Here is a 72,089-nt window from a genome sequence, read left to right on the forward strand (position 1 = left end):
TTGTTTGTTGAAAGATTTTTTTTTTAGTGTATACTGTCTAGGAGGATCTGGGGAAAGGGAAAGAATATGATCAAAATGCATTGAAAAAATTTTTAAAAATATTAAAATTAGTGTCTATTAAGTCCTTCTAACTCAAGCTAACAATGCAACCTCAGAGGACAAGGAAACATTATATGTCTGTGCCTCCTCCCCCAAGTAGAGTAAATGGATTATTCTAAACTCAAACTGAATTAAGAATTTTAGGTAGAAGAATATTACGTAGGAGCCTCCTTTGCCAGATGAGTAGAAAGCATGGGATAGATCTGTCCCCCAGCATCCCATGCTTGTGTTTAAGGCAGAGAATTCGCATAAGCTCTCAAACTGGCACTAGTTCTCATCTCAGAGCCCTTTGCGTTGTGACATTGTAGAATATTTGCAATAGTGGCACACACCTTTTATCCCAACACTGTTTGGGATGCAGAGGCAGGTGGATCTCAGTGACTGTGAAGCCAATCTAGCCTACAGAGCTAGTTCTAGGACAGCCAGAGCTATACAAAGAAACTGTGTTGAAAAACCAAAACAAAACCTCTCAGAGTATTTGCACTCTACTTGCATTTGGTTCAAGATATTCCTTTGCAGGCTGGGCCTTTTTTGAATTTTATATGTAGGGGATTTGAAAAATTATCTGACAGCTTGCCCTTAGCCTAGCTCTCTGTTCCCAGAAGTCACAAATACTGAATTTCTAATTGCTTTGGTCAAGGTTCTTCAAGAAACAGATTCAAAGTATATAAAGAGAGATGTAGAAAATTACTTTGAAAGATCAGTTCACACTATTAGGCAGGCTAAGAAATCCTACCTTCTCTGTCTGCAAGTAGAAGGCCTGGGAGGGTGGTTCCAATCCAAGACCCAAGAGCCAGAGAGACAGAAAGTGTACATCCCATTTAGAGTCCCATGGACAGAGAGGCAGGAGCATCAATAACTAGAAACAGCAGAGGGTGGATCTGCCAGCTCAGGCAGAAAGCCTCAGTGTAGCCTTCTGATTTGTATTCTACTTCAGCTCCTGATGGAGTGGCTGGTCTTTACCTACACCTGTGTCAAGGGGAAGTCTTTCCAGCTAGCATTTCAAATGCTAATTTACTCCAGAAATATCTTCACTGACTCCAAAATATTTTACCAGATATGTGGTCTAGTTACATTGATACATAGAACTATTTCATTACTATAAAAGGGACAACTTCCCAGCTTACTGTGGGATGTAATTACAATTAGTACCCAATATAACTTGCTTAAGACCCTTTCCCCCAAATGTTAAGATACTGATTTTTAAATGTTTGCTATAAATTAATGATTTAAAAAAATATTTCTCTGCTTTAATTTAGGTAAAATAAAAATGTCACTATGTAAACCACTAGAAAAGTCTAAATTGTGGTGTAAGTCTGGCTCAGGTTGAGTTTATCAAACTCCAGGACAGAGCTAATTATTATACTCTGAATTGTGGTGGTCACCCATGCTGTACTTGTGCCCACATCTGTTGCACATAATCCTCATGTGTGCTCTACTCATCTTCCCACCTCCGTCATCTCAAGCTGGCTTATCATGCCAATAATTTCAGAAGTGATTTGTCCCAAATCACAGAAAAATTTGCTGGATACAATGTGCACAGAAGTTCAATGAGAGTAAATAAAAAAGAGTTAAAGAACTTTATGATTAACTGAAGGACGATAACCAGGTATCAAAATGCTATCTTGACTTAAAATTTGGCCATATGAGTTAGACTACTACTTTAAAAAAAAAAAAAAAAATCACTGTCCAAATTGCTGGAAGCAGAGTGAGTCTCTGCTTCAGGGTGTTTCTTAACAGATAAACTCAGTGATAAGCAAGCTGTTGCAATAACAATGAAGGTTGCTATGCAGATGTAGCTGCACCCCATACTCCCAGTATGTTTCTACACACCCCATACTCCCAGTATGTTTCTACACACAGGGACACTGCTCTAGAAAGCATGATTGGAGCTCTAGCTACCACCTGCAGAGCCACACTGTCGCAAACGATGTCATGCAGTGTAGTGTGGCACTGCCTTGCAAGTGAAACCCACCATTTCCCTAGTAAAAATGTCTCTTGGAAAGCTCATTTTGAGAAGCTCTATTGCACTAGTGTCCTTTAGAGATCCACAGCACACAGCAGCAATGAAAATAATGTTCTGGTTGGGGGTCACCGCAACCTGAAGAACTGTACTAAAGGGCTGCAGCAGTGGGAGAGTTGAGAACTGCTGCCTTAATGTTAAATCACTCTGGATCTCTAAGGCATTTAACTCTCGTATTTTCTCAGTACGCTTTGTGATGCACATTTGAATGGTAAACAGATGTCTTATGTGTCAGTTTTGCCAGTAAATATTTGAGGTAGCAACACATGAAGTCTGTAAAAAATGACTCAAGAATAGTGTTCTAAAAGATCATCGATAACAGTTTATGACTTTAAGCATGAGAGGAGTCGTGCTTGTTGACTAAAGAGAGCCTTATCAAAAGGCATGCTTTATCGTGAATTAGGGACGAAGACAAGGATAGCACTTTGATCCATAAAGAATCATCTGGATTTCTACAAATTGTCTTCAAGATGGCAAAGCCAGGCATGAATGTCCAAAATAGCCATAGGTGGGACGAGTAGAGACATCTACAAACTTTTCCTGGTATCTCACTGTTTACTGTTTCTTAGTTTTGTTACCAACAGGATGATAGGCAGAGTGCTTCCCCATAACCCCAGCACTGGGCAGGTAGGAGCAGAAGGATGGGGTGCTCAGGGTCTTCCTGGATTGTATAGCTAAACTGATGATCATCTGGGCCTGTCTCAAAAGAAAAAAATTAAGAAAAGAAAAGAGAGAAAATGGGACAGAAGGAAACGGGAAGGTTTGGGGTTTGCTAAAACTGATCCAGACATTTTTCCAATCAGAATGTGACTACCATACGATACCTGGAAATACCCTGTTTGTTTCCTCTATGTTTTATTTGAGGATCTGGCTTTTTCTTTCACATGCAGGCAAGCCACTTCCGGCAGCAGCACTGTGCTCTAGGCAAATCTGAACTGGATGCTTACTTGCTTCTTGCGTTATCTAGACTGTGGAAAGAGGGGTCCTGGAGAACAGCCACTGGATGCAGATAGAACTTGTGGTGGTGGTTACCAAGCTCAGTGCTCCTCAGTTTCATCAGACAGACATCTCTTGCTCAGTGGCACCAAAGTTTGCCGTGAATGCTGGCCTTGCCTCCAAGAGGAATTACTTAGTGAACTGATTTCATCTTAGTTGGTCCAGGTGTTAGAACAGTGAGTGATGGTCCTTGTGTCTTTCCTCAGTATCTCTTGAAGTCTTATTGGGCTCTCGGGGGACCCACAGAGTGAGTGTCTACAGGCCCTGCTTTAGAATCTGCCTTCTAAGTCTGCTGGTGCCCCAAGGTACCATTAAAATAAATGATAGGATAGAGTAAACTTTATCTTTTAAAACAGTAAATGGGGACATCATCTGGACAAATTTTTATGTTGTGTTAAAAGAGAAAGGCCCAAGCTAGGACTGCAGAAGAGAGAGAATGTAATGAGTCTGGTCCTGCAAGTACAGCAGGAGGAACATGTTGGGATAGAGGGTTTTACCATCATGGGAACACAGTTTTATGTTATATGCTGAATGACTGGACTTTGATCTGATATAAACTGATTTTTTTCAGGGACTTTCTGTAATAAATATTTATTTTTTGAGATATGTTTTTGAACAGTCCAAGCCAACCTCAAAATCAATATGTAGCTTGAACTTCCTTTTAAAAAGTTACTATTGTCTGTATGTGTATATGTGTATGCAGATGTGTGTGTGTATATGTAGGTATGTGTGTGTATGCCGGTATGTATGTGTGTATGCAGACCACTTTCTTGTGTGTGTGTGTACACAGATGTATGTGTGTGTGTGTGTGTGTGTGTGTGTGTGTGTGTGTGTGTGTTTTCAGGGAATGTCATGGCATCTGTATGGAAGTCAGAGGAAAAATTTCAGGAGTCAGGTCTCTCCTTCTACCTCAGGGTTCCTGGCCACACCTCTACCTCCAGCATGCTGGCATTGTAGACACAACTGGTTTTAGTCATTGCTGATGACTGAATACAGAGCTTCCTGCATGCCTGGTAAGCACTCTTATCAACTGAGCTATATCCCAAGTCCTAAAATAAAGCTATAAGAGTTATGTTGAAAAGGACAGAGGACTAGTGCAGATAATCTGGGAAAGAGAATTACTGCCTCTGAACTCACTACACTGTGTGTGGCTGTAGATAATGTAGGTTCTCAACCTTCCTGCAGCCCCAACCAATGGACTCATCACTGATGTTGGAGACATGATCAAGCTAGACTATCACCACAGGTTTTGGTGTCGTGATTTGGGTCAGAGGAGTTATTTAAGTGGCACCAAGTGCCAGCTTCTCACATTCCATGTGCAGGAAGGTCATTTGATGGACCATGAGTTGGGCCAAGAGCTATCCATGGCATGTAAAGCCTTGGGTTCTTAGACTCAACTCATGCAACCATTAAAGTAAAACAGAAGAATTAGATTTAGAGTACAAAACCTACTACTTCTCATGTAGGGATCACCCAAAAGAATTGAGGGAACTAGCTGTGGGGTTGGAACTAGAGGCAAGGCTGTAACAAAAAAAAGCCTCTCATCTAGTGATTTCCCTGAATTCTAGACCTTGTCAGTAATGGTATGTATTGTAACACATAACTAAATGGTCTGGAGAGAGAGCACCAAATGTTGTTCCCCGGACACACAGCTCATTCTCATTTTCTCTGAACTGTCCACTTAAAAAAAAATCTGAAGCAGCTCTGTTCTGAAACATGCTGTTCATTCCATTTTCTGAGTCCAGAGAGACAGCCCAGGGTTTCATTGCATTAGTGACGTTATTGAGCACACTTCCTAGTATTTTGCAGTATATAATATATAATGTGTATGATTCCTCTAGCTCCTCCGGTTTCTTTTAAAGTGTGAAATAAAGAATATTAAGGAGAGAAGAAAGTGATAAAGAATGCCCCCTTGATAGTATAGTTCCCAGATCTAATATAATGTAATGGTTTCTTTGTCCAGGAAAGAAAGCTGGCTGCCGAAAATCTATCTTTGGTGATGTCAGAGATTTTACTGAAAGTAAAAATAAATTTACCAAGTTCCTGTCCAGACAGGAAGACTGGTGAGTGGTTTGGGCGGGGGAGGGAGAAAAAACTATGAAATATTTTGAGCCTCTGCAAAACAATGTTTTTCATCTTTGTAGTGTTCATCAACAATGTAACCAGACGAGGAGAAGTAGCTTGTCTGGTGGGTAAGAGCTGTGAAACCAGACACACTCCAGATATAGGCCCTTTGTTCCTAAGTTCTATTTCTAAGCAAGCTCAGGCATTAAACCTGGCTCCCGTGAAAGGTCACACCGAATGTCATCTCTGTGGCAGCAGGAAGCAACTTTTCAAGATACGATGTAATAACGGTTTTGGATTTCTAATGGCCTGTCCTGCTGTGGGCAGCCATAATTATTGGACTCATCTGTCTTTCAGTTACTGATCTGGGACATCTGGAAAGGCCAACTTCATTAAGAAGATACCCACATGTGTGTGCGCACGCGCGCACACACACACACACACACACACACACACACACACACACACACACACACACACACAGACCTAGATTTCATCACCTCCAATAATTCCACCAATAGCAATCAGTCAATGGATTAATTGATGAAGTAGGAGCCCTTATAATCCAAGGACTGCATCTTTGTGGAAGGATTGGTCATTAAGCCTTCAACACCTGAATCTTTTAGGGAGACACTCTACTTCCGAATAAGAGTAGGCTAGCCTTCAAAAGCAAGTAATATCACTAGAATAGTTGCCCATGTAAGCCTATAGTCTCTCTTTAAGATCTACCATGGATGGCTCAGTTGAGATACACAGACATTTCCTATCCCATGTCTGAACTAGCTGTGGCATCTTTAAGAGGAGAGAGGCTCTGTAAGGAGATTGTTTCAGTCGACAATTCAATCTGTAGGGTAAACACTGCCCTATGTGGTTAGTGAGTGTGTTTGTGTTTACAGGGAGAAAGCAAGTGTATCTGTTGGAGACACAGCTGTGATTGATGTGCACTGGGACACAGGAATGTCTAAAGGTCACTAGCAACAGCTACAGCCTGAGTAAGTTGCCCACCCCCAAAGTATTATAACATTATAGCAAAGATAGGGCTTGGGGCTGACGGTGTAGCGCCTATGTTAATCTTCTCACAGCATGTGTGCTTTCCCCTTCCTATTCTTGTGAGGTTAGGAATAAAAAGAGAAATTGAGTGCTTGGCTTCTATTTACAGGGCTCTCATTGATCATCCATTTCGTTTTCCCATATGGGTTTCTGGTTAGCGCAAGACAATTCGTTTTCCAATTCCTTTTTATTTATAAGAAGTTAACTATCCACATCTCAATCAAAGATCTTCTTCTGCTGTATATTATGACCCTTTTTAAAAGTACCTATATGATTCTGTTTCTGTTGTTGTTATTTTGACTTATACAAAGTAATACGTTCATCATGGATCTTTTCTGTTGCTTGTGTTGTTGTTTTTACCATATCTTCAAGAAGGCAACAGAGGCTTTTTAAAAGGACTATTTTCGATCTGAACATTGAATTTCATATTAAAATTCTAAAGTTTCAGCTAAGACTTTTGAAATGGCCAAGTAACCAAGGGATCCAACAAAGATGTCAGGAGCATGAGTACCACTTGATAAACAGCATAAGACTGGCAACACAGGAGGGTTTTAACTAACGTGACTGGACAAGGATCTTGATATGACAGTTGAGGGTTTGTGCACATAGCAAGGCAAGGATTTTGAGTCAAATACTTAAGTCTGAGAGATGAGCAGATGCTTGGGTCCATCTACTGAAGATCTGACTCAAATGTACATTGAAGTGTTCTTGAAATAAACAATGAAGTTATCTGTCATATTTGTCTTTCTGGGCAAGAGATTCCCATATAGAGCAATATCTCAACGATGAGCATGAAGTGCTAAAGTAATAGAAAAGTCATTGTTAGCAGAGGTAATTTGCACTGTGAATGTAGCATCTAGATACAGAACTGTGCCCTCAATCACAATGGGAACACAATACATACACAAAATGTCTGCATCTACAATGGTCTTTTATTAACAAAAGTAGACGTCACACTTAGAAATATCAATATTAAAACTGATCAGTGGACACCCCACTGATAATGTTTAAGTCATACACATCTTTACTATGATTTTATCTTGCACATAAAAAATGTTTACTGGCAAACATTACATAATTTTTACATTTTGAATGTAAGTGCTCCTCATGTCAGGGTTGAGAGCAGGGCACATGATTCATCTTGCAAGAGTGTGGACCTGTACTGTTTTGTTTTAGCAATTTCAACTGAAAAACACAATGTATGAATGCATTTGATTGACTTTTGATTATTATTTTTTTCCTCACTCGACAGGGTTTCTCTGTGTAGCCTTGGCTGTTCTGGACTCACTTTTTAGACCGGGCTAGCCTCAAACTCACAGAGATCAACCTGCCTCTGCCTCACTGAGTGTGGGGATTACAAGCGTGTGCCACTACGCCTAACTGATTATCTTTATTTTATGTGTATGAATGTTTGTATACATGTGTGCATGTGTACCACATGCAAGCCTCGTGTGCTCAGAGGCCAGGAGAGACAACCATCTCCCCTAGAACTGGAGTTATACACAGCTGTTAGCTGCTAGGTGGGTACTTTGAACCTACCTGGGTCTTCTGCAAGAACAGCAAGTGCTCTGGACTGTTTAGCAAATGAAATAGAAGCAGTAGTGTAATACAAGGAACAAACATCTCAGTGACTAAGTCAATGAGATAATTGTGGTCAAATAGCATAAGACACAAGATGATTGCCAATGAAGTGGACTCTTCAGCTCATGCTCAGGATGAGGGTCTTCTTAACCCTGACATCAGTAGTGCAGGCTTATCTGCAAATATTGGTTCTTTAATTGCTGCTGTTAGACCATCACCATCATCTTTACCACCATCAGGGAACTTACTACAGTTTTCTGATCTGGGATCCAGCTTTTCCAAGACCAAGAAGGGAACACAAGGCCAAGGTGTACTGTGTTTGGAAACTTAGTGTTTTTCTTTCCATCAGTCTGCAGAGGGCACAAGATAAACATAATTTTTTAAAAGATCTTTATCAATATAGTAAAATATAGCAAAGCAATTTCTTCCTTAACACTGACACCTACATAGATGGGTGAAAGACTGTTTCCTGAACAGATTGTGTCCTTAGTCATTTGTCCACAGGACTCTGAAAAGTCATAGAGATACACAGCTTCCTCACCAACACTGTGGACAGGAATGGCTTCTGATGGGGTGTGGCCCTGTGTCCTCTCTGCCAGTAGAACAGATCTTGGAAGAATTACTTCCTGGTATATCCACATTGGAGAAAAGTATAGACAGCATTTAAGAAAGTTCACGTAAAAGAAAGACAGACAGGAAGAAAGACAGACAGAAAGAAAAAAGAAAGAAAGAAAGAGGAAGGAAGGAAGAAAGAAAGAAAGAGAAAGAAAGAAAGAAAGAAAGAGAAAGAAAGAAAGCTCCTGTTCTCCTGTTTGCTTACTTGAAATTCAGAGAGTCAAATCAAAACTTTCGTATTAGGGCTACAAATTTTCTCTGTTAGAAAGAGCTGACTGCCTCCACATGCCCCAGTCACCTGAAATCTTTATTCTATTTCTCCTTCTCAGGGAGATCCATGCATTTTCCCCCTTGAGTCCTCCTTGTTACTAAGCTTCTCCAGATCTGGGGATTGCAGCACAATTATCCCTTACTTTGAAGTTATATTCACTTATAAATGAGTATTTGTCTTTTGGGGTCTGGGTTACCTCACTCAGGATGATGTTTTCTAGTTCCATCCATTTGCCTGCAAATTTCATAAGGTCATTGTTTTTAATAGCTGTTGTGTAAATATACCACATTTTATTTATTCATTCTTAGGTTGAGGGACATCTAGGTTGTTTCTAGTTCCTGGCTATTAGGAGTAAAGCTGCCATGAATACAGTAGAGCAAGTGTCCTTGTTGTATGGTGGAGCATCTTTTGGATATATGTCCAGGAGTGGTATATCTGGGTACTGAGGTCGATCAATTTCCAATTTTCTGAGAAAGCGCCATATTGATTTTCAAAGTGGCTATACCAGTTTGCACTCCCACAGCAATGGAAGAGTGTTCCCTTTGTTCCATATGCTCACCACCATGAGCTATCACTTGTGTTTTTTATCTTAGCCCTTCTGAGAGGAGTAAGATGGAATCTAATACTTGTTTTGATTTGCATTTCCCTGATAGCTAAGAATATTGAACACTTCTTCAAGTGTTGCTATGCCATTTGAGATTCTTCTGTAGAGAAATCTGTTTAGAGCTGTACTTCATTCTTAGATTATTTGGTTTGTTGATGTCTAACTTCTTGAGTTCTTTATATATTTTAGATATTATTCCTTTGTTAGATGCAAAGTGGGTAAAAATATTTTCCTACTCTGCAGGCTGCTATTTGGTCTATTTGTGGCGTCTTTTGCCTTGCAGAGGCTTTTTAGTTTCATGAGGTCCCATTTATTAATCGTCAATCTTAGTGCCTGTGCTGTTGATATTCTGTAGGAAGTTGTCTCCTGTGCCAATGCATTCAAAGCTGTCCCCCACTTTCTCTTCTATCTGGTTCAGTGTATCTGGTTTTCTGTTGAGGTCTATGATGCACTTGGACTTGAACTTGAATTTTGTGATAGATATGGACGTATTTGCATTCTTCTATATGCTGACATCCAGTAAGACCAGTACCATTTATTGAAGATGCTTTCCGTTTTTAATTATATATATGTATATATATATACACATATAATGTTTTTAATATGTATATATATAATTTACCAAAAAACAGGTGCCTTTATATGTGTGGATTTACATCTGGGTCTTCAGTTCTATTCTATTGATCAGTCTGTCTCTTTTGTGCCAATACCATGTGTTTTTTCTTACTATGGCTCTGTAATAAAGAGGAAGGATCAGTGGGGAGAAGATGGAGAGAGTTCTGTGAAAGATAACTGGAGTTGAGGAGAATTCAGGTGCAAGGTAGGAGCCTAATGCAATGAAAACTCCCAGGAATCTATTAGGAATCTACTAGGACCCTAGCTAAGAGTCCTAGTAGTGGGAGTTACAGAGCCTGAACTGGCCATCTCCTATAAGCAAGCAAAGTTTCTACAGGAAGGTTTAGGACACCAACCCAGACACAAAACTTTTGACCTACAATTTGTCCTGTCAGCATGATGTGCTGGGGGTTATAAAGGTGGCACAGAAATTGTGGGCATGGCTAAGCAATGACTTATCCATCCATGAGAGGGAGGCCACCCCTGACACACTGTCTGGAGTAACAGAAATCAGAGGCTGGATAGGCCAGAGAGGTAGGATAGAACCAAACACAACTGACAAGCAAAAGCCAATAAAATAACCCCTAATGATATTCTGCTATACTCACAGATTGGAGTCTAACACAATTGCCATCAGAAAGGCTTTGTCTAGCAGCTGATGGAAACAGACGCAGAGACCCACAGCCAGACCTGAGGTAGAGTTCGGGAATCTGCTGAAGAACAGGAGAAGGATTGCAGGGGCCAGAGGGGGCAAGGATAACACAAGGAAACCCACCTGGACCCATGGGGGGCTCAAAGAGACTAAACTGCCAATAAGGGAGCCTGCATGGATCTAACTCAGGCCCTCTTTATATATGTTACAGTTGTGTAGCTTGGTATTTTTGTGGGACTCCTAAATGAGGGAGGGGGCCTGGTTCTGACTCTTCTGCCTGCTTTTGGGATCCTTCTCCTCCTAGTGGGTTGCCTTGTCCAGCCTATGAGGGGTGGTGCCATGTTTGGCTGATATTCCTGGGAAGCCTGCCCTTTTATGAAAAGAAACAGAGGAAGAGCTGGTAGAGAGGGAGAAGGTGGGGCAGAGGGAAGGAGGAGAAACTACAAGTCTAGATGCAATACATGAGAGAATAAATTAATAAAAAAAAATAAATAGAAAAAAAGGGCTACCTTATACCTATTCTGCTAGTGATAACTATTTCTCTCTCAATGTCTTTTACTCTGTCATTCTTTATATTCTCTCTCTCTCTCTCTCTCTCTCTCTCTCTCTCTCTCTCTCTTTCATGTGCACACACACATATACACACACACATGTGCACACACATATACAAGGTGGAGTTATATCTTCCTCTCTGGTTTTAAGAAATCCTCCCGATCAAAATCTGTGTGTTCTTCTTCTGTAGTCATATTGACATAGCTCCATTTACCACAAACAGCTTCGAAAAATGGGAGGAAATGTGATGTTTTCCTGCTGAGACTGGAACACCCTGATTCTTGAATGAGAAACTTTCCTCTTATCTCTTTAGGAACAGATGGTACAATCCCACCGAGCAGCACAAGACTGTGCTCTCCCCTGCCTACCACCATATTCTCTCAAGGAATTGTGACATAATTCTTTTAATAACATAGTATTTGAAAATGTTAAGAAAGAGCACATGTTGCAATTATTGAATTCCTACAAATAACCCAAATTATGACTGATATTACTGAACCCCTCCAGACATGATAACACTCATGCTTTTCATATTTGACTTATCTTAAACATTTGACTCATCAGTACCTCTTTGCGGCTTGTTTCTGTTTTGTTACAATGCTGGGGATTAATGTCGGAGCTTTTACAAGCTAGACAAGTGTCCTACCACTCAGTCACAGACCCAGTCTTCTGCTTACTAATTAATTCTCCTTGTTGACTTAGGGGATTTATTCAGTCACTTCTGGATCCCACTATTAAAACTTGTCTGGCACATCAGTAAAAATCATGATAACAAGTCCTGTCCTTCTTATATAAATACCTTCTATGTTGCACGAAACCATGGCACACATGGCTCCAGTGATGACAGAACTCTACAAGACATCCTTATGGTCCAAGTTCAGAGATGAGAGAAGCTACAGGGTAAAGATACCATATTGACAGGAGCATCAGGCCTGTGCTCTGAGTCCACACAACCTTGACCATGAAGCAGCTCTCTCACCCATCAACACAGCCCCTTTAAAGGGCAGCACTTGAACAGACGACTTAATATGAAGCTAGGTAAAACTTCAACGTGGCCGTGTACAAAAGTGATTTGGGATTGACAATTGTTTGTAGCAGAAACTACCAATCCACCTTCCTGTTCACTATCAGACGGTGGCTTGGAAAAACTCAATTGGATGCATCTGGTGTGCTGAACTTAACTTTCATGTCAGAGACATTCTGGGCGTCGAGCCAATTCTTGTTGGACAGATGCAGAACAGAGTAACTCATCGCCTTTAGTTCATGTCACGCACTCACCCAGGCCTTCTCTTGTTTCTCTTGGTTCTATCAGTCGTATTAATCCCTCTACTGCCACTTGCTACTCCCTTCCTTCTCTCTCTACCAAGACAAACATTTCAATGTGCCCGATGCTAACTTGTTATGTGTGTTTGAAACACTTCATCATGCTTTGCGTGCAAGTGTGTGGATGCCAGTCAAAGTGGACAGCAAATTTCAACATGAACTTTAGAGATGATATTCAAGGTACAGCAGTGGTCATCTGTAAGACAGGATAGAGAGCACACGGGAAATCAACCTTCATTTTGTACTTCCAGCTCCCTCCCCACCCCGTGATTGTAAGAAACTAGATTTCAATTCTTTAAATCACCTGGTCTTCAGTATTTTGTTATGGAAACCAATACGATTAAAATAGATATTTCCCAGCACTATGTGACTTGTCCACATAGGGAACAGCTTTGAAGGCATGACTGCTGAGCCTGGGAAATTTCAGAGACACAGGGATGATTTAACTTCATGTATTCTGGAAGTTGTGTATAGAAGAGGTATAGGCACAAGGCTATTGTGTAATTCAAATGCTGATTTCTGTACCCCTCATATCTGGTTGCAAGCCTTGTTCTGAGAATCACCTCTCTCAATGTTGGATAATCTCTGCTCCCTGATTGTCCCCTTGTATGCCAATAAAGCAGCTTACAGCCAGTTGCTGAGCAGGGGAGAGAATAGAACTGGACTTACTGCCAGGTAGGGGAGGAGGAGGAGTGAGAAGAGATAGTAGTGGACTCAGCCACAGGCAGAGGTGCAGCAGAGACGAAGATGTTTCAGCTGGAGCAAAAGAAGAATTAAAAACTAAGGAACGTTGGGATTTTGGGAAAGATGGAGTCAGGATAACATAGAGAGTTAAGAACAGACTTAAGCCACCCAAGATTGTGTTGTAAAGTCTTATAAACAAATATAAAGGAGTCTCAATTATTTGTGTAGTGGCCCAGCTAAGAGAATGAACGAAAAGCAGCAAACACAGTTTTACAAAAATAACCTCAATAAAGAGGCCTTAGCTCTTCAATGTCATAGCATAGCAGAGAAGCATCCAGGAGGCACGTTCTTTCAAAGACTCAATGACCCAATAGCTGTTTCTTAGAATGTACACCAAAACACTAACATGGAGTTCGAGCAAAGTCATTTATTATTCTAATACCTAGAATATGAAAATAAAACTAGGAAAAGCTTGGCCAGTTGATAGGTAATGAATTGACTCATTTCCCCTCATTCAATAAGTACTTCATTGCTCAATCTGTCTTTATTACTTATTGAAAAGTGGTCAGTGTTACCAGGTATTCATCTAGTATTGGAATGCACCATGAAAAGAAACCTGATTTTATGTTATAAAAATACTCTGGTAAAGCTTGAACATAGACAGTGAAATGTCATGGGCTCCAGGGCAGAGTGTAACTGTCCTTTGAGAGTCAAAGATGGAATGTGTCTATCTCTGATCCTGAAAAGGGAAGAGGCAGAGGGGGACATCAGGACATCTCATCATGGTCTGATGACAGATAAGGTCTGGATGTGGGACCCTTTCCTAGGACTCTTCCAAGTTTTGGTAGAGTTGCTCTAGCTACGCCTGATGTGCCTGAGGCCACTTGCTTTGTCACAGCAGCACATGCAGAAGGTAGTGGGAAAGCTAACCATCAGGAATTGGCAGAAGGGACTAGGTTCCGGTGGAGGGGGGGGGGAGGTTTCAAAAATGAGGTCACCAAGTCAAACTGCTTCTCACATGGCATCTTGCTCCACTTTCAGACCAGGCGGGGGCCCAGCTGGCTGTGGATGCGAGTCTAAGAGGGTACATTCCTTCATTCTCTGTAGACAGTAAGTTTCTGAAGCACAAGATTGGCTCCTTCCTCTGAATAATGCAGCATACTTTTTAAATGGATGCATCATTTTCAGCTTTAGAAAATAGCGTTAGAAAGGACTGGGTGGCTGTGGGATTAGCTGCCAGGAAGAAAGTGTGTGTGTGTGTGTGTGTGTGTGTGTGTGTGTGTGTGTGTGTGTGTGTGTGTCTCCTGCTTCATGGAACTGACCAGCCTTTAGTCTGTATTAGAACAAAGAGAATATCACTGTCTATGTTAAGACTCTGCTCTGTCTCCTGTAGTCTCTATAGCCACCTCTGCAAACAAAAGGTAAAAATACTTTACACTTTTTTATTTTCCACAGTAATTATAGCCCCTATCCATTAAAAAAAAAAAAAAAAAAAAAAAAAGGTGCAAACTTGATTGCACAAGGCATGGGACTGAATGAGAGTGTCACTTCCCCTCCTCAGGATCACATTTCTCTAAACTGTAATGAACACATCCCCTTGGAGGCAGAAACCTGAGGCTCCTAGTGACAGAAAAGAAGATCAAACAATTCAGGTCCATTGACACAGAGGGTGATGGTTTCATTTCAGTAGACTAGTGATACCCAGGGAGGCCCCTCATTTTGTTACACTCTCATCTCCACCCTGCACTAAATTTACATAGCTGGAAATTAGAATTTGCACTGTCGGGGGTGAGGAAGTTCTTTTCCCCCCTCTAGGGCATCTCCAGCCACATCTTTTTCACAGTACCAGTTTGTGTCAAGAGGGGAGAGGCCTGGGGAGGGAATGCTACCCTGGAGATGAACTAACATATTCAGGCTTTCTTGAATATGTGCACATGTGTGCTTGGAACGCATGTAGAAACTTCTAGAAGACTTCTGTGCAACGACACGGGAAATTTCTGGAAATGGCCTCATTTATTTTAATGCAGTGGGTCTTTTTGACAACCAGGATTCATAGTAAAATTGGTTACTAGGGGGTTAGGGAGATGGTTCAGTGGGTAGAGAGAACTTGCTGCTTGAGGATGCAGATATTAGTTTGGATTGCCAGAACCCACCCCACATAGAGTGAGATGCAGTAGTAAACATATCTGTAATCCTAGTGTCCATACAGAAGATGGGGAGCAGAGTTGGGAGACTCCCTATAAGCTAGCTTGGTGTTGCTGACGGCAAAGCAGACTGCCTCAAACCTGGTGGAGGGCAGGAATATACACTTGTGGTTGTTTTCTGACTTTCTTGTGCACCCTGTGGTACAAGTGTGCTCTGGCATGAACATGGACACACACATGCACACATGCACACAAATCATACACACACACACACACATGCACACACACACACACACACACACACACACAAATTAAAACATTGGTTACTGTGTTCCTAAATATCCCATGACAGCATAGAGGACACGAGGGGACTGGAGCTGTCCTGGGCTTATATACACAATGTCAAGTTTGTGGTTTGTGGATAGGACGTCAGAGGGCTACAGTATTGGGGATACAGAGTCCAGGCGAGGATAAGACTGAGAATGGAGGGAGCCCATGAGTACTTGCCTCCACTGGACCCCCCAATGCTGTTGACGTCTCTCTTATGCTGCTTGAGATGGACAGGAACAGAGATGCACAGCTACTGGAAAAACCCAGTCCTGCTGAAAAGCAAGCACACTTTACTGGAAACCCAAGGGAAATACATCATAATAAGTGTAATGTGCACATAACAACACCAAGTAGAAAATAATCCACGGAACACGCCTCCTCTCCTTCACTGCTGTCACACTCTATCAATAGCCAGTTTTCCCAGATACAGATGGCACGAGACAACACCAGGAGCCTTTGTGTGACAGACAGTGACAGCTCTCAAAAATGTTTACTGAGGTTTACCAACAAGAAACAGCCCACTGCTGTCTTAAAACTCAAGACGCTCAAGGTCAGCCTGTCGTGCTTGGAAGAATCCTTGCTAGAAATTCTGCTTGTTAGCTGACAACAAAAGACAGACACTTTCAGACGAGCTGGAGACACGCTGTTGGGCATTGTGCTTTGATAGACATCGGGGAGGCACCGCTGCCCGTGGTGCAGGAGAAACACCTGCTTGACTTTGCCCACAGGAGTCCTCAGAGCCCACCATGCACAGCCTGGCAAGTCAGAGGCTGAGCCCAAGGCTTTTAAACATGTATGGAAATCCAGAGAGACTAGATTCCAGCGGTTATTTTTTTAAAAACTATGAGTTTAAAATACCCCAAGTAGCTCAGAGCAGGCTATTGCCAAGGCAGGCTGAGGGGAAAGTGTTGCTCAGAGAGTTTCACAGAGGCCAGGCTGCCAACCTCAGAGACAATGGTGGCAAAGACATTCACTTAAAGGCTCAAATGGTGAACACCACTGTGTGCACTGGGCTTGTCCTGGGAGAGCTGTGGTCCACCTTTAAAAGAATCAGTGAGACACCACCATCTGGAAAGAAGGTCAGGAGTCTGCAGGGAACCTAGGCTCGGCAGGGCTATCTCTAGCAAACACATACAATAACCTCAACATTGTAGGGTCCAGAGGTTAGCTATGTTTGGGCAGGATAGGTTCATGAGGACACCTAACATCTCTCCTATTAGAGGCTGACCATGTTTCCTTTTAAACTCATGCACTGAAAATCCTAACTCCTAGTACCTCAGCTCATGACTATTTGAAGACAACATTAAAAACAAGAGTGATTAAATACAGTGGTGCTGTCTGGAGAGACCCGAATCCAATGTGACTAGTGTTCATATAAGAAAAGGAAATTGGGAGCCCTTTGAAAGAGTGGGAGGAAGGATGGAAGGACCTGGAGCAAACAGGAGCTCCACAACAAGACGAACAGAGTCAAGTAATCTTTTCTGAAGGGTAGGAGAGCAGAGAATATGGGGAAGATGGAAGGAGAGAGGGTGGGACTGGGAGAAGAGGAGGGAGGGGGCTGTGAGTGGGATGTAAAGTTATATATATATTTAACTAAAAAAGGATACTGAACATGTGAAAAGATGCCAAAGGTATACGTAGGCACTGAGAGCCATGTGGGGGTGACTCAGCACAGGTAAGAAGAGAGTCCTTAGGACAATGGCCTCTGTGGACTCTTCAGGTCCTTCTCAACAAGGAGACAGTATGCTTCTGTTGGAGTCACCAGTCTGGAGTCACCACAGCCACCCTAGGAAACCAGGACGGTCCTTTCTTGAGGCCTTTCTCGCATTTTCAGTATCCTTCCTGTTTATTCTACTCTACGTGAAAATTTACTGTAAACATTTCACAGTTTTTCAATTAAGTATAAATGGAAAAGAAACCTTGATATTCCTCCTTTTCCCCTAGATTGTCATATCATTTGAAGTGAGCATAACCATGAATCCCAAAGGCAAAAACTCAAGTAGGTTTTATTTTAGTTGTTTTTTCTGTTGCTGTGATAAAACACCCCAACAAAATCGTCCTTGTGTGGACTCTGAGAGTGTAAATGGAAGCCACAGTGAGAATGCTCTTGCATTCCCTATACCTGTTTTGCAGAGAGAGATCTTCAAAGAGCTTCTTGTGGTTCTCTGGCTGATTCTGGCCACTTCTATTGACCCGTGCCAATTCAGCAGAGCCTTGTTGTTTCTGCTGGATCATGCCACAGCTGATGATTCATGTTGCTATTAGGTATTTGCTAGTGGATTGGACTGCTGGTGTCCTGACAACAAAGAATTGGATCTCCCCAAAGGACTACTTTTTTTTTCTTTTTTCTTTATTCAGATTACATCTCAATTGTTAATCCCCTCACTTATATCCTCCCATTTCTCTCTCCCTCCCTCTTTCACCCTATTCCCCTCCCCTAAGTCTGTGACAGAAGGTCTCACACCGTATGGTCACAGCCTGTCAAGTTTCATCTTGGTAGCCTGCTTATCCTTTCTCTGAATGCCACCAGGACTCCCCACCAAGGGGAAATGGTCAAATATGGGGCATTAGAGTTCATGTCAGAGTCAGTCCCCACTCTCCACACACTGTGGAGAACGTTCTGTCCATTGGCTAGATCTGAGTAGGGGTTCAATGTTTACTGCATGTATTGCCCTTGGTGCAGTAGTTTGAATGGACCCCCCCTGGGCCAAAGGACTACTTTTGTACTGGTCCACAACCCCCTTTTCCTATTAACCTTCTATTTCTCTCCTACCTATGGACAGTTGGTTAGAAGGAGATAGAAGCATTTAAGAACCCTAAATAAAGTAGGTTTTGAAAAATCTAAGCCTACCACCATCAGTTGTAAATAAATGGTGTCAGGGTTCCATGTTTGAAAACTATCCTTTATCACATGAAAATTCCAGTGCTTTCTACCCCCACCATCTTCATTGAAAGACTCTGAGGAAAAAGAAACAGTAAGGGAAATACCCCACTGCCCACTCCAAATGGAGGTTTTATAGCATAACAGGGACCCCAACTCTAAGAGATTTCAACACAAATGAGGTGTGTGTGTGTGTGTGTGTGTGTGTGTGTGTGTGTGTGTGTGTGTGTTGGTCCCAGGGCTGTGGACATGCTATGCCTATGTTCTGCCATTGAGTTACACTTTTTTTGCTGACCCAGGGTTTTGTGTTTGTTCAAGGTATTGCTGATCCCATCTTGATACTTGCTTTCATTTTGACTTTCAGTCTTGAGTGGCTCAGGAGTAGAAACAACTTTAGGAGCATCTTAAGGTCTCTTTCTAGTCTTTGCTTTTTTTTGTAGTCAAATTCACTCTCTGATGTATTAGTGACCAGAAGAAATGAAGTATCTTTCCATAGCTTTTTCTTAGGAATTAAGTAAAAAACAATTTCTTGAATCCCAAAGGCTCCTGGGTGTCTCTCTCCCTCTCAGGATTCTGTGAGTAAATAAGATGGCAAATGGGACTTGATTCCAGATGATACCTTAGCAATATTCATTGCACTGTACCATATTCCTAAGTCATCATTGCTATGGAAAACACAGTGGTGAATGATAATCAAAAATGACTGTTGGGTGGTGATGACCTTATAAGTACCTGTCAACAGGACCAGTGGCATAAAGAACACCTGCACTATCTGATGACCAGAGCATGAAGGATGTACTTGGAGGACCTGAGTTGCTCCACAATACACATAAGAATTTCTCCCTGGTGAGGAGTCTTAGCTCGTTTTTATTTTAGTTTTATTCTCTTAGTGTCCACAAGGTAATTGTCACTGACTTCACCATCAGTCCCAGACTATCCATGCTGCTATAATGAAGTGGTCAAGAGTGGGTTATCTATAAACAATAAACATATTTTTCATAGTTCTAAAGGCTGAGAAACCCAAGATGGAGATGCCAATAGGTTTGATGTGTGGCAAAGGCCTGTAATTAATAAGTGGTGTCCTCATGTGGAGAAGCAGATGGAAGGGTACAAAAGGAAATAAGTACCATGGCTCCTCAGAATAGAAGAGAACGGGCCCAACCTCCCGCATATTTTTATAGAAGGAATAACTTATTCAGCTTTGTCTTACTATAACAGAATACCTGAGGAAATTAACTGATGAAATGAAAAGATTTGTTTAATTTATGATTCTAGAAGTTCTAGCCCATTAGTGGTGGCCTCTGTCTTTTCAGCAGGGTTAGAAGCAGAAATATGGACATATCACTTGGTTATTATCTATTTCTCTTATGCAAACAACATTATCCATATTTGTGATGACTAATACCAACTGTCAACATGACAGGGTCTAGAATCATGCAGAACACAGGCCTGTAAGAAATTATCTTGGTTAGATTAACTGGGGTGAGGAGACCCACCTTGACTGTAGCACCATCCTGTGGGCTGGGGGCCTCGATGGAATAAGAAAGGAGGAAATGAGTTGAATACCAACCAGCATTCCCCAGTCTCTGTGTTCCAGATTTGGATATAATGAGACCAGATGACTCCAAGCTCTTACCAAATGACTCCAACCATGATAGACTCTACCCTCAAACTACAATACTTGCCCCCAGTTGCTTTTGATGAAAAATTTTATTACAGTATCATAGTTAGGGTTTATATTGATGTAGTGAAACTCCTTGGCCCAAAAGCAAGATGGGGAGAAAAAGGTTTATTGGTGTACACTTCCACATTGTAGTCCATCATGGAAAGAAGTCAGGGCAGAAACCTGGAGGCAGGAGCTGATGCAGAAGCCATGGAGGGTGCTGCTCACTGGCTTCCTCCCATGGCGTGATCAGATTGCTTTCGTATAGAACCCAGGACCACTGGCCCAGTCACAGGGCCACTCACAATAGACTGAACCCTCCCCCATGCATCACTCGTTAAGAAAATGTCCTACAGGCTGCCTATAGCCTAGTCTTATGGAGGCATTTCCTTCATTGAGACTCCTTCCTTTCCAGTCACTTTAACTTCTGTCAAGTTGACATAAAACTAGCCAGCATACACAGGAAATAGTCAAGTAACTAAACAACATTTAAGTTTTGTTTAATGTTGTCATACCAAAACAGAAATGGAAGTTACAGTACAAATAAGAACTCAATAAAGATGTAATGTCATCATCTGAAGTAACATGGCGTGTTCTCTTTAGCGTGTAGAATAACATGCAGGTCAGAGACTATGATAATGTTTGCACTTTTATTGTGAGAATAGAATGTGGTACTGGTGCATGGAAGCATATTGGAGGGTTAAGGTTATTAATTAAGTCTCATCTATGTGGGTCCATTGCTATCCAGGATCTGTTTTTTCAGTCTCAGTCATAGAACAGGAAGGATAGGATAACAGTGTAGGATTTTTTCCTTTTATTGAACACAGATTCCTTTCTCACATAATATATCCTGATTATGGTTTTCCCTCCCTCAATTTCTCCCCACCTCCTCTCCCATCCAGACCCATTCTCTTTCTATCACTCATTAGAAAAGAACAGGTTCTAATGAACATTAATAAAACATAACAAAATAGAATATAATAACATGAAACAAAATCTATCACATCAGCGTTGGACCCACTTGTCTGAACACTCAAGAATCCCACAAAAACACTACTGGAAGCCATAATATGTGCACTGAGGACATGGCTCAGACCTGCCACAGACTCTGTGCATGCTGTCCCAGTCTCCTTGAGTTCTTCATGTTGATTTAGACACCCTTGTTTTCTTGGTGTCTTCCGTCCCCTCTGTCTCTTACAGTCTTTCTACCTCCTCTCCCATGGGGTTCCCTGAACCCCAAAGAAAGGGATTTTATGGAAACATCCCAGTTAAGACTGAGTGTTCCAAGGTCTTTCTACATGGCTGTGGCTGCTGGAGGAAGAATTTCTCTGAAGATGGCTGAATGTCATTGGGAGTAGTTTTATTACTATTTTTAAAAGGAAAAATACTATTTAGTTTTACTCTAGGTCCCTGGGCTATCTAGTCTTTGGTTCTTGGTAACCAAAGCAGTGTCTGGTATGAGTCCCACCTCGTGGACTATGCCATAGTCAGATCTGATACTGGCTGGCTATTCCCATGAGCTTTTAGCTACCATTTCCCTAGCACATGTTATAGGTGAGACAGTCTTGTGGAACAAAGGGTTTGTGTCTGTCTTGGTGTTTACTTTTCTCTTTTAACAGTTTGAAGAGTACTTTCCTGTACGAAGACCCTAGAACTTAGGGGTGAAGGCCCCAGTTAGGCATATAGCTTGAATTCTTGATCTCCAAAGATTTGTGTAGGTGTTGTCTTCAGCAATTTGGCCTTGCCATCAGTTTGTGGAGAGCAACCTATAGTCTTGGTGACAGCCTAGGTTGTTTGGAGATCGCTAGAGAACCCTTTGGGCAACAACTCAAATACATAATAACCTAATCCTGGTATTGGAATCCTCATTTTGGTGACAGGAGATAGCCAGTTGGGACTCTGCCCCCTCCCATTATTTGGCAATTGCTTTTGGATCACTTTCATATATGTATATATTTTAGCAAGTTTCTACTGTATTAGGTTTCTACACTACTGCTCAAGTGGCCCATAGTTTTAATTGTCTTTTCCTATATGCTCCCTCTCCACAGCCCCCAATGCCCCAACTGCCAACTTGGTCCTCCTGTTCCAGCTCCACCCTATCCATCTAGAACTATCTTCTCTATTTCCCTTTCCTAGGGAGATCTATCTGTCTCCTCTAAACTCTTACTCTATACCTACCCTTTGTAGTGCTATGGATTGTAGCTTGGTTATCATCGGCTTAACAGCTAATATCCACAAACAAGTGACAACATTCCATATTTGTCTTTCTGGGTCTGGCATGTCTGACCCAGATGATTTTTTTCTAGTTCAATCTATTTGCAGTGCAAGATATATTTTTTTTTAATGTACTGAAGAATATTCTGATGGGCATACATTCAACCTGGGCCAAAGCTGGGACTTATGTCTTTGTCTCTATCTTGCATCTCCAAGAAGGACACACCATCTTGTGCATCTTGTAACTTCCAAGACATTTACCAAGACTTTGTTATTGTGCTCAGTTTCTGCTTTGACAAGACCTGCACCTGTGATAGCTGGACAGAGTACACACAGCTGAGAAATCTGCGAGAGTGAGAATGGAACTGGATCAGAAAGGAAGCTGCAGGCATGGAAGAGACAGTAAGGAACTTTGAAAGGGGGAATGACAAGCCAGGGTATGGTGGCGCAGGCCTTTATTCCCAGCACCAGCACCTTGGAGACAGAGGTAAGTTGATCTCTGTGAGGTCTGTGTCAACCTTGTCTATACAGTGAGTTCCAGGACAGCTGGGCTACACAAAGAAACCCTGTCTCAAGAAGAAAAAGGAAACAAGAAAAGAAAGAAGGAAGAAGGAAGGAAGAAAAGAAGGAAGTAAAGAAGGAAGGGGAAATAGTTAACTACATACAACCTTAACCACCTTGAACATACTCAACCATGGGGAAATGCTGTTAAACAGAATATTTCGTTGCCTTGTACCTCATCTTTTGAATCTTTTTTCCTGTATGGATTGTAAGCAGACAGGACTAGTATGTGTTTGCTCTCTATGCTGGGCAGGAATGTTTTGGAAATATTCCTGATAGTAATGGGAAATCAAAGAGTCCTTGCCAAGTTAACTAAAAAAGGAATAGGTGAGAACCAATGTGATGCTCTCTGTACAGGGATGATTGCTATAATTGTAAGCTCAATAGCAGTTATTAAGATTGATTGTTACAGCAATAAGCTAAGAGTTAATGTTACACAATTAGAAAGGCAGTATAACAGAGAGGTACAGCCAAATGGGTGAAAAAGATGGAAGGATGTGCACGCGTGCGTGCTTGTGTGTGTGTGTGTTTAAACTCAATACAGCCAAGGGAGGTTTAGGATGATGAAAAGTTCAGAAGAAGAATGACAATCATATCAAGAAGATGCCGAGCTGCTGCAGAAATGAAACAAGACAGTAAAGAGTGTTAATCTGAACACTTCTGCAGGCTCATATTTTGTTTGATGCTCCATCTCCAGTTTGGGGTGATATTTTGAAGTCCATGGTGCCTTTAGTAGGTGAGGTAGTGGAAACAGTTTAGGAGCAGGGAACTTTTTAATTTTTAAAATTAAATCCTTTGATTTTTAATTTTTTTTTTTAAAAATCTCTTGCTCACTTATTAAGAGGGTGTATTTTTTAAATTTTATTTATTATATATACAGTATGCATCCGATCACATTATAGATGGTTGTGAGCCACCATGTGGTTGCTGGGAATTGAACTCAGGACCTCTGCAAGAGCAGTCAAGTGCTCTTAACCACTGAGCCATCTTCCCAGGCCCCTGATTTTTAATTTTTATCTTTCTTATTTATTTATTTATTGAGATGGGGGTCTCACTATGTAGCCCTGGCTGGCTTGAAATTTGTTATGTAGACCAGGCTGGCCTTGAACTACAGAAATCCATTTGTCTTTGCCTGCTGAGTGCTAGGATCTAAAGCCCGGCTAGGGGAGAGCTTTTGAAGTTTACGCTGACTCAGGTTCTTACCCAGGCTCATTGCTTTCTGTTTGTGGCATGGGAACAGCTGTAGCATAGCACTCCTACCACCATGCCTTCCTTGCCTCCATGGCCTGAAACCTCTGGAACCGTGAGGCAAAGTAAATCCTTTCTATCTTAAGTCACTTCTACTGGGTATTTCATTTCAGTAATGAGAAAATGGATAGAAAGAAGATCTGTGTGTCTGGTAAACACTCTGTGACCACTGTTTCCATTATGGAGAGTGAGTCTGAGCTAAAAAACAAAAAGACAAACAATAAAGACACATCAGAAAAACATGGATTGTTTGGAACTGTGCCTTGTATAGGAGGAGAGCATCATAAATTCCTTTTGTGAAGTATTGCACACGAAGGGCAGTATCTCGGTCCTGTCCATAGTTTCAGGCTGTGAAGACCTCTGTGACACAGGATGAGAACTCCAAGATCCTTCTATGCTGCAAGATACTTGACTCATGTGAGCACAAGTGTTGCACACACCCTTAGAAGTCTTCACTGATGAAACGTTTTTTAGGACCAGAGAGGTGGCACTTTCTGCACAAATGTGAGAAGCTGAGTTCAAATCCCCAGCATCCAAGATGAGCTTGACCTTGTGTTCATGTAATCCCAGGTCCTGGAGAAGCATATGGGAGCATCACTGGGGCTTTATGACTGCCAACCTTGCTCCAGGTTTACTGAGACACCTTGTCTCAAGAGGATGAGGCAGAGAGTGATAGAGCAAAGTGTCAAACATGCCCCTCCTATCTGGGTGCTCAGTAATAAATAACAATGGCTAGTGGCTAGGCTAACTAACTAGTCTAGCTGGTGACTTAAAAAAAAAATTTCATATTTACTTGTAAATGCTTTATATATCCAGAAAATTTGGTACAAAATCCCCAGATTTTTGTTTCAAAAGTCACTAAAGGAAGTCCTCACATCAAGATCACTCAAAACTACCATCATTTCTCTCAGAGGTGAGCTGGCCATGCTGAATGAACTATGGTGCCAGGGATCCACCTGAATTAATTGATTCTCTCTCCATTCCCCCTCTCTTACCTCTCGGCCCCAATTAATGAAATCTCTTTGGAAATGGGAATTCTTCATCTGGTTACAATTTCTCCCCCTGAGCTTTTATCTTTTACACCTGACATAAACAGTATCATCACAAGACACATTTAAAGAGACTTGTGAAACAAGCCAAGACGAATGCATTTGCAATTACAGGTTCAAATTTTACCCACTGAAATCATTTTCATCCTGACTCCTGCTTTGAATTGAACGCTGAACCATATCGTTTCCCTTGAAAGGCTCTATTAAAATAATATGCACGGATTTCAAAGAGCTACAGAGGCACAGAAGTAATGCCTTTCCCTGTGTGTGGCAGGATTTTCTTTTTTTTTTCTCTCTCACTTGGGGACAAGGGCAGCAGTTGCAGGAGGTCATTTATGGGGAACACTACAAGGTACTCAAGTCTCGACATTGCATGAAGCCTCACTCAGAGGTCTCCCCTGATCCATGAGGAACTCCATGAAACAGGCTGCCATGCTGAGGAGGGTGTGTGGCAGGAACTGAAGGTGACTTCCTGGAGATAAGATGACTTCTAAATAATTCTGTCAATAACCTGACTGACGTCTGAGCACATTTTTTTCACACAAGCTTTGAAGAGAGATTAATTAATTAATTAATTAATTAATTAGCCTTTTGCTGTACTGTAGGTGATAAACCACAGCCTGCCTTCAAAGACTAGAAAAGTATTCTATGACTTAGCTTTAACCCCCACTCTGAACCAAGTAAGAATGGTCCTTATTCACAAAATGTGGCTTACAAGATCACTGCTCACAAATTAACTGTGAAGATGTAACAATCAACTGGAAACAATTTTGAAGTAAATTTGAAGCAATTTAAAAGCTAACACCATTAGCTAGCATAACACACATAAAATACTGAACAAACTGACATACACTCTAAGAGATGAACGGAAAGCCATCATCAAAATAAACTAAGTAGTAATTTATTGAAATATCTACTAATGAATTTGACTGTTTCTTTTCCTTCCTTCCTTCCTGCTTGTGTTCAGAATTATGGTTCTTTGGAATTTATCTTCTAGACATCTTAGACGTTACAATTTTGGCTGTATGAGCTTTCCATATTCAGCATTGCAGTGGTATCTGCTGGCATAGTAGAACAAAGCTGACAGGCAGTAGTCAGCAGGACTGTACCTCTTTTAGGGCCTATAGGAGTGTCTTAGTCAATGTTCTACTGCTGTGAAGAGACACCATGATCACAGCAACAAAAGAAAGCATTTACATGGGCCTGGCTTACAGTTTCAGAGATTTAGTCCATTATCATCATGGCAAAGAACATGGTGGCACACAGGCAGACGTGTTGCTGGAGAAGTAGCTGAGAGTTCTCCATGTGAAGCCACAGGCAACAGAGAGACACTGGGTCTGGGTTGGGCTTTTGAAAGCTCTAAGCCCATCCCCCCAATGACGTACTTCCTCCAACAAAGCCACACCCCCTAATCTCTGACAACCAAGCATTCAAACATCTGAGTCTATGGGGCCAGTCTTACTCAGACCACCTCTTCCAGCTATTGGTCGCTCCTGGCCACCAGATCACAGCATGGCTCTCCCTGTTTTCTGTTCCTATGTCCTGTGTCTCTCTGTGCTTTGAAAACTTCCCTTTCTCATATGCTTACCCCAGTCACTGTATGTAAGACCTGCTTTTATACAGGGCACTTTCTCCTGCAGTCCTGACTTCTGTGTCCAGAATGCCTTATCGCTAGACCATATTTCATCTGTGTGGATGGGGACTTACGGCTCAGACATCTCTCCTGTGGGGAGCAGGGCACATGTTATTACACCTATGATCCCAAACTGGAAACAACCCAATTGTCAACAATGGCAGAGGGGTGTGGAAAAACAAAAGGTAGGAGTATATCCTTATAACAGAGTATACTTAGTAATAAAGGGAATAAGTCATTGACTCACCCACACCCTGGATCATTTTCACAGTAACTATGTAGAGTGAGGTACACTGTTCAGGTTAGTTAGTATTCAGAAATGGCAAAGTAACCCATAGTGACAAAAGGCTGTCTGCCCCTCCTTAGGAGACTGTGGCTGTGGTGATGATTCATTACAAATGCAGTTGTTAGCATCTGCTGTGGTGAAGCAACCTCTTTCGTAGCATCCTCTTTTCTCACTCTGCATGCTTCTGCTTGGCGTGGCAATCCAAGGAGCAACAGCATTCTCTGCCATGTGAGGTTTAATGGCGCTCTTCCTAGCCTGAATGATGGTTAAGAAGATGCCATGCCCTTGAGCTCCCCCTGTTGCCACCCTGTTAGAGCCTTCTGTGTTGCTTTGTCCACCGTACCTGACAGAAACAGCCTAGTAGAAGAAAGGTCTATTTTGGACCAATCTTAGAGTTGCAAGCAGATCAGTCTATGGTGACCGGAATCCATAGCCTACAGTTGCCAGGCCAGCAGCTCTGAAAGTAGAGTGGAGTGAAAACTGAGGGTGGGACAGAGCCTTCCAGAGCTTCCCTCTACAGAGCTACTTCTTCCAGTCAAAAACTACCTCCTACAGGCTCCATATTCTCCCCCAACAGTGCTGTCATGCTCCAACAGCAGTGTTCTCATAAGCCATCAAGTGTTCAAAACAGGATCTTGTGCTGGGGTTTATCAGATCCAAGCCATAGCAGGTATGTTTAGGGGCACTTTTGCCACATAAGAAAAAACTACTGCTTTGAATGAAATACTGTTTATTTCCAGAAAGAAGCAGGGAACAATGTAAGGAAAACGGGAGACAAACTCTGATGGCCTCTTTTTGAATCCCCCGACTCCACTCTTACTAAACCAGCCATCACATGCCACTTTCCAGATATGTAAACCCTTCAGCCTCTTTTTGGCCATAAGATGGCTTGAGCCAGTTTCTGTCACTACCACCAAAGGGAAGACGTAATGCCAAATCCAAATTTGTGTTCATCCCCAACTGAAGCCCTTAATGCTTCCTCATTGTGTTAGCATGCTACAATCAGGCTGGCAAATGTCACCTCTGAAGGTAATACATGATAATTAAATTAAATTAAGTACAAAGCAGGCACATGGGGGATGACACCAGTGTTTGTTTATAATATGGGAAAACACAAACATCAAACAATTCAAAAATAATTCAGAAGCCTGCCTGAAAAATGACATTGCGCTGTCCTTTGGAGGTGACAGACAAACAGAGCAGACTCATCAGGAATGGGGCCTGTCAGGTTGACCTAGCTTCCATTTCTAAATAGCATGCCTGCCAGAGAGATTAATGAGGAGTTCTCATTGTAACAGAACATTAAGTTCCAGACAGACAGCCTCCCTGCTTGACCTTGGAGGAGCTGTGTCTTCCCTTGGGTCCTCAGCTTCCTCATCTGTGCAGTGACTATTTCAACATCTGTGCCCTTCAATTCCATGACCTAGTTTAAAGAAAAGGCATCAAGGTGTAGATGGAGGGATGACTGGCTGGTACATTGGAGAGGTGGGGTCAAGCATCCTTCTCCTGTTTGGTACCTATGGAGCTGTAAAGGTGTTTTTCCTAGGGTGAGGAGGCCCTTGAACCTCTGACCTTAGGGGCCCTGTAATATTTTGCTTTAGGGACTGCTCTGTACATTACAGTCTGTTTATAACATCTCTTGTAACTGCCTGCTTGATACTAGTACCCTTCACCCTCCATATATCAATCCATGACAGAACTAAATATCTTTCTGTGGTGGGTGGGTTGGCATCATTATTGAAGACTTCTAGAAGCCTTGTGATAGGGTAGAATTTCATACCTCAACTTTGGAGGCAAAGGAAGTAAGTGGTATCAGACTCACAAAGGAACTTGGGAACACAAGAGAAAAGATTAGGAGCAAGTAGTGTGATGTTCACTAAGGTCAGTAGAATATTGACATTTAGGAGATCAAAAGGAGCCTGCCTGGGAGTGAGTCGGGAGAGCAAGTGCCCCAGGATCTCAGAGGACAGACTCAACAGCACAAAGATATACAGAGGCAAGAAGTGATCTGTAGTCCAGGGGACCTAATTTCTAATGACAACTGAGTAGGCCAGCATTGTCCTTGGGTCCAAATGGCTTCACAACAATCATAGGACTGTGCTGAACAGGCTCTACTGTCCCTTCCTGGGATGAGGAGAAGGCGGCAGGGAGTCGAGACTGAAATTATCTGAGAGAAGTTGGAGGAAGGGTTCCTGAACCTAAAGAAACTGGAGAAAGTTTCCTGGGCTTAGAGAAGCTGGCCCTGGGTTTAGATGATGGATGGGGGCAGAGGTGAGGGTGTGCTTGCTTCAAGGGCTTTTGGTACCTTCTATTTGCTTTGTTGGTGGTGATGCTGCTGCCTTCTCCTCCTCTTCCTCCTTTTTCTTCTCCTTCCATTAGATTATTGCTGTTGTTAGTAATAATACTATGCTGTGAACTAAAGTCAGAATATTTTTCTTAGCATATTGCTCCCAATAGGGGCTAGCTCTTTCTCAGGGGCAGTTGTGTCAAAATAGGAACCATCATGTTGGGCCTTCTGTTTCCTTTGATCATTGTCTTTGTCAGGAGTCCCAGCTTCTACTTGTTGAACGCCCTTGGCAGTTCAGTTAAAGGTTACTGGGAATGTTCAATAAGAACTATCTGTGAGCTAAAGTAACTTGCAAAGATTACAAAAGGCACAAAGAAAATAATTGTTTTCTAAACTCTGAAATATTTTTTTTAAATCAATCCTTATCTTAGTAAGGAGAGCTGGGTAATGGTGGGAAAGATAAACAAGAGACAAATGCAAGAGCTGTGGGAAGCCAAGAATCCCAGATTCATTCCTTTCTGAAAGACACATACTGGGTGGGTCAAGAGAGGGCAGAAAGGCCCCACGGTATCTGTGTGCTTTGAAATACAATAATAAATACACTTGTTTTTCACCCTAAGCTGAGCCTTGAGAAGAAAAACAAACCCCTTTATTCTTCTTGTACTACGGAGCCTATTTTTAGCCCATGATCACTAGGTAGCCGGAGGGAGAGCATGTGTCCCTGTATAGTGGGTAGAGAATCCATTTAGTCCAGTTTAATACTTCAGGATGGCTATCACCTACTTTTATGATTATGCAAACAGCCCATCCTCATAGAAAATCTAAGTAGTAGATTAAAAATAGGAAATAAGGAAAAACGAACTTGAAGTTTTTGCAGCCAAAGAACGCCTTTGTCATTTGACTAGCCACTCTGGCTCAGATGCTTGGGTGCTGCAGATCTTCTCCCTCCCTTGTTATTGTTGAGATGCTAGGCAAAGAACCTGTAATGGTTAATCTTGACTGTTTCAGATTGAAGGGATTAAATCCACTCAGAGATATGTCTCTGGGCATTTTTTGAAGAGCCCACAGGACAATATTTCCACACAGTAAATGGGACTTTCTAGCGGGGGTGACAGAAAAAGGTCTGGGGGAGGGGGGGAAACATCAATACTGCTTTCTGGCTTGCCTCCGCATCACCTTGCTGGCAAATGTGTCTATTTCTGTTGCTGAGATCATACTCTAGCTCCTTTGGGCTCCAGTGTGGAGGAGAGATCAAGGACCATGTAAGCATCTCCTAAGCCTTCAGAGCTGAACTGGGATGGCCGAGGCAGCTTTGTGGACTGAAGGGATTCAGGGTTCTCAGACATTTCAGTGCACAGACAGCAGTGGCTTCTATCATGTGAGCCCACCTAATAAATACAATTTTTTTTTTATCAGTTCTGTTCCACTAGAGAACACGGAGTATGACAAGATCCCCTGAGGCACGTCACTCCTCTCAGTGCTGTTTACTGCCCCGAGTTTCTGCAATGTTCTCGGCTGGTGGTTGGAACTTGAATGGGTAATTCTTACATCTTTTTGCCTTGGTCAGAGTCCTTGAGTTCATTGATCTTCTCTCACTCCTGCTGGGACATCAGACTCTCTGTCTAGACCATACTTCCCTTTATTCTTTTCCTCTACCAAGACAGCCCATGCAGATGCCCACCTGAACTGTTTCCCAGGCCGCTTGAGAGCAGTGAGTACCTATGGTACCCATCCACAGAGTGGAGGCAGCCTCAATGCAATTCCCCATCTCGCATCACTCTTTCAACATGTCGACTCTTCTCACTTCCCAGAGGCACTGATCTGCTTCCTACTGATGCTGCCTTCTCACTCTCACAAGGACTGCCCACCAGAGCAGAGACGCTGGGACACTCTCCCTTTCTCATCCTCCAAGCTGCCTCCCTCTGCTTTTCTCAGAAGCTAATAAAGTAGATGGATTGAAAAGGAAGATGAGCCAACTGGATCGTTCATTGCAGGAGTCCAATACCTGCAGTAAGGTATAAGTAACCAAATGTGGTCGAGCCAAAGGGCTGGCCCAAGGGAAAGAGATGAAAAAGAGTGTATTATCCTTGTAGGAGATCAAGTTATTAAAGCTACAAAATTTCTCTTCACTGGGAATTTTTCAATCAGATATTTCAGATTTCCTTAATCTTCCCTACTGGCATTTTCAACATGAGAGAAACCCTTTCTTTCTTCCCTCTGGCACTCAGCTGTGTTGGGTATGTATTGAGCACCTCCCAGGGAGAGTCTGAAATCACTCTCATCCCCCATATACAGCTTAGCGCCCAGCACAGCTGGTTCTCCAGTATTTGAGGGAAAGAAACAGATATGCACTGTTCTACACAGCGTAGGCTTGTTGTGTTTGAAAATGAAGGATAAAAGGAGGCACTCTCCAAGGTTGTACATGACTCTGAAAACTTCTACACCCATGTCCTTGCTAGACAGCCTAATATTAAAACCTGTCGGCTTTTACGTGGTGTCCACCTAGGTGGCTGTCCCCGCTTGCTCAGCAATGACAACCATAAACAGGCCATTTGTATTCTTCTGTCACCTACATTACTCTGAAGGAGCATCCCTCAGGTCCACAGAAATTAGTTATCCTGCAGGCTGGGAAGATGATGGATAGGGGTTTTTTCCACCTGCTCTGCTCCATGTGGAAAAGGCCAGCTGCTTGCATGGTGTGCCACTCTCCTGATGTGCATGATCAGAGAGCCAGGCACACTCAGCTCAGGAGCACACAAAGCAGACATCTCTTCTTGTAAGGAGGAAGCTGTCTTAAACGACCTCTCCTCCCATCTGCCACCTATAGGGCCAATTTCCAAAGTCTTTTCCATGTGCCCACCCCCACCCCCATCCTCCTCAGAGAGAAGCCTGCCCAGGCTGTGGCTCTGGTATTGAACCACTGTACCCTGTTTACATTGCAGGGTCTCTCTCTGCCCTAATTGTCCCATTACCTCTTCCTGCTCTCTTCTGAAAGTCTAGTATCCACAGTATAAATAATCCCGTGCTAGCATGTTGCCAGGGAACAAGACAAAAATCTACGTGCTTTGGCGTTCCGAAATGTGCCTGATTCTTTTTTCTAATAAAAGCAGGGCATTCGTTGTGTTCTTTGGATGCCACCCGCCTTCTTTTTCATCGACTCTTCTGAAACTCTTTGTGTAGGAACGGAAAGCTTACTCAGTCCTAGCCTGCAGCTGCTGGCACATCTCTGGGCCACAGGAGAAACCTGGCCACAGCCCTGCACTTCTGGGCTTACTCGAGTCCTAAGAGGAAGTCTCAGGAGCGCATAAGAGAGTTCTATTGTATCATGTGCATATTGTGAAAAGTCAACTGCATCCTATTCTGTTAGAGAGTGTGTGTGTGTGTGTGTGTGCGCATGCGTGCCTTAGGTGAATTTCCAGAATGTACGATTTAGTGTGTTGTGCTCAAACACTGTGAAGAATACACGTGAGATCTTGTAATATAGCAGTGGTAAGGATGTGGCAAAGGAGTTTTGATTGTCTGTCGTTACTCAGCCTACAAAACCAACAAAGAAGGTGATTTTCTGCTGCCTTGTATTTCTTGCAAACACATACTCTCCACTGCTTGCATCCTGTAGGCCAATGGTCTTCACCAGTGGAGATTAAGCATTGTATTGGTTTTGTTATGGCTTTAGTTTTGCTCTGGCTGCCATAGTGAGGGACCACAGATGTATTAAATAGTAGTAATGATTCAGCAAATGTCTAAAGCCATAGAAACATTTGACGTCGTTCTAGAAGCTGGAAGTTGGAAGCGAAAATTGGCCAGGTTGGTCTCTTCCTGCTTTGTAGATGTCTGCTTTCTTGCCATATTCTTACTTGGGTTTGCATTTCATGTGTGCATATGTCACGGGACCACTTGTACAAATTCCTTCTGACAAGGACATTAGTGTCCTTGCCTTGGGGCCCACACTAATGGCTTCATTCATTATAATCGGTTCTTAAAAGGCCCTGTCTTTCAAATTTCTTTTTCTTGAATATACTTTTTTTTCCCCTTCTTTTTTCTTTTTGATGCAAAGTCTCACTATGTAGCAGTGGCAGGATTGAAATTGGCTGTGTCACCTGCTTAGCTTTAAGCTTACAGAGAGCCGTCTGCCTCTGCCTTTCAAGTTCTAGCATTAAAAGCATAAACCACTATGCCCAGCTTATTCCCTGAATATTCTTATGTATCAACGACTGAAGTAGAGGTTTATGTTCCTGTTTAATCCCCATGACCTCTGTATCCCATAGCCCGACTGTAGTGAGAATTTTGGTTTCTTTGAAAACACAGAAATGTTATGTGAATTTATTTTGTTTTAATTCCAGGTGTGGCATATGGGGCTGCTTCAAATTGTCCACAGCAGCTGATGATGATTTGTTTCTTGCTCTGGCATGGGAATGATTTTGCCAGCTGTAGCTAGTTTATGTTTGGAATTCTGAGGACTCTTCAGAGGGTATACAAGGCTGGAGTCTCAGAAGAGCTCTGGCAGTTGATGCTCCCCTGATGCTCCTGTTGCTGTTGCTGTTTGCTGGATTGCTAGTTGCTGCTTGGAGATATCCTAATGATGAAGATCAAATTTGTCCCAAGGTATTTGATGCTCCTAATTAGCAGGAAGTAGTTTAATGATATCCGTACTCCATTTCCCCTGTAACTTTCTTTCTCTCCTAACTAGTGTTGCCGGGAGGGGTGTTGGGAAAGACGGGGTGGTTAGGACAGTAAGAAAAATAACCCAATAAAGTAGCCAAAAAGTCTGCTACACTGTATCACTTCTGTTGTGCCTCCCATGGCCTACTCGGTTCCACCTCTCAAGCCAGGGAACCAAACTCTGTGAGAAACAATGTGCATATGAGAAAAATGAAATAAATAGTATCAGGTGGTTTTTCCTCCTCAAATTCATACTCCAGCATGTGGCAGAAGTGTGATTCTGAACCCTGACTCAAATCAAGCCATCATTTTTGGTCCATGTAGACAGAGGTTAGAATCAAGCACTGAAAGGAAAAGGCCTCAACGTAGATGCTTCTGAGATCACATCAGACCTTCATAAACCATGACCTGCAGCCATCATGCTGGTCTTGGATCCAGTAAAGCAGCCACTTGGCAACTGGAGAGAGAAAATTTGGTCTTCTTTTTGTATAGCAGGCTACCAAGAAGAGACTTGATACCCTATGAGCATATTAAGGGGGAGGAAGTCCCCCTCAGTCACAGTCATAGTGGAGGGGAGTAAGAGGAAAATGGGAGGGAGGGAGAAATGGGAGGATACAAGGGATGGGATAACCATTGAGATGTAATAAGAATAAATTAATAAAATAAAATTTAAAAATTAAAACAAACAAACAAACAAACAAAACTCCCAAGCTCTGTTAGGAAGAAGCATGGATGGAGGCATTATTCTGTATTTTTTTTCTGGAGTCGGAACTGATACTGTTGATCACAGGGTATGTTTTAAAGCACTGGGGAATCAGACATTGGGATTTCTGACCTTAGTGAGGGTCACAGCTTTCTTATTTCCACAGGCAATTCAGAGGTTGCCTATCATCACAGTTGCCAGAGCTTCACCTTTGATTTGTGGTGCTTGCTACAAACACTGCCAGTGCCTCTGACTTTCAAAGCCAGTATTTGGGCTCTGTGCTCTTCTTATCACTGAAACAGGGTTTGTTTATTTTTGAGGTTTTCTTCACCGTGACTTAGAAGTTATTTTTGGATCTGAAGTTATATTTGCTCTTGGAGCCTCCTGTAAGTTGCTTCTAATTAATGGGTTAACTGGTAATCAAACGACACAGACTTTTGTGTCTGTGGCTTAGCTTGCCTGCTAAGAAAAAAATATCCCAGGGTAGGGCTGGGGGGGGGGGCGATAGGAGGTTGTTCATAAAATCTGACTGTCATGGATAAAACATATTCTCCCTATATATTTGTTAAATACATGTGTCAGCAAGCTGGTAAGCTTATTATAATTTATTTTATTATGTTTTGAACAATGAATGAATGAATGAATGAATGAGTGAATGAATGAAAACCTGGCTACTAAGGTAAAGGTTAACACCTGTACAGTCATTTATACCTGCTGGGAGACAGAAAATCAGTTTTCTCTAATAGAATGACACTGGATACATCAAACACTCTAGGATAGGCCTCATGTTCAGGTGTAGTTGACCAACACATAACTGGACTCCACAGGTGTGCGTGCGTGTGTGTGTGTGTGTGTGTATGTGTGTGTGTGTGTGTGTGTGTGTGTGTGTGTGTGTGTGTGTGTGTGTGTATGCTTTTATTTTGTTGCAGTTTGATGTTTTGTTTGCTTGTTTTTTCTTTTGGATGTAGTTTCTATTTTGTTTTCTTCGTTTTGGGGAAGTTGTCATGTTGTACTGGGTTTTTGTTATTTTTTTGAGAAAGAACTTAATGGTGGATAGGGAGGAAGGGATGAGGAGATTTGTAAAGATTTGGCAGAAGGGAAAATATGGTCAAATTGTATTTAAATTTAAAATTTGTTTTAAATAATAATGATGATATATAATAACAACGGAAAAAGAACATCTTAGCAACAATGCAGTCAATACATGGGCACCACTGATATTTCTAGTTTTTGCGTCTTCTTTAAGTTCTTTCAGCAATTTTTGCTTTGTAGGTTCAATACATTGACATTCTGTTCCATGATTGCATTTATTCATCACAATTTTATCCTCTTTGCTGTTCTTCTCAATAGAGCGTTTGCTCTGTTTCATTTTTAGATTGTCCGTTGAATATACGCAATTGATTTTTGTGTTTTAAAATGTGTAGATGTGATAATTATAGTTTGTATCTCTTCCTTCCTGCTATCAATGATCTTGTATGTTGAACCGTCTTTCTCTTCCTGGGATAAATGCCAGATACTTCTTCATGTCATTCCCAAAGTTTGCTGCTGTTGTTGTTGCTTTTTTTTTTTTTTTTTTTTTTTTTTTTTTGCTAGTCATGGGACTCTTATTGGCAGTTTTCTTTCAGAAATTGAAATTCTTTAGTGTTAAAAGCTTTATTATTTTTTTTCTTAATCTGGCACGAAGCCTGTAGTCATTCTTTTTTCCATCTCCTGTTGCTTTACAATTTTCCTCTCCTCACTGTTTTCAGTGATCTTATAGTGATGTGCTTTGGTCTGATTATTTTGTTTGTTTGGTTGCTTTAGTCAGGGCAAGATGCTCATTTCCCTGAATTTATGGAAGTGTGTAGCTTCTATCCCACTTGGAAAGTGCCTGTAATTTGTGTAGTCTTGGCTGTCCTGGATTCATGCTATAGACCAGGATGGCCTTGAACTCACAGAAAGATCCTCCTGCCTCTGCCTCCCCAAATACTGGGATCACAGGCAAGAATCATTGTGCCTGACTACTGTCAGCAAGCTTTAAGCAGATGCTGGGACTATATTTTGGTCTTCCAAGACCAAGAACTAAATGAGCCTCTTTACTATAAAAATGATCTAATCTGTGGTATTCATTTATAATAATAAAAAGTGAGATAAGACACACTTAAGTCACCCATCTTGACAACACAGTGAATTCCATGATACCATGTAAAGAGTGCGTGATGGCCCCAAATATTTTAGAAGACATCACTGTTACCAATTAGTAAGCTTTGATGGACATCAGAGTAATGCTTCTGTTTGTATTTTGTAGATCTATTTGGAGGAGCATACGTGTGTGTGTGTGTGTGTGTGTGTGTGTGTGTGTGTGTGTGTAATTTTCTGATCCTAACAGTTGTGCTAAAGAGAGAGGGAAAGGATTGGGAGGGAGAAGGGGAGACTTTTTTTTTTTACTGATTCAAGAATACTAAGAATACTGAGATTTTTGAAGTCTTAGGCTAAGAGACAGGCAGAACCAGAATTTAAATTCCTACATGATGCCCTCAGAAGTTTTGTATTTTCCAGCACCTTGCATTGACACCAGTAGTTTATGGAGAAGGAGCTGAGCTATGGGCTTCTGTTTATCTCTCATTATACACTTCAGGGCACTGAATAGCTAGCACTAGTTGATTCTCTTGCTAAAAGGTCTGAGAGAATTGCAGAAGGTATCTCAGGTCAGTGTAGTTTCTTTTATACCTTCTGACGCTTCCCCTGGTTTAGGCCCCAGCTGTCCCTCTGAGCCTTTCCTTCTTATGTACCTGTCCCCAACAATGACTTCCAGGAAAAACTCAGTGACATTCATGGCAAAGCAGTTAGGATTCCAGCTTCCATGTAGACAGGACTAGCTCTTTGGCTGTAGTCAAATTTTAAAATACTCAACTTTATAATCATACTTAGTCTAATTAAATTAGTACTACAATTGTATTTTGTTAATGATAAACAAACCCTTCTATAACCTTGTGTAACCTAAAGACAGTGATTTTAAGTGTTGAAAGTCTTAGGTTTTTCCTTTTCCTATTATTTGGCGTTTACTGTCAGAATAGTAAGGGGTGGATGATTTAAAAATGTCAGCAGTCTGGGATTGAAAGAAAATATTTCAGGTATAGTAAACAGATTGAGCCAGCTTTCAAATCACCTGCAGAATGAGATTTGGGGATCCTATTCAAAACATGTATTTTTTCCAACTGACAAACTTATTAGCTCCCGGCTTTTGACAACAGTCCATTTCCAGTTATCTTGGCAATATACCTGAACACTAAGAGATATCTATTTTCCTCTCTGCTGAGGTACAGCTAGTCACCTGAATATAGCTAGGCTCAGCTTACTTTAACAGCTCACCAGCAAGTTATACCTTAGCCAAAGATAATGAGCCAAATCAAAAGAAATGCTAGCACAAATATTTCTAACAAAAATTTAAAGGGCTCAGTGAGCATTTGGGGGTTAAAGGTTCCCATGGTGGCCTTTGCTCACTTAGTTTTGCCTATACTAGGCATTTAAAATTACAACAGGCAAAGACTAAATAGCTAGGTGGTTCTATTTAAATATTTAAATTATTTCATTTCTTAAAATATTAAACATTGTCTGCTTAGCTGTGAAGGTTTCATGAGAGTTTATTGAGTTTAATGTGGGTATGCACATATTTACTGAGTTTAGTGTGTGTGTGTGTGTGTGTGTGTGTGTGTGTGTGTGGGTGTGTGTGTGCGTGCGCACGCGCACATGCTTACTGAGTTATTGTGTATGTGTACACATTTGGCAGGTCTTTAAAAGATAATACACTTTAGAACACACAGTGAACAGCACATGCCTATATTCCTGCTGGCGGCTAATGTTTCACCATATTTGTTTCCTTTAAGCAGGAGAAATCATAGTGTGAGATTAACTTCTAGTGGCCCTCAGCCTCAGTTCGTTCTTTTTCTCCTTGAAGTATCCATATGTGAGCCCTGATAACGTGCATTTGTGCTTGTGTCTGTGTAAAGTTTTTATTTTAGCTTCTTTCTTTGTTCCTTACTGTAGACTCCTCAGATGTGACCTAATCCTCTGATTTCAATATCAATGTTCACCTGTCCTTAGTTAGTCTAACTCATTTTGTTCCAACAGAAAGGGTATTTTCGGTCTGTTTTCATTTTAGGTTTTTTGTATCCTACATTCATGTGCTTATCATAAATTTCTTTTTATTTACTTTGCTTTGAATTAAAAAAGACCAATGTTTTGTTACTCAGGATGGCCATATGGCTCTTAGAAATTCTGGACAAGTCTCAGTTTTACCATTTTGTAGAATATATTTTTATTAACTGTTTGAGAATTTCAAACAGTGTATGTTGATCACATCCATCCTCCTTCTCTCCCCAACTCCTCCTAAATTCACCCTGCACCTCCCCACTCCTCCTAACTTCATGCCTTTCTATTTCTTCTCCTTTGAAAAAAGTAAACGCACACCTTCCAATTTGTGCTGCCCATATAACCATGGCCACAGGGCCATCCACTGGAAAGTGCCCATTTACCAAGGGCCACATCCTTAAAGAAAACCCACTCTGCCTCCTCTGGAAGTCACCAATTGTTAGTAATCCCTCAGTGGAGTGGGGGGCTCATGAATCTCTTCCCCCCTCATCCTAGAATGTTGACTGGCTTGGTCTTGTGTGGGCAACTGGAGCTGTTGTGAGTTCATGGGTGCGATGGTCCTTCCATGTCCAAAGGCACCGCTTCATTCTGCTCCTCCTCTGGCTCTCAGCATCTTTCCACCTAGTCTTCTGTGATGCCCCTCTACCCTCCATCCTTTCATATGGTATTAAGGGCCTTGAGAATTGTAACTGCAGTGCTTCTCTTTTTGTCTTGTGTGGGAAATGTTAGGTGAGGACCAAAGGTAACTATGAAGGAAGGGTGAATCTGTCCACCAAGTCTAGTAATAGTTGTGTCCTGTCAAGAAGAACAGTTTTAAAAATAAATATACATTGCAAAAATTTTAAACTAAAACCAATATTGTTCACAAAAGGAAGATGTTAGAACTTCTGTTCATTGAGTTATTAGATGTGACGTTCATGTCTGTAGATAGAATATGCCTAGGGTATGCAACGTGCTATGTAATGTTGGCATATAGAACACAATGAAGATGCCATTAGATATTTACTTTTTCATTTTTTTTATGGAAGACAATGATCGTAATATGTATATTTACCATTGCCAGCAGCGTATTATGACATTTCATCTTCAAAAGTCCATTTGGCAGCTGGCCTCTTCTTTCTTGTTGTTCACCAAACTCTGATTCCTGAGTGCTATGAGGAGTTAGCTCTCCTTCATGCATCCTCACAGTATCCAAATAGTTATGCTTCCTTAGTGAACTGAAACACATTGGCTATAAAAATTGATCTTAAAATGATGCCAACTATTTTGTATGTTTGTGACTATGATGCTGTGTGCTTGCTTGCTCATGTTTCAGATGAGCTATATGTAAGCTCTTATCAGAGGGAGACAAATATTTAAAAAAAATAAAACATTTCTATAAATATTACTTATCTTCATTAAATTCATTATTGCGTTTTAGGTAGAGCAATGGGAGGACCTAGAAATAGCTGTTGGTTCTACTCCTCTTTCTACCTTAATCTCTTTGAAAAGTAAAACCCCTTCTGATAACTAGAAATGAACATTTATGTGGGCGTGAGACATATTTGTACATCATGTGAGTGTGAGACATATTTGTATATCATGTGAGCATGAGACATGATTGTTGCAGAAGAAAGAAACAATTGTTTGTTTATGATAAAAATCTTTTGGTTATTGTGAAAAATCTCAAAAATACTTGTGAGTTAAAAATGTAACTAAGTATACTGAAAAAACTCAATGGCCTGCATTGTTTTAAATGGGGAAAACTCAATGTAAATCACCTTAATAAAATCATTACACAAGAATAAAAAAATGAGTGTATTGCCAGTTGTGGTGACATATACGGGTAGGATCTGCTGAATGAGGCAGCGGCATAGGCAGAAGGATCACAAGTTTGATGCCATCATGGTCTACACATTAAAAAACAACAAACAAACAAACAGATAAACAATCCCCCCAAAACAAAACAAGAAGTAAAGAAAATGAAAAACAGGCAGCAGGTGGGTGGCACACATCTTTAATCCCAGTTCTTGGGAGGCAGAGGCAGGTATATCTCTGTGAGTTCCAGGCCATCCTGGTCTACAGAGTGAGTCCAGAACAGCCAGGGCTCTGTTATACAGAGAAACCCTGTCTCTAAGAAGAAAAAAAGAAAAAAAAATTGAGTATTATTTTGGGTCTGAGTTACTCCACTCAAGAAAAATTTTTTCCTAGTTCCAACCATTTGCCAGAAAATTTTATGATGCCATTTTTAACTGCTGAGTAATATTCCATTGTGTAAATGCACCACATTTTAATACATCCATTCTTTCTTTTTAAAAAATCCATTCTTTTGTTGAGGGCCATGTAGGTTGTTTTCAGTTTCTGGTGGCTATTAGCAGTAAAACTGCTATGAACATGATTGAGCACGTGTCTTTGTGCTAGTATGGTGCATCCTTTGGGTATATGCCCAGGAATAGATCCGTACAAAATGACGGACTCCCTTTCTCAGCAGCATTCCTTCTTCTCCTGTTCTAGGAACCCAGATACCCTAAGGAGCGTCACACTGCCCTCAGGGAAGATTAAAGAACTTTTCCTGATGAGAAACCTGTTCGGCGGTTTCTTAGCTTTCAACCATTGACTTTAACTGTACCTGGAGATTCTTCTCCCCTCCCTCACCCCCATAGGATAATTAAGTACTACTTTCCCCCCCTCTTACAATAGGGCTGTTTTCTTACATGTGGATTAAGTATCCCTAGCACCAGTGACTCAAACAGTCACCCTCAAAACCCCACCCACTGCCCAAGATTTATAATGTCCCTGATGCATGAAAATAAAAGCTTATAATGTCCTCATTCACTCTAGGTTTATAATGTTCCAATTCACTCTACTATGATCACCTGAGCCTCATCATTTATTCTGGGGAAGAATCTCTGCTGGATGCCCAGGTGCTCAGGGCTTAACTGCTTGTCAGACAGCAATGGTGGAACTGAACTGCCTTGGCAGTCACTGAAGCCGACTCCATCAGGACAAGCTGGATGCTGCCTGCCATTGAAGCACTTGCCAGGCATGTCTATGTCTCACCCAACCTGGCATCAGGCCCACCAGGCTTGTGTCTCACTGAACCTGTCTTCTGGTGGTTTTTGGGTATCTGCTGACATCCTCTACCACGCTTAGCACAGCAGCTTAGCAAGGGCCTGTAATAACACTTTTGGTATTGTCAAGGGCTTTTGGAACTCCCAAGTTTCTACTGCCATCTGATATCATCTCATTTAAAAAGAACTGACAGAAACAACTTATTTCCACCTCCCCTGGTGAGACCGGGAGCCTCACCTAGTGCATGGCGTGCTTTAAGCCACTCCTTGGGGAATGGGACCTTAGATCTCAAGGTCCCTCCATTCCTGTCTGGAAGCAAACACTGCTGGACTGGCCTGCTGACCTCAGAACCCAGGCTACCACGGGGAGTGGAATGACACCGGCCCATGGTACATATTACCATTCTGTAAGTAATTCTATAGCTCCTGAACAGTGTAAGAGTGGAAAAAAAAATAGCCAAACAGAAGCAAACTCTCAAGCATGAGTCCAGGGATTTATTTTGTCTCTGCACCTGAGTGTAGAGATGGTGTTTTAGATTTTGGCCTCGATTTCCCTGTAGTGATGAACCGAAGCCTTGAATTGTAAACAAACTCTTTCTTCCCTGAGTTGCTTTTTGTCAGGGTATTTCATCATAGCACATAAATGAAATTATAATGGAGCCTTTCTCCCAATCTTATCTTTTCTCATTCTGAAACACAGTGTAACTCAAGGACATGTGTGCCGCATCTTCTAATGACATCTATTTCACTGTTTCTATTTCATACTTTTACATGTTCAATGGGCATTGATGAATTGTCTTGATTTCTTGAGTTTATCTTCCATTTTATAAATTATTCTTTAGCTGCCCTAATTAACTTGGCTTGTCAACTGAGCTTTTAATTTTATGGTGTAGATAAATTTAAATTCTTTCTACAAACATGAATCGTCTTAATTTTCATTAATTCTATGATCTTAAGTTTTTAGGGCATTAAGTTTGCTTTACTTCTTTGTGTCTTTTATAAATTTGTATTATAAATTCATTATGGTGGGCAAAATTTGGGGGACACTGTGAACTTTGAAGATTATAAATCAAGAAAATATATCTATTTTGTGGCAGGAGAGATAGCTCCAGTATTTAAGAATACTTGTTTCTTTTTCAGAAGACCTGTGTTCAGGTCCCAGCTCCCCAGGTGGGCAGCTCACAACCACCTGTAACCAGGGATTGTGCATCCACATATATACATAAGGCATGCACACATACATATATGTGTATATATATATGCATATACAGATATACACTTGTGTGTACATACACACATAGACATATATACATATTAAAATTACTCTCTAAAAAAGAAAATGTGCGCATTTTCTTAGGTAGACACTTGGAGAGTACTAAGTTGATGTCTCATATGTCCTCAATGACATATAGTCCGTGCAGTACAACTTCAAACTCCCAACTCATGCAAACAAAAGCCTGAACTGTCTGGCTGTGCATAAGTAAATATTACACACACACACACACACACACACACACACACACACACACACACACACACACACGAGAAGGCTTTCAGTTCTAATTCGTGAAGGTCTTAAAGCCAAATATCCTTAGTAGTCAGGAAAGGCTCCCTCACTGCACACAGCTCCAGGGTGGACTTGGGCTTCCTATTTCTTTTCATTTATTTATTTTTGCTTGGGCCCCTGGGATTCACAGTTCTTGGAAGAGACTTATATTTTCCAGAATGTCTGGTGTTTCGAAAGAATGTACTTCCAGTTACTGGTGATAAATGGCAATGCCAGAAACAGATGTGTCTACTGGGTTTTCTACGGAGATGATCTTATTTTCTGCATCAAATGACATTTTTATTTCTTCCTTTAAAGAATATGCCCAGTATTTTCTCCTTATTAATAGCACTTTCACATCTAAGAATTATGCTGGCTATGGAGTTTTGAGTAGATTTCTTTACCCACATGAACATAAATTCTTTTCTAGTCCCCATTTTTAAATGTTCTTGTTTAAATCACAAGTGAATGTGTATTAGTTAGTTCTTTTCCTGAATATGTAAGTCCTTTTTGTTCTCCATCTAGAATATCTCTGGATTTTTCTGAAGTTGGGTGGTTTAATTTTTTTTCAAACTATCAAAAAATTGTTAAATATACTTTCATTTTGGGGATGGGCCTAACCTAATAACTTGATCACAATATAATTTACACAGCCCAAATTTTTATGCTAGAAATTTTCAAATGGGCGTGTGTGTGCAAAAAGACAGGTCACTGGTTCAGTGCTCTTGTTCTGTGTTAGTGAGGACAAATGCTTATCTCTTAGCATCTGTGTAACCAGCCATGTGTCCTGTCCTAACCACAGCTCTGAAGGGCTCAGAGCCACAAGGACCACTGGGACTTGCTGGCTTCTAGTCTAATTGAGAAAATGTGAGCCCCAGGCTCAGGAAGCGACCCTGTCTCAAAGGAATAGACAAAGCGGGATAGAGAAGAACATCCAGAGCTTTCTTCTGTCTTCTGCATGCACGCATGCACACAGATACACATACCTGCACACACTTGTGCTCATATGTGGGTGTGCATGAGCGTGCATGTGCACATATGCATATACAATTGAATAAACCCACACAAATCTCTAAAAAAAATTTGAAGTTCATAAGAAGTAAAAAGCAACAGTGTAGTTGACACCCACAGACCTTCCATCTGGATTTGTTAGCATTCTGTCATATTTGTGTTTATCTCTTTGTTTATGCTTATCTCTGCATCCTGGCAGAATATATAATCCTAAACATGTGAAAGTAATTTTTGGTCATGGCTACATTCCTTTGTACTTTCATATGGATCTCCTAATGATATTCTTCAGAGTAAACTATAATATATAAATTATAATTTCAAAATCTTAAAAGAAAACTTTTAGATACAAATAATAAGCTGTAGATGCAGACCATTGTACAGTCTGGCTGGGTCCTACCTGGGATGTAAATAATTCCTTTGTCTGTGTGTCCATGCTGTTTACCTTATTCACCCATCTCTTACTCAATAGCCATTTTGGGCAATTGGATTAAATCTTCCAATAGTGCAATAATAATAATAATAATAATAATAATAATAATAATAATAATAATAATTGGAGGTTATAATGTGCCAAATAGGAGTTCTCAAAATTCTTGACTTTATCCTAAGGATGTCTGTGTAGGGGGGAAACCATAGCATACATAGAGTGTGATAATATTGGTGGTTTCAGACATTCACTGGGTATCTTAGAATGTGGACTTTACAGATAAGGATGAGTCAGAAGCCGATTGAAAGTCTGTCATAATTACAAGTCTACTATAAGTTGAATGGTGCAGAAGAGGCTGAGAGAATATTTGGAAGTGAAAGTACAGAACATCTGAAACACTTTGCAAATGGGCATTAAAATCACAATAAATTACACTAGATTTATTGATTTACAAATGCTAGAGTATTAGGCAGCAAAGAAGGCCCTGGGGCAGGAAGGAAAAACAGAAGATCATGAAAAGTAAATGGTATGTGTGGCGGGTCTGGAGTGGGCTGGGCTGCAGTTCAGAGGTGCAGAGGAGAGTGTGGGGTTTTTGCTATGCTGTTATGCTGTTCTTGTTTTGTTGTTTAGTTGCAAACAAGTGAAAGCCTCTCTTGTCTGGCAGCGTAGAGGCGCATACTCATCATTTGTCCTGGATGAACACTTTCAGGAACAGATAACTTTCAGTGCTCACCCAAGTCTCATCTAGAGTATTTGTACTAGCTTGTATTGATTGCATTTGTCTGATGTTTGAACTATGTAATGCAAAAGATTGTTCTTCTTGAGAGCCCTAAAAGCTTCCAAGAAGTATGTAAGAGCTTGCTGTACATCATGAAATTCGAAATGAGCGTATAAGATGCAGCTTTGCATTTCTACGTGTTGTCGGAAGGCGGAACCTTCCCTTTGGCCTCACAGGAATCAGTGGGAGCTACTGCAGATGCAGACCAGGGAAATGATGGTGTCTTTGTGTTGAAACTCTTGGGCTTCTTCTGATAATGGATCAAGAGCCAGCACAGCACAGCAGCTCCTTCTACCACATTCAGTGAAAGGATTCAAAGAAGCCAAAGCATCACATTACCATAGAGGGGCAGTGAACACAGACTTGTTAACCCTAGGCAAAAGGGGAAGTCAGCCCTCAACAGCTACTAAATGCTCAGAGCAAAATGTTAAGATAAGAGCTACATTTACCATGAGCAAAAGAAAGGGAAAGCTTAGATTAAGTAGATATGCCTAAGGAAAATGATACATTAGAATAACTGACTTAAAAGGAGGAATTTGAAAACCTGTATAAGCCACAACCACTAACGAATAAAAACTCTGACAAAAAATTCTTACCTTGGATACTTAGCCACCACTCAGATTTAGAACAGGTAGATAGGCAAATTCTTTTACAGATTTTCAAAGACAGGACAAACCATAAATATAAAAATTTATAAAAATACACCTATATAACAAAGGTGAACCTTCTCTGACTCATTTTCTATCACCTTGTGTGTAAGATTGAGAAGAAGAAAGTACAAGAAAAGTGTTACTTCTGGCCAGGAGCCTGTTAGGTTACGAGCAGAATCAGCAACACTCCTCAAGTTGCTCTTCTGCAGAATGGATTGGTTGACAGTCAACCACAGCCTGCTGGTAGAGCATCTCCACGTCACCAGGAGATGCATAAGGAGGATCCATTGGAGTAAAGCAGTATTTCATAATATTCAAATCAACTAGTCATACATCTATTAGCAATAGACACGTCAGCAAACTAAGACCAGATTGGAGCTCCTAAATTCAGTATGGATAGCAAAGAGAAATATGGGAGTTAATGGTTGACCATTAATTAGGATGTGTGTCTGTTAAATGCAGGACTGACACAAGATGTTTGCTAACTCTAGTATTGTTTGCTACCAAAGGGAAAGCAAATAACATGATAACAAGAGAATAGCTATCAAGATTGGGAAGAAAGAGGCCAAATTTTAATTGCATAAATATATTTTCATACATTTGCATATGTCAGCTAATACTGTTTATTTTGAGCCAAATCAGGAATGCTTTGGGTTTATTTTTTGTTGTTGTTGTTTTGTTTTGCTTTGTTTTAGTTTTTTGTTTTTTGGTTTTGCTTTTGCTTTTTTGAGACAGGGTTTCTCTGTGTAGCCTTGGCTGTCCTGGATTCCCTTTGTAGACCAGGCTGGTCTCAAACTCACAGAGATCCACCGGCCTCTGCCTCCCGGGTGCTAGGATTAAAGGTATGTACCACCACGCCCGGCTTGTTGTTGTTTTAATGAGATAGTTTTCTGGCTGAGATATGTACTTCTGGCTGGCCTGGAACCTAGGGCCATTCTCCTATCTCTGCTTCCTGAGTATCAGGGTTACAAGTGTGTATCCTTATGCCTAGATTATATTATGATACAGCAAGTCCTCAAATAAATAATAAATAAATAAATAAATAGGTAAACTCTTTTGTTGAAAAGGAGCTTAGCAGCAGGCAAACTGTCACATTGTTTCTTTATACCATTATCATCAAACTTTCAAGAAGAAGAGAAAAAGCCTCATAAAATATTTAAGTCCTTTTGCCAAGCCAGTCTAGAGTATAGTTGGAAGGAAGGAGTGCTTTATAAAGATCAACTTCCCCACAAGTGGAACGCCCAGTCAAATAGCCATAATATTTTCAATGCCATATTCTGTAGTTGGTCTGGCTTTAGATGCCTGTTTCTGAAGAAGAAACTTACAAAATACCTCTGAAATTTTAATTTAAAAGAAGAAGAGTTTATTGAAGAAGAATCTCTGTGGTAATTCTCCCCAACAGTAGCTGTTGTGGCTTTGCTGTCTGCCCCCCCCACCCCCCGAATGCTCCTTCAGTATCTTACTGCATTCTTCATCTCTGTGTCTTTTTAATTCACTGGTCACCCTGTATAATGTATAGAAACAAGTAAGAAAATTTATAGTACTCAGAAAAGACTGCTTCTCTTCAGCAGCTTTAAGGGAAGGATGCTGATTTGTGCTTGTAATGAAATATCAGGGAGTAGTTGAGCAGGGTGGCATTTCAACATATCGAATGAAGTACACAGGCTATTAAGAACATACCCACTCAGAGACCCATAGAGGCATTTGGTAGTGAAATGTGAATTTATATATCCAGAGATTTCTTTTTTCTTCTTGAACTTTTGCTTTCACTTCATCAAACCAGGACTGAGTTTCCTCTTATGTGATGTCAGCGCAACAGTGTCAGCAGTGGGGCCTGGAGAGGGAGTAGATAATGAAGACCTTGATTTCATCAACGACTTAATTAACTGGTGAATTCAGGACTCAATGGACTATTAGGAGGTGATGCTGAGTTTGAGGTCATGGTAGGTGTGGCCTTGAAGAGTGTATTGGTTCCCTGTGTTTTCTCTTCACTTCCTCGTCAGCATGAGATAAGCTTTGCTTGCTCTTTTTGCTTCTGTAATATTCAGTGTTACTAAAGGAGCCAAGTGACTATGAAAACTATGCTCTAAAACTTGAGACAAAATAAATCTTTCTTTTTTAAAATTAATTTTTCAGAGGTATTTTGTCACAGCAACGAAAATCTAATATATCCTTTGTCCTAGTTATTTTTTCCCATTGCAGTGATAAAATGCTCTGATGAAAGCAACTCAAGGCGAAACAAGGTTCATTTTTACTCAGTGTTAAAAGTCATTGACCATCATGATTGGGGAAGTCACAATGGAAGGATCTTGAGGGACCTGGGTAGATTTCATCTACCATAACAAAAGCAGAAAATAGTAAATGCCCATGTTAAGCTCACCTTCTCCTTTTTATAAGGTCCAGCATCCCAGCCCATGAGTGATGCCACCCACAGTGAGCAAAGCTTCCCACCTCAATGAACCTTATCCAGACAGTTCTGCAGAGGTATGCACAGAGACCTGTCTCCCAGCGACTTGTATCAAGTTGGCAAGTGGGATCACATGCTCTAAAGAGGATCTGAATCTATAAGGGGCAACTTAATCATCTTTGCTGACTGAGCAATTTTATAGCTTAATATGCCAAATTAAGTTCCAAAAACCCTGACACGTATGCACACTAGTCTCCTTTAGTGGGATTTGCTGTTAGAAACATACCCTATTGAAAGCACAATGCTCAAAACCAGACATTTTATTGATGTATAGGACGCAAATGCATTTTTATCTACTTGTCAAGCATCTTCAGATATTTATCATCTATCTATCTATCTATCCATCTATCTATCTATCTATCTATCTATCTATCATCTGTTTATCTATCAATCATCTGTTTATCTATCATCTATCTATCTACCTATCTGTCTATCTATCATCTATCTACCATCTCTTTGTCTATTTACCATCTACCTATCATCTATCATCTATCTACCTATCATCTGTCCATCATTCATTCTTTTTTTCAAATTCTCTTTTGATTCAGTTAAAAATACTTGATTTTTTTTTTTGTTAAGTTACAAACTGAAAACCAGAGGTATTACTTTACTTATAAAAATACCAGACAACAAATAAGAAAATAACACCTCTGCTCTTCACAGCAGTAATTTTATAGCACTGGTCCCTCATGTTCAACTCCATACTGGTATGTGCAGTGTGAACTAGGTACTTGCACCTATGAATACAGGGACATGTAGCATAACAAACTCTAAAGCCTGGCTCTTCAGCTTACATAGCAGCTGGAACACTGACACCATAGTTCTCCTAGGGAAAGAGAAGAGGTTATTTTTTTTTTTTTACCAGATTATCTTTTACTCAACATGTAAATAAATTGCACATAAAACTTGTATACAGGAAATGGAGCTATTAGCTAGAGGTGGTGATAAAGGAGATGTGTTCATCATTGAGAGAGACCAGGTGACTTCCCTACGAAGGAGACAAGCCATGGCATGTGGTTCTGGGAGGAAAGGAGACATTTCTGTAGGCATAAGGTTATTGTGTAATTCAAATGCTGATTTCTGTACCCTAATATCTGGTTGCAATCCTTGTTCTGAGTATCTCCCGTCTCAATGTTTTGTAAACACTGCTCCCCAATTGTTCCCTTGTGTGCCAATAAAGCAACTTACAGCCAATTGCTGAACATGGGCGAGAATATGGCTGGACTTTTTACCAGCCAAGGGAGGAGGAATTAGAGAAGGAAGCGGGGGATTCAACCACAGCAGAGCTACAGGAGAAATGAACAGGATTTAACTGGAGCAAAGAAAGAACTAAAAAACAAATAACTTGAGGATTTTGGCAAAGATGGTGTCAGGATAAAATAGAGGGTTAAGTACAGGCTTAAAGTGCTCAAGATTGTGTTGTAAAGCTTTATCAACAAATATAAAAGAGTCAATTATTTGTGCAATAGCTGGGTTAGGAGAGAAGCTAACAGAAACAAACACAAGTTTATAAAAATAACCTCAACACATTCCTTATTACAGGGTGCCACTTTCAGTGCTCTGAGGTCCACACAGTATAGGATACTCAGCCACATTGCAAAGGTTAGGATTTCCTTTCCGGCATGTCTTTCATTGAATCCAGGAAGGTGTTTGACATCTGTTCATGTTGTGATAGCACAAAACTCAGAAGCAGTTTGAATGCTATAATTAAAAAAAAAAAAAAAAAAATCCCAATGTCTTTTCTGGTACCCAACCGGTAGAAAGATGTCTAATATTTATGGAGTAAGTAAACAATAAAGAGATTTAAAAAGTAAGAAATGTCTTAAAAATGATTATGGACTTTGATGATCTAGAAAATGTTACTGAAATGTTCTTTTGCCTTTAATTTTTTTACTGGAGGACTTGGAAGGTGGGCATTATTAATCACAGTATCTTATGCTAAACCCATTATAACCCATTATAACCTACTCCCACATGGTGCTCTGGGCTCCTTTATTTCCTCTCAAGAGATGAGCCCTTAGGTATAACAAATTTTGTATTGTCTCAAAAATGTGTACTTGGTGGTCATATATGACAATTTAAAAAAGCAAAGGGCCTAAATAGATGCCTTCATCATTTTCCTTGCCAGTGCATACTAGTTAGGTTTCATTTGCTTGCAAATCACAGGAAACTAATTTAAATTACTCCAAGCCCAAAAGAAAAGATATTGGGGGCTTGGGGGGCAATGCGAAGTCCAGGATTTGAAAATGAGAATCAAGACTGTAGCATTGCAGGGAACCTGAGTCCGAGCCCATGTCTCATCTGTGTCTCCTTTTACCCTCTCACTACCTTTGCATTAGCTCCCTGGCCTTGTACACAGTGACTGCCATGTCCCATTACAAAGTTATAGTTACTCGTTGCAGACCCATGTCCTAGGAAGTAAAAGATTTCCTGTTCTTTGAGACTAAATAATTTCTTACCTAATTCCCATCTGAGGCACTGATCCCCATCAGTGAAATCATGGGGCTTGGGAGTGCCAGCACACTGTATGAGTTTATTGGCTTCTGGCTAATGCTGGGCAGCAGGAGTAAAGGAATTCTAGGAAAGCAGGGTAAGATGATTCGATAAGTGTTCACTAGAGCAACTTTTAAACAACTGCTTCTGAGAAAAGGAGACCATCAACCCAGCAAACTAGAAATGTGTATAGCAGGACAGAAGCACAGCCTGCTAATTAAGGCAGAGAAGGAGAGACGTGGCGTCCTGGAAAAACAGAACAAATGGGACTCTGAGGGAACATGAGAAAGTGGAGATTTTTCAGTGAGGGAGGTAATGGTGCAGCATTTTTCTAGAGGTGTTTTCTTGTCTAATGAGCAAAGTTTAAAGACATTTTAGCATCTCTCAGGTGCTGTGGAGAATCTTCCCCTTCTGCATTACCCAATTTGGTAGCGGCTATCCATTCGTGGTTGCTTGTGCCAAGGATGTGGTTAAAGCCATGGATACGATGGCTTTTCATTTTACTGAAAGTCAGTTCTAATATGTGTCTAGGGCCCACTGGTTTGCCTAGTCTATCTTCAGACCTGAGAGGCTCATTTTATAGAGAAAAACAGAGCCCTGACATATTACCCCCAGTAACATTTCCAAGAAGCCACGCCCAGAAAGCAGCCTGTTGTCAGTCAGGCTTCTGGAAGTCCCCATACTGTCTCTATCAACCATCCTGCAGGATGGGAAGTCACAAAGGCTAGGACTTGAATAATTATGGACAGCCGCTTTTCTAAGTTTTACCTCAACTAATTTAGGACCAACCAGATGAAACTAAACACCCATCCTTTACCTATCTTGTGACATAACCTGTGCTCTACGGTGTCCCTATGCCAAGAACCTGCAATGAATCCAGACTCAAAGCATGCTGTGGCAGAGTTTCCCCCTCCCTCTTCTGCAAAATACAAGTGAAGGTGCTATTGACAACTCAGATGAAAGAGGTTTGGCTTGCTAGGCAGTGGTGGCACACACCTTTAATCCCAGCACTGGGGAGGCAGAAGCAGGTGGGTCTCTGAGTTCAAGGCCAGCCTGGTTTACAGAGAGTCCCAGGAAAGCCAAGGCTACACAGAGAAACCCTGTCCATCCAAAAACCAAATAATAAACAAGCAAACAAATAATTTAAAAAATTAGAGGTTTGGCTTGTTCTCTTTGCTGTTCATTTGTATCCAGAAAGCACTAACAAAGTGACTTCACGTCCGTTACTCACTTGGATTGGCCTGTGTTCTTCAGTGCTGAACTTCTATGGTTTCTAAAAGGCAAGTTACCATCTTATGGTGATTTGCAATTTTTAAACTGGCAGAAATCCTTATACTGAGTCCATGCACCCACTTGTCCCTTTTCATCTGTAGTATGTGCATATTAAGAAGTGCATATAGTAGCATTGCCAGATTTAGCAAATGACACTGTAGGGCTCCCAATTAAATTTGAATTTCAAATAAACAACAAATTAGTATGTAGTATAAATATATCTCGTGGATAAATGGCCTTATTTTTCTAAGATAGATTTATTGTTTATCAGAATGTTTAATTAACTTAGAGCCCTAGAGACTGCCCAGATGGCCCTGAAGTATGACTGTGCATGTTTAAAGACCAGGAAGGGAACTGGGTGGTAGGGAACCTCATGGACAAGGGGGGGCATTACTTATAAGGGAGCAGCTAGCCTTACTCTTTTTGAGTCTTATAACCTTCTTGAGTCTAGGAAGGAGTTAAGATGGACTTCAAAGTGATTGGGAAAGTCACTGATAGTGTATATGAAGACTTGTCTGATTTGCTGTGCCAAAGGAACACTTAGAGAGAGCTGATAGCTGGGCCTTTGGCCGTAGTTAGGGAAACAAAGGGAAATCCCAGGCATATGATCATATTTTGAAGATTATATGGGCTAAATGCAGAATGGTAGGAAATGAAAATATCAAGGTTACCTCTTACAATTTGACTTGAACAACTGGGTAGAATTGTTTAATGTGCTACATACAAAATTGTGATTCCCTCCAAATCCACATTAAAATACTAGCTTCCACAGTGAGGGATATAGTCTTTAGGGAAGTAACTAAGTTAAATGATATCATTATCATTTAGGCCCAAAGGGATTGGCTATCCTCAGAAAAAAGGAAAGCAGCAGACAAATCTTTCTCTCCACACACCCATCAAGAACAGTCCAAGTGAAGGCACCAGTGAAGACCCAGGGGGATAAGCTTAGAAGACAGATCTCAATGGAATCAGTCGTGATGGTATCTTGATTTGTGGTCTCCAGGTATATAAAAATACTTTTCTGTTTTTAAGCCACTCTGCATGTGGTATCATGTTATGGCAGCCCTAGATTGTGTCTTGTTGGAAAATCATGCATAGATGAACGATTTTTATTGGAGGAAGCAAAGCTGATTATATGATTATTAAAATCAAAGTAAAGTGTTGAAATACAAAGATGTGAATCAGTTAAGTATGCCTTAGGGATTTTGTTGTTTTTTTACTTATAAAAATGTTTGATTGCCTCTATGAGAAGCTCCCGTTTTTTTTGTTTTTTTTTTTTTGCCTCCTCCTCCCTTCTGTTCTTGTGCATTTTTCTGCTTTCTGTCAAAACCTACTTTCTGTAAAGGATTGGCTTCAATAGACTGTAAAACAATCTGGAATTGGTGTTAAACACTGTGTTCAGGGAGTCTTGGCCACTCAATGCATCCACCCTCAGTACATACCAAGCTTTTTGCTATCAGTAAGAGTAAGATTGTTCACCAAGCAGGGTATTGTGAAATGTCAACAACCCATGAGAAAAATTAAATTGGAAAATATTTTGGAGACTGAAAACTGCAATAAAAATGTCCAGCTTTACTGGCATCATCCAATGGCATCTTAGGTAATTTCTAGAGGTGATTTTATATAAACCGAAGAGGAAATATCTCACCCATGAAAGACATATCTAATGTCAATGATGCAAGACCATTTTCTCCACTATTATTTTTCAACAGCAATGGCCAATTACACTCTCAATTCTTTATGGAGAATTCCCCACTTAAAAACTAGTTGCCTAATTGTAGAAAACATGCTACAGACTATAATGTAGACTTAGGGAATTATAGTATGTGAAGGGATCTTTAGCTCTATTTGGCAAATTACAGCTTGTTCACCTTCCTGTCTTTGGACATTGCTTATCAGTCAGAGCATACTTTTCTTTTTTAAAATATTTAGTTATATTGTGTAGCTTGGGGTGTGGACATGCACAGCTTTTAAGATTTATGCTTTAGTTAGGGTTTACATTGTTGTGAAGCAACACAATGACCAAAGCAATTCTTATGAAGGACAGCATTTAATTGGGGCTGGTTTACAGGTTCAGAGGTTCATTATTGTCATGGAGGGAAATTCGGTGGTGTTCAGGCAGACATGGTGCTGGAGAAGGAGCTGAGAGTTCTATATCTTGATTCGCAGACAGCAGAAGGAGAGTATGAGCCATACTGGAGGAAGCTTGAATTTATAAGACCTCAAATCTTCCCTCCATAGTAACACAATTCCTCTAACAAGACCACACCTACTCCAATAAGACCACACCTACTCCAACAAGACCACACCTACTCCAATAAGACCACACCTACTCCCACAAGACCACACCTACTCCAACAAGACCACACCTACTCCAACAAGAGCACACCTACTCCAATAAGACCACACATACTCCCACAAGACCACACCTACTTCCACAAGACCACACCTACTCCAACCAGACCACACCTACTCCTATAAGACCACAACTACTCCAGTAAAGCCACAGCTACTCCAATAAGACCACACCTCCTCCAATAAGACCACACCTACTAAAAAAAGACTACACCTACTCCAGTAAGGCCACACCTACTCCAGTAAGACCACACCTACTCCAGTAAGACCACACCTCCCCCTAATAGTGCCACTCGCTTATGGCCAAGCGTTCAAACACATGAGTCTTTGGGCGCCATTCCTATTCAAACCACTACAAATTAATTCTCCCTTTCCACCCATGTGAGTTCCAGAGATCAAACTTACCCTGTCGGGCATGGTGGCAAGTCATTTGGCTGGCCCTAAGAGCATTTTTTTTTAACCATGCCCTCTGGTAGCCTCAGAATTATTTTGTTTATGAAACACAAGTAACTATGATCGTCTAATTTTAGTGGAAAATTTACACTTCCATCTGCAATTTAGTTAAATCATCTTAGACTACTGGGGAAACTAAAACTCTGAAAATAATTTGTCTAATATTGTGGTTAATGGTTAATGTTTTTATTGCCAACCAACAACAAAAGAAACAAACAAAGCCAAGAAACTAAGGAAGCAATTTTATTCTTATGCATATAAAAGAAACATAGTTGTTAGAAATGTGCATCAACACATTAGTCATTGAAAACTTATCAATCATCTATCATCTTTTATTCTTTCTTTCTTCTGTTTGAAGATCTTTCTAGAGAAGGCAGAGATGACAGCAACTCTTTCTCTTTTTTACCATTTATTTATTTATTCATTCATTCATTCATTCATTCACTTTAGAGCCTGATCACAAATCCCTTCTCTCCTCTCCTCCCAGTCTCACCTTCACCCTCCCCTTCCCACAACAGCAGCTATTTATTGACCAGTACTGGTTTGTGTGGGTCTGCTGGGTAAGATTGAAGTCTGACTTCTCTAGGGTAGCCATTTTGATCGGTCTATTTTGGTGGACTCCCCTTTCTCAGGAGGGTTCCCCCTCCATCTCATCCAATAAAGGATATCACATAGCCCTCAGGGAAAATTACAGGCTGGACCCTTTCCTAATAAGGAACTTGTTTAAGAAGCACAGGGAATTCATGGAAGTATACCCACACTATGCTGAAGAGATCTTAGCCTCCAGCAAATGACCTCTAATCATACCTAGAAGTTATCCCCTCATCCATAGGATAATTAAGTACTGTTTTCTCTTTGTGGTAGGGCCCCGTGTTGTTGTATGTCAATTAGATACTGTACCAGTATATGTAGATTAAGTATCCTGGCACCCTTAGTCCTACCACACACATTCACCCTCAAAACACCTTCCCACTGCCCAAGGTTTATAAATAAAGGCTGGCTGGCCTTTCTTTACCTTGCCTACTCATCATTCCTCCACCATGACCTTCTGAGACTCCCTTTATGCTGGGGGAAAACTGCTGCTGGATGCCTGATGGTCAGGCAGCAGTGGCAACACTGCCTTTGCTGCTGCTGGCATTGCCCCTGGCTGGCTGCTGAACCCCATGAAGCACCACTAAGCCTGTGTCTCACTGGACCTGCTCGATGGCAGGTTTCATCTCCCTGCTACCTCCGCCGTGCTTAGCACAGCAGCTCAAATAAGGAGCTGTATATAACACTTTGGTATCATCATGGGCTTGTGGAGCTCCTGAGTCTTTCCACTGCTGTCTGATACCAATCATTGTTGTACTGGGCTTAAATGAAACCCCAAGAAACACTAGGAACTGATATGGGCTCAAACACACAAGGGTCTTTTAATTTGCAGCTTAAACTGGGCCTACACTATCATCGATGCAACAGATCAGGTGTAAGCCCTGACTACAAGTAGGAAAGAGCTTTTATAGATTGTAAGTGGGTTTTTAGCTTGGCAAGTATCTTATTGATTGTTCTTTGACCTAATTGGTATTCATCCGGTACAAGACTGGTATCAAACCACAGATGATTAACTTCTAAGAAATAACTCGGGAGATCTGGGGGAGTGTCTTGACTTTTAGTACTCTTCTGTCTTCCAGCTGTTTGGATATTCTATATTTCTGTACCAAGTGTATCTTCTATGGGTTTTTCTAGATCTGGAGTTCAGGAGTAGTTCACCCAAATCCAGAAATCCAGTTTTAAGCAAAATGGAGTTACTTTCGTCTATCACTATCTCATTAAAGGGGCTACACTGTAACAACAGTGGAAATTCATTTTCCACCTTCCCCAGTGAAACTGGGAAGCTGAAATAGTGCCTCAGCCTCTGGCCTCATGCATAGGTCTGTTTAATCTCACTCAGAGACAAATAGCACCTGGACTGACCCACAGGCCACCCCTCCAAATGCGGAATGACACTGGTTATATTGAAACACTGTATTCTGGGAGCTATGACATTTCTCTTTGGTCTAATTAGTTATTCAGTTTTGTGTTTGTTTGTTTGTAACAGGGTCTCACTGTGTAGCTCTGGACTGAAGACAAGGCTGACCTCAAATTCACAGAGACCTGCCTGCCCCTACTTCCTGAGTGATGGGATTAAATACGTGTGCCACCACAACTGTGCTAATCAGTTTAGTGAATACAACAAAGCCAAAACCAAAACCAAAAACAAAGCCAGGAGTTAGTTGATTCCTGTAATCTTTTGCTTGAAATCAAGTCTTTTTGTCCTTAAATGTCTTTTAACTTCTGGAGACGGTAGTCCAAAAATGTTTTCTCTCCTTTGATTTTCTTAAAGGAACAGGCATGCTAAAGGATGCTATCACATCTCTCTGATTCCTAAAGCATAACACTAACAACACTGTGTGCTCTCTGAACATAACTTCTTTCTATTGTATCCTTTCTTGATGGACATAGTTGTTTGAGCGATCCAAGAGGGCTCTTAATGAAACCTTCTATACTAGTGCCAGCAGAACATGAAGGTGGTTATTTCCTTCCAAACGAAAAGAGAGATGTCAACTCCTTTCTAATGACAGGTAAATTAAAGGTGGCAAAATTGGAAGAATGACTTTCCAACTGGGCCCTGTTACAATATTTTGTTAATATCTCTTTTTCTTACTCATCCCTCATTCCCTGCCTCCTCTCTATCTTGAGAGTTTGAGAATTTGTCCTTATATATGCTTATAAGGATTCCACTGAGTGCCTACTTCTATGCATAGTTTGAGATGCACATTCTAGGTTGCAACCAGCTGTCACATCCTTGGACATATATACACCTATACATATAAACATCTATATCCATAGACATACATATAAATAGACATTCTTAGACATACATGCATATAAATACTTAGACATCCTTAGACATAAATATAAATACTTAGACATCCTTAGACATACATATAAATACTGAGACATACATATAAAATACAATAAAGTGTAGTTTCTCTATTGAGAAACTACCATGTAAGTCTTAGAATCGATTTCCTGATTCTATATGCAAATTACTCAAAATTAGAGAAAGTAATAGACAAATTTTGGTACTAGATTTAAAAGTTTCTCGACTTAGAGACACCACTTCCTAAATTCAAGAAGATCCTTATCTGTCTCTACCTAGCATGCTGTTAGTCATTATATTTGTATCAAGATCTTAACTACATTGTCCAAGTTTCTAGTGCCCTTTCTCTTTTGGCTAGTGGAGGTGCTGTCTATATCCCAAAGACAGCTGTAGCTGATGTGGGATAAACTTCACACTCGAGTCTTCACTTCTCTAGCCTGACGGGAAGCAGCATCTATTTACAGCAGGTCTGGAGCTCGCACATTCATCCTCATTCGTCTCCTCTATATTTATCCCCTTTCTGTATTTTAAAACGTCCCTCTTCTCTGGTGTTTCAGCACCTTGTGACACATTAACATTCTTCTCACAGGAGTGAAGCCCTCTCCAGGCCCTTGTATCGCTTCAGCTGACGCCCTAAGTCTCTCTCCTCTACCACTAAGGATATTAAAAACAATCCTGGCTTCATTTTCTCAGAGTCCATAGAAATGAATGTTTGCACCTTCCAATTGACAAACAGGCAGCTTTTTCATCAGCTCTGTGAGACTTAATGCGATTGATGACCCGCTCTTCCCGCAGACTATGACTTTTGCCTTCTAGGACACCCTTCTCCTTAGATAGCTTTCTTCCTCCTGATACCGTGCTCTCTCTGTCCATCCATTTCAATTTCTAGTTCTTTTCTCAGGAGCTGAATTTTTTTTTCATTTTATGTTTTCTCCATAAATGACAGCAACCACTCTAAAAGTTTTAACTGTAGATTACCTGGGCCTCTGGACGAGATTTCTGTATGGTGACAGACTTTGGACACCTGAACCAGTGTTTTTATTCCACAAGTACCACATTCCTAATGGTCACCTTCTTATATCAACAGCGAGACACATGATAGATTGGCAAATGGATTCACCTATTCTTTTGCTACCCAAGACATACAGGGCAGGAAGACTCACCTGTTCTTTCCCATATACATCTGTGCACACACACATACATACATACATACATACATACATACATACATACATACATACATACATACCACCTTTAATTTTCAAATCATGCACATTTTCATGCCTTAGTTTTTATTCCAATCCCAATTCCAACCTCTTCTGTTCCAATCTTGGTCTTGAACCTTGAAGCTGCCTGTCATGGATGATGGCTGTACTGTCTCTTATCTTTGCCAAGTCAAAATATTCATAATGTATTTTCTTTCTTAAATCTTTTTTCTCCCTCTGCCTTCTAGATTAAAACTAACATTTCCCAGGCTTATGAGGACGTTCATGACGCAGTCTCTGTTTTTTTCTCCCCTAGCATGACCCCTTCATGCTCTGTAGTGTTCATGCCTCAATACTTCCCTGAATCTTTCTCGTTGCTGAACTCTTTGTTCATCTGCAAATCTACCACATGCATCTGTTTGGCCACATAGCGATTCCTATGGCTTCTATGCCATTTGCATTTAGTACAACAGAATGTTCTATTTCTTCTGCTCTTCCTTTATTTTATGTACACCATATGGTCAACTTGGTGTGTTGAGCTTTGTGTCACTCCAGTGCTGGCAGAAACCTCATCATACTCACGGTGTTTACACAGCAGGGCCCGTTCTTTACTATGCAGTCAGCATTTAATCAACATTTCTTAGTATAGTTGAATTAATAGTATTAAATTGCTCTGTGCCCAGATAGGAATCTTCCTTCTCCTTCTCCTGACAGTCTCCTCCTTCTCCTGACAGTCTTATTTCTCAGGTTCAGTGCATGGGTGTGATTAAGATAGGGCAGCACTGACAGCCAACCCTTAGACTAGCCCTGAATTGCATCATCTCTTGAGAAAAACAGAGGAAAGAATTAAGCTTTAGATGACACACCTGATCTTTCTCTGGGTCTCTGTGTTGAGACTTCTTGGTGAAACTAAGACTTTTGTTCACATAAGAGAAGTCTAATTTTGTAATACTTTAAAAAATATTCATTTATCTATTGACAAAATTTAAAAAAAAAAAACAAGAATTTTTAGATAAGTTGTGGTGGTACCGTCTATAGTCCAAGTACTTGGAAAGTAGAGGCAGAAGGTTCAGAAGTTGAAGGCTATTCTCCATCCTTGGCTATGGAGTGAGCCAGAGGTTAGCTGGCTGCATGGTACCCTGTTTCAACATCTTGGCCAGCTGAATAGTGACAGGCCAGTTTAGAGGCCTCGGTGGACTGGATTGGAGAGGAAGCCGCAGTGACTGCTCAATGGAAAAAAGGCTCCATCACAGCGACAGGGAGTGTGAACATCCAGAGCTGCCTGGGGATGCTCATTTGCCTTGCACAAGAGGGGTTTTCGCAGAAGGAATGACAAAACTTTATTTCCGAAATTTTTATTTATTTTTTTGGTGAGAGAAAGAGACACAAAGAAATCTACTTCACAAAGAACAAAACTTTCACTTCTATGAAAAGAAAGAAATGACAAACTGTGTGCCAGACTCCCCAGGGGGTCAGGGTGGACTTTTCTTTTCAGGCTTTTCTGTGTTTTTTCTCCATCCTGTATTTTCTCTGAGAACTCCAAGCCCCATGTGAGAATACCTCTATAAGTCGTACGCTTTCAACTACTGACACAAATAATTAAGAAAATCAACTTAAGAAACAGAGAGGGTTTAATGCCCTAAGTCCACCCAGTGAGGTTCAGCTTCTAAAGTCTGCACTAATAGGAATATGGGCTAGGGGCCAAGACTTGACCACCTGAGATTTGAGGATGGGTGTTTCATATCCAAACTGTAGCTTGTACTTAGAGAAATAATATCACATGGGCTAGGACAATGATCAAAAGAACAAAGGTCAGAGGGCAGTGACAATATAAATTCTACTATAACAGTTGGAAGACTTTCATAGTGTGCCATTTCCTGCTTTTCTGTCTGTGTCTCTGCTGTAGGCTGTAGCCAACACAAACTTCCTAATTAGGTGAGGTAGATGACCCAACAGGTGGCCACCCCACTGAATTTAGAAGCTCAGACACTGCCTGCTGCTCACTTGAGACTTTTGCCCAGCAGCTATTCATCATGATGCAAGACTATTGGTAAGCCTCAAATCCGTTTACTTGTCTACTCACTGTTTTTCTTTCAGTTTTATTGTCTTCTGGTGCAATCAATGTAATAGCCTCGCCCAACTGGTAATTACAGAATGATTGGCATATAGTCTGCCTCTTCTGTTCACTGCTACATCTGTGTGTTCCAATTCACTATCCGTTCTCTTAGGATTAGTACAGTTTTTTTTCTTGCTTTGCCTTTTTGTTTGTTTGTTTTTGTTTTTCAAGACAGTATTTCTTTGTGGCAGTTCAGGATTCGCTTTGTAGACGAGGCTGCCCTTGAACTCACAGAGTTTTCTGCCTACCTCTACATCCAAAGTGCTGGGATTAAAGGCTGCACCACTACACTGGCTTAGTACAATTTTAAACAGATTTCTATTTTTAAAGTATGTGTACATGCATGTTTGTGCATATGAGAACAATCCTGGCAGAGGCTAGAAGATGGCATCGTATCTCCACAGCTGGAGTTTCAGGTGGTTAGGAGCAAGTTGTGAGTGCTTGAAACTGAAACCAGGTCCTCCAGAAGAGCAGCATGCATTAACCTCTGAGCCGTTCCTTCAGCCCGTAATCTTGATTGCTTTTAATTACCTCTAAGTTATCTCTCCAGCCCTCTGTCCCTTCTCACAGGCAGGCTTTATGGGAAGTGTCACTGGTCACTGCTTTCTTCTATGCCACTCTCTCCTTCATTTGAGAGAGAAACTGGACCCTTCACATTGGCCACCGAGTTTGCCTGGTCAGTCTCCTCACTGCATCTCTTTTCATCTGTAACTGCTCTGTTTCATGATCACTCTATTTTACCCACAAGCCCATCTCACTGCTTGTCTGTTAGTATCAAGAAACAAGGCTTTTTTACAGGCTGCTATTCTTGCCTGAGCTGCTTTCTTCCAGAAATAGGGATTTTCTTAAAACGCATCTTTCTGAGGTAAGATTTCCTGTCATTCTCCTGGCCCTGATTTACCTTTTATTTTTACTATTCGTCATCGTCACATGTCCATGTTCTTTATCTGTCACTACCTGTTTTACCACCACAACATAAGCTTCATGAAATAAGGGCCTCTTTCTAAATTCTTCTTAGTCTTAACTTCCTCTCCCTTTCTTTTAGAATATCTTTTATATATTCATTGCCAGTTTTATATTTGTATATAATATATAATTATATACTCCCTAACTGGTTTGTGAGAGAAAGTTGGAAATGTTGATGGAGTGAAGGTAGAGAAGTAAAATGCTGTAAGTGGGATGTAATGGGATAATTAGATGGGAGGTCAGAAGGCCAGAATGCAAACAGAAGTGTAGACAGGAAAATGTGCTCATGAGGTTTCAAGAGGGTACAAGAACTCTATTGGGAATTGACCTGAAGGCCATTTATATTTATTTCTGTCAAAGAATCTGCCTGCATTTGCCTGTGTCTTCAAGTTTTCAGAGAAACTGAATTAAAAAGTAATGGCTTAATTTATTTGGTAGAGGAGAATTCATGAGCGCACAGCAACTAGGCTATATACATGATTGTTACTGGTTTTGCCTAAGTTTATAACAAAAACCCAGAACAAAAGCTGAGTTACAAAGACATGAGAAACACACAGTTTGGCCAAGAATGTATCATGAAGACATTTAAAATTACTAAATGAGTCCTGGAGAAAAATGCAGACATTTGTTAAAGGAGTAGAACTCTAAAAGAAGAACTAAGCACTTTGTATTGAAGCAATAAGAAAGGAACGTGGCGTATAAGACCCCGCACGTGGGAAGCTAATTATGCAAAAATGCAAGTTTGTCTCTTTTCAACAGCGTCACCCAGAAAAGTAATCTTCAAGTTCAGCGACAGAGGCACTCAGTGGGTGCTACAGCCACAGAGGCACTCAGTGGGTGCTACAGCCACAGAGGCACTCAGTGGGTGCTACAGCCACAGTTGGAATGGGCCAAGCCACACGTGGACGTTGTGTCATTGTACATGGTACTTCTCCTGTGGGGATGCACAAGGAATTGTTAGAGAACTTTGGGGCCTCTCACCAAGGTTTCATGCGAAAGCTCTGACACAGGGCAATATGTAGAAAGTTGGATTTCCTGCTAACCTACCTGATAGCATATGCAAAGTCTGGAGGTAAACCCCAAAGTTTTTGTTTTTTTTTTTTATAAATCTCAGGATGTTGATAGTGGCAGGAATAAATAAGAAACGTCTTTCAGGGAATGCTGTAGGCACCAAATGGAGCCAGCTGGAGAGACTGTGTAGATCACAAATTTTAGGGCTATAGAGGTAGGGCTGCTTAAGCCCATTATACCTCAAATGATGACACCACTCTTTATGAATTCTAGACATGGGACAAACATTTCCTAACATTTAGGAGAGTTTATAGAACTTGGTTTTCACTTGTTCCCTTTCTTAGTTACATTGTACCACTGTAACCAAATAGCTAATAGGAATAATTAAGAAAAAAAGACAAGTTTATTTTGGCTCATGATTTCAGGAGACCAAGTTCTCCATAGTACATTTGGCATCTGAGGTATTTTCATTCACAGTAACAGGAGTATGTGGCAGAGTTTTTTGTATCTTGGTGACTGTGAGCAAGAACATACACTTCAAGGACCCACTGGGAGGGACCTACTTCTTTCATCCAGGTCCCACTTATCAAAGGCACTAAGGCTTTTTTGAAGCAATGTCACAAGGAGTGACATTGAGAACATGAGCCTATGGAGAACAGTTCAGATTCAAACTACAGTGTTTCACACTTAATCTCTAAAGCATTATGTGTATTTGATAATGCAAATTCATTGAGCCCAAATTGGTTAGAAAATTTTCAGCATCTAGATATAGCTGGTCAAAATATTGGACCAAAAATCATTTGGGATAAAAAGAAAAATTCAGCTCTCAGGATGAGGCACCATCAGAAAAATACAATGGCGGGAAGAGTATACATCATTTTTCAATAAGGAAAACGTACAATTTAACTATTCTTCCAAATAGACACTGGCACTGGGAGGATGGCGCAGTGGTCAAGGATACTCATGACTCTTGCAACCCTTAGCTGGGTTTTCAGAACCCACATTGGCTCACAGTCACCTGTAATTCCAGCTGTATGGAGATGCAAAGGCTTTTCTGGTCTCTGCAGGCAATTTTACTCATAGGCACTTACCCCCCTCCCATACACACACACTCATGACTAAAATAAAAAAATCTGTTTTTTTAAAAAAGATACAAAACAAAATGAAGCACACAGTTGAGCCTAATCAGAGGCCCTAGCCTCAGAGAGTGTAACTCCAGCCAATGTGTTACTGTAATAAAGACATTAATGGCACACACACAAGCTAAGGCAGATAAGTCAAACACTCTCCTTTTAAAACATTTTTTATATTTATTTACTTTATTTATTTGAGCATTTTGCCTGCATGTGTGTATGTGTGTGCTACATGTGAATTCCTGCAGTTAGGTACCATGAGAGTTCCCTACGGGTGGTGGAAATCAAACCCAGATCCTCTGTCAGCACAGGTGCTCTTAAGTGATGAGCCATCTCCCAGCCCTCTTTCTTTTCTTTATACTAAACTAATAACAACAACAGTTTAACAAAATGAAGCAAAGGGAAACAGTTTCTTTCAAGACATATTGGCACCTGAGTTTTGACAGAAAATTGCTTGTAAGACAGGCAGTGACCTGGGCTACAGAAGAGACTGTTAGGAGCTCAGAGGGGAAATTTTATTATATCCACAGTGATGGTCAAGGTCAGTGAAGGACAAGTAAAATTTCTGATACTGTGAAAAATGGATCTGTGCTAGAGCATGACTCTGTGAGGTCTGAGGACTCTAAGTGTGGCAATTGTTTCTTATTTGCCCTATCATGGGCAGCCACATTCACCTGATGCTTTCTATGTAGGTCAAGGTTAGGTTGAAAATGCACATCTTTTCACTGTCTGCATTGAGGACATGGGCCTCTGAGGTCATATAGTCTGACTTCTGGCTTCATTATCACAGTTTGTTCAAAGGAGGATTCAGTCATAAAACTCTCTCTATGTGCTTGAATTGCTCATACTTCTCCCTGGAATATTGCCCTCTGGGAGTACTCTTTCTTCATAGACATATTACCAATAAGTGTGTGTGTGTGTGTGTGTGTGTGTGTGTGTGTGTGTGTGTGTGTGTGCACACGTGCGCCTTTTTATGCACCTAGTTAACTGACTTCCTTTTCTGATATTCCCACAGGTAGGATGCCTGTACTTTTCATATTATCATGTCTTATACATTTATCTGTTATAATTGGTATACTTATTCCATGATCTCCTACCTTGTTGAAGAAAGAGTCCATGTGGTTATGAACAATTTCCATATGTGCTAGTTATACTCCCTTCTAGCTGTCACCAAATCCTGGAAAAGAAACAATGTACTGGGAGAAGGGTTTATTTTGGCTCACCTTGGAATCCAGTTCAGTCCATCCTGATTGGAAGGCAAAAGTGATGAGAGCAGCTTCATTGTTGATGCTGACTAAAATGAAGAGAAAGAAGAATGCTGGCAAACAGCTAGATTTCTCTTTTTCTCATTTATTTTTAGTCTAAGGCCCAGTGGTTTTACCCACACTTGAGGCAGGCTTTGTTCCTCCAGTTTATCCTTTCTGAAAACACCCTCACAGATGCACCCAAAGCTCACTAGTATTTAGATGAATGGCGGAGACTAGCCATCGTCACACTGTCCCAGGCTCGATTCTCCGAATATGATCAGCACAAAGTAGACGGTCAGGAAATGTGACCCGAAGATTGATCAATTTGTAAAATAATCTTTGATGTTTATATTTCATATTGGGTTAGTTTAATGAGCCTGCCTGGTTGAATGATCCTCCTAAGAACAGCGTTTTAGGCACCATGAGGAGCATATAAAGGACAGGAGAATTCTAGGGAAGATAAAATTGAGAATTGGGTCCTTGTGCATCAGAGAATAAGCCAAGCCCTATTTCAATAGAAGCTGAAACACCAATATATTACATTCTGAAACTTCTTCGTGAATTTACTTCTCTTCCTCTTAATAATCTTGTATATTCCCTCATATGTGCATCCATGATATGGTTTGTACCCACTGAGTAACTTTCGTATTTAATCAGCGTTTGAGACAATAAGAGATTGAACAAAATGGTACCATTAAGATATGATTTGGGCTCCACTCTCATGAATGGTGTAGTTAATTTATGTGGTTAACAGAATCCTAGTTTATTGCTACAGTAGGTATTTTTTTACTCTGATTTCCTTTTCATGATACTCCATGCAGTCTTAGGACTCTGATAACAAGAAATGACCCTATAAAAGATAGAACACTAAATATTGTATACAGCTAGGCTGCTGTTTATTGTCAATTTAGTGTGGAAGGCAAGTATCTAAGAACATCACTTCTCTAAGTATGCTTGGGTCAAATAACAAAAACTGAGAAAAGCTTATGGCATGACTAACTTCTTTAGGTTCATGTCTTAGTGCACCAGTTCTTCAGTATTTTGAGTTCTGAGGAGAAATTTCTAAACTCAGTTGAAGTACAACTGTTGATGGTTTTTAAAAATCTCTATATTATTTGGAGTGTTGAAGCCTCTATCTCCCTTCCACCACCCTCTAACCCTAGGTATAAGAAAGAATGTTAATGGGGGGAGGGGACACAGACCCCTTTACTCTCCTGGTTATTTCCAGTCAATTGGATTCTTCTGGGCTCAATACCAGTCTGCATCAACAGCAATCACAGCAAGCAGTCTTCTCCAAGCTGCTGCGTTGAAACGTTTCCCTCCGTCTCCAAGCTGCCAGACAGTCAGTCCATCTCCAGTCTCCAAACTGACACACGCCACAAGCCACCACTGCGCACTACCCTTTTTCTCTCTTGGTTCTTTTATTTATCTCCATCAGAGTCCTTGACCATGGCCCTCTTCATGCTGCAAGAGGCAGACTGTTACCAGCTGACAAAGACCACACCCAGCATGAGACAATTATCAGCTGTGGATAAACTAAAGCCCAAACTAAAATCCCACATTTGGGATTAAATAAAAAAACATATTTACATAGCATAGCTGAGTTTACAAAGAACCCAAAACTTCCATTACATGGAACACTTCATGCTACAGAAGACAAAGTTTCAGAGATGCTTCCCATGTCATTAGTCAGGAATTCAATTGCTCTTAGTGAGGAGGAGGGGACTCTTATTATCTTAGATTTTTAAGACTTTGATGTTATGGTGCAAAGAATCACATGCTAGGACTCAGGTATTAGAAGATGGGCCTGTGGGAATTGGTAAAGTCACAAGGGTGCTGTTCTGTGTGACCAGTGTTATTTTAAAAAGAGATGGGAAACAATCTGTCTGTCCACCATGTGAAGATAGAGAAAGAGGACATCTGTCTGTAAACCAGAACTAGGACTCTGGACAGAGCTATCCTGAGAGTTCCAGCCTCTGGAACTGCAAACATTAAATTCTGATTGCTGAAGCCTCTAAGTCTATGATAATTATAATGCAGACTAAGGCAATGGCTGTGATTAGCTCCTCAGGGAACTGAATTTGAGTGAAGATACATGTATAGACTTTGATAGCTTCTGTACTCATGTAAAATTTTAACAAGTGCTTATTGAGGGATTAGTTTAGAGTTGCCTCTAATGTGTGTATTTTTATATTTACTTATAATCAGGCAAATTAAATACCATGAAAAAAATTTTTTTCTTTAGTCTCTGGAGATTTCACCACACTTTTATGTTATGTCCACTAAGCTCTACTTCTTAGAATTATGAATATGAGTATAGAAAATATAAAAAAGATCCAAAGGCAGAATGTGAAAGGCTTTTTCTTCTCTTCTAAATTATTAATATGAATTTATTTTCTCTTACTTAACTGTTTATTTCTTCTAAAATTAGATGTAAAAAAAATCAGCTGAATCAACTATAAAGTTTTAGAAGGTCCATCTTAGGGGGAGGCTTTTATTTTACCTCTAACCCCAACAATGGGGTGACAGTCAGGAGGATTTCCATAAGTTAGAAGCCAACTTGGATAACACAGTGAGTTTCAGAGCAGTTGCTGAGTAAGACCTTTTCATATGCACATCTGTGTCAGGTGTTTCCGGCAATCATTTTCTTCCTTGTCTTTGGCGCCAAGATATTTGGCTGAACTTGGAGCTCACTGTGACTGAGCAGTGAACTACAGGTACCAACCCGTGTCTATCCCTGGCCCCAATGCTAACTTATACTCACCATTTCCTGTGTTTTCTTGAGATTTGAATTTTGGTACCCATTTTTGTACAGCAAATGCTGTATTGACTGAGCCATCTCAAGAGCCTTCAGCACCAGATATACTTTACAAGTTGATATCTGGGATACAAGAACTTTTTTGAGTTTGAGAACCTATTTGTAAATAGTTTTGTATATGTGCATGTGACTCTGTGGTTCTAAACAACTATCGATGGGGGAGTAACTTGAATTTGTTCAATGCTTTATATTTATTGGCTTTCTATTCTGCATAGGAATTATATTTCTATGAAATACAATTGGCCTATTATAGCCAGCAACTAGGAAAATTAGAGACAGAAAGCAAGTTCTGTGGATATATGTTGGGGATGAGAAGAGAGACTGAGTTGCTTCTATTTCCTAGTTAGCAAAGGAAGGTTTACTTGTAGAGAAAATGGAAATGGAGTAATTTATGCAAAACATGATCATTCTGTAAATAAGAGGCTACCATTTTCTATCTACTATTGCCTGACATTGCACATGTCTGAACAAACATGCACCCTTGTGTACACACAGAGGCTCCATTCAGTCTTTACAGAAGACTTGAGAAGTAAATCAAAGCTAATCTATTTGCTATGTAGCTGGTAGAAAATTTGTCAGTCAATAACATAAAAATAATTAAAATTTGAGCGTTTGTGAGAATGAAACACCAAAGGAAGAGGTCTACTCGAGCCAGGAATTTGGTAAAAAAATAAATCTGTAAGTATTCAAAACCACAGCTCTGTCCTCATGTGGGCCAAGAAACCTTAAATAAAAAATTGTATTAAAGTTCAACCAAAGCCAAACAGAAAAATAAAATGAAATGAAATAAAGCATACAAGGAAGCAAGATATTATGAATGATAAGGGCCATTAACAATATATATAAAATTAGATCTGAAAAGCTTTGAAATTACCAGATAGGTAATTTTTTATATTGAAGATGATATAAGATAAGAAAGATCCTTCTTAAAATGAATAAAGACTATAATAATATAAAAATGACTAAAAAAGTCTTATGAAAGAAATATGCTGAGATTTTAGAAATGAAAAACATTGTGTGGGCTGAGCAGAAAATTAGAAGCAAGTAAGAAAAGGATCAAGAAAACAGAACAAAACTTTAAGAATCTTCATTTTTCAATCAAGAGAGAAAGGTAAAATTGGTTAATAAATTTAGGTCACAAAAGAAAAATTACTTCCTTTACTGAATATACTTAAGGAATACATAAAGGATGTTTTGGTATACACACACACACACACACACACACACACACACATTAATATTAAAGTGAGAAAGATGATTTATGCCCTCACATAGCTGCTTGATTGTGTGTGGTGAGGTCTCTTGCAATGGACTCTCTTGGCAAGTTTCCAATGTTCAATCTAATATCATGAACTATTTTCATTATGCTGTACATTGAACCACGAGACTTATTGACCCAGTATCACCACTACGTGGCCAACATCTTTGTCTTACTCCCCGCAGTGTTGTACTCTCTCTTTCTGTGTAATCATTTTTGAAAATAGTCTAACTACAAGACAGATTATGCATATGCAGTACTTGCTCGTTGGTGTCTTAGCAAGATGCCCCATGAACTGGTTTAGTGAGTCTAATGCCAAAAGGAGTGGCTATATTTAAGGAGATAATGGATCAGGATTTTAAGAGCTCTTAAAAGTCATCAAATGTCAAATATGTACCTATCTGAAAGACAAATAAAGAAGAACTTCACAGCCGAGAACACCAATGGAAAAGAATAGCTTTAAATATGTGTAGAGTGTCACCTCATGAAAGAAATAATTCACAAATCATCTATTAACCAATAGCAACAGCAACAGCACAATTAAAATATAGTTGACTACCTGTACCCATAGGTTCTGTGTCAATAAAGATTAAAATATTTCTAAAATCCATGTCAAATTTTCCTTATTATTCTTTTTCCAAATAACATTATGAAACAATTATGTGCACAGCACTTACATCATATTATGTATTATAATAATCTAGAGATGATTTAAAATATATGGGAGGATGCTTGTGATGTGCATGCAAGCACTCCTCTGTGCATGAGTTGGGGGCAGGGCAGCACAAAGACTTGTTAATAAACACAGTCGTTGAACTCATGGCTGCTGAGGAACTATGTACTGGAATATAATATTCTGTTCATTAAGAAATAGATACTCTTTAAGGCTTGAATTTTTTAAGAGAACTACACAAATATTCAGAGTTTGCCTTTCAACATGAGGCACAAACATACATGTCCGTAGATTGAAAGTGGAAAGCGGGATTGGGGAGATAGTTCTGTTAGCTAAGCACTTGCTTTCAAGTAAGAAGACCTGGGTTCCAACTCCATAGCCCATTAAAGCAAAACAAACAAAAACAACAGTAAAGCCAGGTGTGGTGGTATGTATGGAGGGGGTGGAGATAGGGGGATCCTGGAGTTAGCTGGCCAGTCAGCCAAACAAACCTGGCAACATTCAGTGATTATGTTTGGTAACAAGAGTCATTGGGGTTCCTCCCTACCTCTGCTACCAAAAAAACCAACCACCCAAACAAACAAACAAAAAACCAAAACCAGTGGGTGACATCTGGACATGTGCTCCCACACCCACGTACACTCACACATATGAAAGACTACATACATAGGCCGTGCATAATCCTCTCCACAAAAAGAAAAGAGAAAACATGCCAATAGCTTCCTATATCATTTGGTGAAGAAGGAAACACTGTTGAATGATCTGCAGGGCCCAGCCAACCTGACCTGCTTCTATTTATCCTTCTGATCGCATCTATTCCTCTCGCCCTAGTCAGCTTCATTACTGTCCTGTGGCCCTTCACTCTTCTCCGATAATACCACCTATTTAGTGCTGTGAGCGGAATCTTACATGTTCATGTGTTAAAGCCTTTCAGACGGCAGAATATGAGTGTGTTTGGGGCACAGGCTTTCATAGTCTAACTGAGTTAAATTAGACCAGTGGATTGAGCTGTAATCCAATATACTAGCATCATTGTAAGAAGAGATAGGGCATGTAGGAGGACATCAGTGGCTTTCTTGATATGAGCAGCTTTTGTGCACAGAGGGATGACCATGTGCAGAATCAGAATCAAGAAAGTCATTACAAGGCTAGGAGAGAGATCTCAAAAGAAAGTACATTATCAACATCGGGATCTTCAATTTCTAACATGCAGAACTATGAGAAAATAAATTCCCACTTTTTGTATCATCGAGCCTGTGGTATGTTGTTATAGCAGCCTTAGCAAACTAACCAACACAATAGCCCTTGGGCTTCTGAACTTGTTCTCTGACGTTGGCTAG

Source organism: Acomys russatus, chromosome 21, assembly GCF_903995435.1.
Source record: "Acomys russatus chromosome 21, mAcoRus1.1, whole genome shotgun sequence".
Taxonomy (NCBI): Eukaryota; Metazoa; Chordata; class Mammalia; order Rodentia; family Muridae; genus Acomys; species Acomys russatus.